Source organism: Podarcis filfolensis (assembly GCF_964270895.1).
Source record: "Podarcis filfolensis genome assembly, chromosome: 9".
In the NCBI taxonomy this organism is placed as follows: Eukaryota; Metazoa; Chordata; class Lepidosauria; order Squamata; family Lacertidae; genus Podarcis; species Podarcis filfolensis.
Window position 1 is genome coordinate 54,428,996 of NC_139610.1, and position 71,700 is coordinate 54,500,695.

The window sequence follows — 71,700 nt, forward strand, 5'->3', positions numbered from 1 at the left end:
ATGCTGGCCACATGACCCGGAAGCTGTACGCTGGCTCCCTCGGCCAATAAAACGAGATGAGTGCCGCATCCCCAGAGTCGGTCACGACTGGACCTAATGGTCAGGGGTCCCTTTACCTTTAACTGTTAATTTTAGAGGATCTATTCCAAGTACAAATTAGTTGAATACCACCCTGGTTTAGCAGGTCAGTCTGTGAAGAATTCTGACTGTAAGCAAACCACAAATGTCAAATCTTATTTAATTTAGATTAATTACATGTAATTATTTAATCATATTGAATTTAGATTAGTGACCTTTAATACATTTCAATTACACTTCTCACAATCGGCATGTTAAAAGGGCAAAGAATGAGAGAAGTTTATCTAGTGTAAGAAAAATGTGTGTTGAAAGGATTCTCAAATAATCAATAAGTTTTGAAAGCTTGTTTTCCACTGCTACTGAGCTATTTAATGACTGCTGTAAGGGGATGAAAACTTCAGGAAAGCAGGCTTAGGTATTAAGAAAGACCTTCCTGTTAAAAAGTGGCTGGCCAATGGAAGTGGTTGTGCAGTTAAATATTGATTACTTTTCTTTGTGGAGACTTTGAGCAAGGCGGTAGATCAGCCTACGCTGGTTCAGAAACAAACAAATTTTCCTTTAAAATTCTGCTGCGCTTGCAAGAGGCTGGTGAACCCCTGAAAAATCTTCCCATTTTTCATTGGCAGGGGGTTGGACTAGCTGACGCCTGGGATCCCTTCCAGATATACAATTATATGATTCTATGGAAACAGGCAAATCTTTCCGATTTCCCTGGAACAAGTACCGTATTTTTCGCTCTGTAAGACACACTTTTTCCCTCCTAAAAAGTAAGGAAAAATGTGTGCGTGTCTTATGGAGCGAATGCAGGCTGCGCGGCTAAGCCTCCGCAGGGCAGCGGGATGAAGGCTCCCCGCTGCCCTGCAGAGGCTTTGTGTGGCTCTTGCAGGAGGTGGGGGGAAGGGACAGAGCACGGGGCTCTGTCCCTTCCCCCACCTCCCAGAAAAGCCCCCAAGAGCCACGTTCCCTTTAAAGAATGTGTGGCTCTTGCGGGAGGTGGGGGAAGGGACAGAGGGCAGCTTACCTCTTCTGGGCAGGGGGAGCTTTCATCCGCTGCCCGGGAGAGGCTTCAGCGGCTATCCCAGAAGTCAGAACAGCAAGAGGCTATCCCAGAAGCCATATTTCTCTTGCTGTTCTGGCTTCTGGGATTCAGCATATTTTTTTCTTGTTTTCCTCCCCCCCAAACTAGGTGCGTCTTATCGTCTGGTGTGTCCTATAGAGTGAAAAATACGGTACATATCTCTGGAAGTGCTTCAACAATGGGGCGTGCCAATGCATTTGCACCACACCATGCTCAGCCCGCTCCACCTCCCTGAGAGCAGCTGTGGTACAACCGACCGGAGATGCGGGGAGTGGTGCGCAGGGCCAGATTTAGGTTTGATGAGGCCCTAAGCTACTGAAGGTAATGGGGCCCTTTATATGTCCAGCTGTCCTTTGCCAACAACCAATTGTCATTGTTTTTTGTGTTGAATATATGCTATATGGTAATTTATGGACCTAATAAGTATCTAAAGCCATTTGTCACTGTTACTATTTTATTGTTTTTTATCTTGTATTTTGGAAATGTACATCATTTTGTTTTTGTTTTTAATTTTTTTGGGGCCTCCAAGAGAGTGGGGCCCTAAGCTATAGCTTGTTTAGTTTATACTCCTCAGAGTACTGCGAAAGAACGATGTCAGTCAACGTTTGATGATCTCCTTCTACCGGTCCACAATAGAAAGTGTCCTTTCATACTGCATCATAGTGTGGTACACTGGTTTGACATCAACTGATAGGAAGTGTCTACAGAGGGTGATGAATACAGCACAATATATTATGGGCTGTCCCGAGAATCCGCTGGATGACATCGTGGAAGAATGTTGCCTCAGGAGAGTGAGGAAAATTCTCAGGGATGATTCATACCCTGGCCGGCACTTTCTTGATCTCCTGCTGTCGGGCAGAAGATATAGAAGCATGATTAGTCACACCAACAGGGTAAAGAACAGCTTCTATCAGTGGGCTGTTAGGCTGCTGAATGAAAAGATAACAACAGGGCAACTGACTTTCGGGTTTGGTGTGTGTGTGTGTCAGTAAACGAGGGGAATTAAGACTAAGAAAACTGAGTGGGGGGGGGTGCTCATGTAATCTCACTGTATACAAGTTAAACAAGTGACAATAAAGTATTTCAGTAAATCCGGCACTGCGTGAGTCCGCTCAACCTCCCAGGGAGCAGCTGTGCTCCAACCGACCCCACCTCCCTGCATTGCATGGTTCATTACAGTCTAGGTGTGTGTGGGGGGGCAATGCAAATTATATTTTGAAGGCTATTAAGAACTGTTGTCTTTGTCCATGGAGTTTTCTTGGCAGGGATACTGGAGTGGCTTGCCGGTTCCTGCTCCAGGTGGATCACGTTTGGTCAAAACTCTCCACTATGACCTGCACGGCATAGCTCATAGCTTCTCTGAAGCAATGACAAACCTAGACAGCATCTTAAAAAGCAGAGACATCACCTTGCCAACAAAGGTCTGTATAGTTAAAGCCATGGTTTTCCCAGTAGTGCTGTATGGAAGTGAGAGCTGGACCATAAAGAAGGCTGATCGCCGAAGAATTGATGCTTTTGAATTATGGTGTTGGAGGAGACTCTTGAGGGTCCCAGGACTGCAAGAAGATCCAACCTATCCATTCTTAAGGAAATCAGCCCTGAGTGCTCTCTGGAAGGACAGATTGTGAAACTGAGGCGCCAATATTTTGGCCACCTCATGAGAAGAGAAGACTCCCTGGAAAAGACCCTGATGTTGGGAAAGATGGAGGGCACAAGGAGAAGGGGACGACAGAGGACGAGATGGTTGGACAGTGTTCTCGAAGCTACCAACATGAGTTTGACCAAACTGCGGGAGGCAGTGGAAGACAGGAGTGCCTGGCGTGCTCTGGTCCATGGGGTCACAAAGAGTCGGACACGACTAAATGACTAAAGGTAAAGGGACCCCTGACCATTAGGTCCATTTGTGGCCGACTCTGGGGTTGCGGTGCTCATCTCGCTTTATTGGCCGAGGGAGCTGGTGTACAGCTTCTGGGTCATGTGGCCAGCATGACTAAGCCGCTTCTGGCGAACCAGAGCAGCGCACAGAAACGCCGTTTACCTTCCTGCCGGAGCGGTACCTATTTATCTACTTGCACTTTGATGTGTTTTCGAACTGCTAGGTTGGCAGGAGCTAGAACAGAGCAACAGGAGCTCACCCCGTAGCAGGGATTCGAACCTCCAACCTTCTGATCAGCAAGTCCTAGGCTCTGTGGTTTAACCCACAGCACCACCCGCGTCCCAGTGTAAGGGTGGGATTTGGCACTCCTGTCTTCCATTGCCTTCCGCAGTTTGGTGGGATATATAAATGCAACCAAAGATGCTCAGCTGCCTTCCTCCCACCTCCGCCTCTCCTTCCTCCACCTCCACCAGCACCACCAGCAGCAGGCAAAAGAGAGCAGCGCCGGCCAGGCTAGAGGGGCAAACCCGGAAGCACTGGTCCCCATCCGCTGCTCCTCCTCCTCCTTCCCTTTCATAGGCCGGAGCCGTCTTAGACGCCGCCTTCGCCCGCCTCGCGCATTTCCCGTCCCCCTCCCTCGTTTGGCAAGACGCGCGCGCGCGCGGAGAGGCAAGTGTTGTGCGGCGTGGCATTCAAGAGTTGCGCGCGTCCTGGGAGGAAACCGGGAGCGCGCCCCCGTGCGCGTGGCCAGAGCTCTCTCTCTCTCTCTCTCTCTTTCTCACTCCGCCCGGCCGCCTGATTCTCGCTCCTCCCCTTTCGGTCCCTTCTCCTCCTTGGCTCGCGCCCCACCTACTCCACCCGTCTCCCTTTCACCAGGCAGGCGTAGGCGCGCGCGCAAGAGCCTCCCAGCGCCAAGCCGGCATCTCCGTGCAAGCAGCAGCAGCAGCAGCAGCAGCATCCTCCTCCCCTCCCCTCACGCCTCGCCTCCTCTCTCTCTCTCTCGCTCCCTCCCCTACCTCCTCGCCTTCAGGCCCCGCGCCGAATCCTAGCTCTCAGCGCCCGCGCCTTGCCTCTGCGCTCGCCCTTCCTTTTTCTGTCCCCGCATCTCCTCCTCCTCTTCTGCCAACATCCCCGGCGTCCCGGGCTCTCTTGCAAATGGATTTGCCCGCGAGCCACTGCAAAAAAGTCAAGCTGAGCAACAAAGTGCAGAGTTGGGTAAGTCTATTTTTTTTCCCTTATTGAAGCTAGCTGCAGTTTGGCAAAATAGCGCACCTGGTGAGAGAGGAAGGTGGCCCCTTCCCAATGAAGAAAACAGTCCAAAGAGGAAGGGGGAGGAGAGGGATGCCGCCCTGCCGGGATGCGGCTTTGCTTGAGCAACATTTTGGCGTGCTGGTTTTTACTGCTGGCTGCCGGAGGCTCGAGTGGGGCGAGCGCAGCGGCTTGCAGCGCCTCTCTCTTTGCATTTGCACAAGATGGGGCAGGCTTGTGAAGTGGGTGGAGGGAATAACGCAGGCGGCTTGGGATACGAAGCCTTGCTCGCTCGGCAGGAGGATCGCATTTCAATAGATTCCACTGACGTGTCTGCATTTTTTTTTTTTGAGGGAGGAAAAAAGAGAGGAAGGCAATTCATCTCTTCGCTCTCCTCGCTGCAAATGTCTCTGGTATAGCCTGTCTTTATGAATGAAGTTAAATGTGCCAGTTCTCCGTTGCTAAGAGTGGCCTTATAGTGCCGTGTTTGCTTTAAAAGTTGTGGGTGGCAAGCATAACTGTGATGCAGAGGAGCATGTAACCTCATTCAGCATCATCCCCCCCCCCTTTCCTCCTTTTTCTTCATGTCTATTGGAGGAGGAAAGGAGTGGGATCTCAAGAGTACAATGTGAGCATTCATAAATCTTGGGCAGCCCCAACACTGAAGTTCTTTGTGGGTTGCCTGTTGAATGAGAGCACTGTGGAAGGAGGCATGAACAAACTTGGGTTTTAATTGCAAAGGTGCCAACAGGTCAATTTACAGTGCTGGCCAAAGGCTACGAAACTACTGGGGGCAGTGGTGGAAAGAGGCCTTTGCTAGAAAAGAGGTGGTGGGTTTTGATGGCATAATTAATAGCTGTAATTATTGGGGGGGGAGAGCTATGTTGCTTTCTTAATGCATGATTCTAAAAGCTTTATCATGATACTTTTCAAATGGAAGAAGAAATTTAAAAGGCGTCCTTTACCTACTTCATATCAAAGATTATGCTTTAGAAAAAAGACTAGTCTTGTGATGTGTGATAAACATTCATTGTGAGACCCAGAATCTGGCCATGTGAACATAGGAACTGCCCGATACCACCAAGTCAGTGGTCCATCTGCCTCAGCATTGTCTACACTGACTGGCAACAGCTCTCCAGGGTTTCAGATGGGGAAGTTTTCCCCAGCCCTTCCTGGAGATGCTGAGGAATGAACCTGGGACCTTCTCCTTGCAAAATAGATGCTCTTCTACTCTGCTATATCCCTTCCTAAAGGGCTGTCAAGGAGGGTGGGGTTGGGCAGTTGAGGTGACGCAGAGAGCATGCTATTGGTGGTTAGAATTCCTTGATGGTCTGCCTTCAGTTGGTTAGAGCGTGGCGCTGGTAAGGCCAAGGTTGCAGGTTCGATCCCTGTTTGGGACATCTGCATATTCCTGCAATCCAACTCTATGATTCTAAGGCCAGAAAGAAGTCTGAAATGAGCCTTGAATCACACCAACCTCAGTTTCCCGCTTGAGTTCCATAGCTTCTTCTGATATGCCTCCTATAGGGGCACTTTAGCTAAAAGGAAAAATGTTCCTGATGAAAATGTGTAGCCCAGAAGAGCAGCTGGAGTGCTCTTAGTTTACATAACCCTTAGCCAAATCATGTCTTAGCACAGGGGTTGCCAACCTTTTCAGGCCTGTGTGCTGTCAGTGCCACTGGCGGAGGGAGAGGAGTGGGGGGGGAGGAGCGTACTGCCCCTGGCAGTGTGATCCTGGCAGGGTGCCATCGCGGCTGCCCCCTGCCTCAGGACACGCACCAGCCCTGCCCCCTTCTCTCCCCCCCCCAGTGCCGAAGCATGGAGCTCCGCCACTGGTCAGTTCTACTCCTTCTGGTCACTTTTCTCCCCATCCCCTGACCAGATCAGTTTCCATCCCTCCAAAAGGCAGAAACAGAGTCTGTGCATGTGCTTCACTTTTTCAATGAATCTGGGTAAAACGCGAACCCAGCAGAATTGACCTGAGCCTTGAAAAGCCTAAAATAATTCACAGAGGAAGTGGAAAAGAATGACAATCTTGCTACTATACCTTCAGCTCCATGTACTTTTTGAGGGAGAAAATGTCAACTACTTCCATCACCTCATGACCAAGGGGGCATTTGGATGGAGACTTTGTGGGGGCTAGAAAAAGACTCTAAGGGTGCTGTGTTGGGGAACTGACTTAGTATAAGCATGTGGGTTCCTAGAAAGAAGTTCATGACCACTTCTTGCCTCTCCTGGTCCTGCTACTGTCTTGCAAACTGTGGCAATGACATGGTTTGACTTACTGTACCTTTGAAACCAGACTCGTCATTTGTCTCCTACAGACAAACCATGAGCTCTAAATGAAGAAGAAGCCACAGTTACATCTCATAGTTTGTGTTGTGACAAACCATGAAATCAGAGGCTCTAAGCTCAGGGTGGGGAACCTTTTCGGCCTGGTGCCAGATCTTTATTTCACCCCCTGCCATGCCAACTTTGACCAGAGGGCAGCAGCACCCTTAGTTGACATCGGGAGACTGATAGTTGGGTAGCTCTGCCCACCTGTCAAAGTGGATCCATGGGGGAAGGTTCTGCTTCATCCGCAGGAAGCTTGTTGGAAGAACAGCAACCAGCTAATGAGTGGAGGGTTTGGTCTTGCTTTCTGCAGGGGTCTGCTTCACCCTTCAGTTCTCCACCCCTGCTCTAAGTCACACCTTGGTTCTGCCCCTGTCTCTGTAATTTTTTTAAAAAAGGAAATTTTCTTAGCTCAAGTGAAACAAATTATTCCACTCAGCGTTCAAAACTCACCCTGCACCAGTCGCATTGCACGACAGGCAACTGGCCTTTTGCAAGCAAGGGGAGAGATGTCTGGTTGCCAGGTTTGGTGGCTAACATTTCCATCTGGCTGGCTGGTGATGCTGCACTAGTTAGCTGGTTTGTGGTGCACCAAAAGACATGTCTCTTTTGATGCTGCCCTGCCCTGCGAACCAGCTGATCTGTGGGGCAGCGCAGCACCAGAAGATGCACCAGCAGGAGGCTGGACCTTTGATCTGATCCAAGAGGACTGGTTTTATGTTTTTATGGTAATGTATTGCCCTTTATTCAAAATTTCAGATAATCAAAGTGTGGCTGTCATAACAGCTTGTTATGATTTCTCATCCTTCTTGTCTTTCTGCACTAGGGGTGTGTGCATGCGCATACATGTGTGAGTTCATAAGTTTATTTATTTACTTTGACCACTTCATGTACCTCGTAATGTGGCTTGCTTGAGCCAGAGGCCACAATAAATTTGTTAGTCTTCAAGGTTTCTTAAGTCTTTTTTTAAATGTTGCTTATGGAAGACACCTGACCCAACACTCTTCTCTGGCTGTGCCCTGTAGGACCGGATCAGTAATACAAGGCAATACTCTTCTTGACAGTTTCACTGCTACTTAATGTTGTCATTGAGGACTCCCTGGTAAGCTTTGAAAATGAAATTAGCAGGGTTCCTAAGAACACGGTTGGTTGTTCTCATACCACACTAAAGGGTATCCAGTACGGTGCAGTGTAACTTTATCATGCTACTCAGTAACTTTGTATAACATCAATATAAATGGCACCGCTCCTTTTTAGTAATGCATGACCGCTATAGGTAAGACTTCTATAGATAATGAGCCGCCAAGCACTCTGGTACTCAGTGGTAGAGCACCTTGTTGCTGAGTAAACCCAGCACAATCATGGACAGCAGATAAGTTAGCTTGAAAAAAGCCAACAAAGCTGGATTTGAGCCCAGAAACCTGGTAAGTCAACATTCTATCCTTTCAGGCTTCAGACATCGTGAAAGTTCAGGGTGCTAATTCTGAAAAGGACGTTACTTGTGCTTCTCCGAGGCACAACTTTCAAAGCAGCTCAGTAAAAGTTTGCACAAATGCTTCCTAAATCAAGACGTGATTATTCCTCCCTCTCTTTAATTTCTTTTTAGTTTGGACTAAATTTCTTTTTTAGTATTTATAGGGCTGGGAGGTGGGGATATTCTAACTGTTTCCCTTCTGTTTTCTAAGACGCAGAACTACCTGTTAAAGGCAGATGCATATACCCACCCTTAAAGGCTGCTGTATGTAGGGAATCCTCTCAAAAATTTTAAGTGTGGGGCAGTTTGGAGCAGAGAAGCCATTTCCCTCTCTTCCCCCAGCATAGGATTGCAGGCATGTGTTTTTTGGGTAAAAGTGGAGTTTTACATATTTCTTCAGTACGCACAACCTTGCCTAACCTTGGATCATGCTTCTCTTGATAAATGTGTGATTCTGGTTTGTTTAAACGCTCTGAACCTGGGCAGGTGACCTTAGCGGGGATTATTTCTGTTCAGTTTAGCTTCAGTAAAACAAGGAAGGGGGTGTTTAATTGGCCTTGACGTTGGATTGGTACAAAAGCTGCCAGTAGCAAGGTTCCAAATAGAACATAACGATTGCTTAGAGATTTTTATATCTTCTGCAAGTATCTGCATTGCCTGCTCCAAATTTTTTACTGGAGTTCTGTCCAGATTACAGCGAATAGATTAGGTGGGTGGTGTTGCAGAGGTGGATTTTTCCCCCCAGCCTTCCTCACCCACTTCTCACAAAATGTTAGTGTCATACTTTCACATCTGGTCTATGGTATACTAAGAAAATATAAACCCTATTAGGGAAGAACTGTAGCTCAGTAACAGAACATCTGACTCTCATGCAGAAGGTCCCTGGTATTTCCTGGGAATAGCAGTTGCCTGAAACCCTGGAAAGCCACAGCCAATCAGCATAGACAACACTGAGCTAAATGGGCCAATAGTCTGACTGGATATAACAGTGCATAGACAATAATAGAACCTAAAATATGCAAATATACTATGTTGTTCTCAAATAATATATACAGTATGCAGTCGATATAGCAGAAGACTGCTTGCAAGTCCTTTTTGACTAATTAGGTTTTTTCAATCATGACCAAATTTCTTCAAATACATACACCACTGAGAGAAGATCATTTCTTGTTCTCCACAAGGATGCAAATAGGATATTTCACTCAAATTACATTCTCCGGTTCTTCCCAGGACCAAAACAGAAGGCTTTCCAATGTGGAAAATCTACCTCTCCTTGTGGTATTGGAATTTTTTGCCCTTTCTAGGAAGATAATGACTATTTCTCTGTGTGTTTCAATATGGACTGTTTCTATCAGTTCTTACCAAACTTGAAAAACCCCCAAAACAAAACTGAGCAAGAAGGGGCTTTTTTAAAAAAGAGAGAGAAAAGCAATGGGGTATTTATGACCAGAGAACTGTTCTTTCTTGCTGCTTGGCAAGCCAGGTAAGTATTCTCTGAAGTTGGCAAGCAGGCGTAGCCAACTGAGTTTCTGGACCTTCTCCAGTTCTTGTTTAAGCAAACTATTATATCCCCTGTATTTTAACACTTCAGTTTGCTATCATGATGGTTCCTATGTCCAGGAAAGCAAAACTTGAAGATTATCTGCTCGCTTTTCTTGTTGCTGTGGAGATAATCTCATACTTTGGCTTCTCAAAGGAAGTTCCTATGTCAGCTGTTAGTGCAAGATTTTAGTTAAATGTTTTTGCCAACAATGCCTAATTTGTTAAACTGCTGTTGCTGTTTGGAGGTAAGATTACCTTTGTAGGTTCACAGTGCCTGTATGTTAAGAAGTCAGCAGCCAGCAGGAAACTTAGAAATTGTAGGCCTATTGTATATTTGGTACGTGTTGTATATGTGACAGTTATTCCCCACTTTTTAGGGCAGTGTCAGCAGAGTTTCTTGTGTCATGATTGTCAACTGTTCTTTGTTGATGCAGGTGCCATGGAAAGTTGGGATGCTTAGGGTTAAGTTTTTTAAAAATGCCTAAAATGTTTTAGGTTTGACCTTTCGTTACAGCCCAAGGCCCAAGTATTATTTCCTCTTCCTTGAATGGGCAATCCGGGTTGACCTTTGTTTCTCTGCTGCCACCATCCTGATGCAGTTCAGGCTACTTGTGTCAATTTCCCAGGCAAGATCTAGAAATGCTTAGCTAAGTTCTGTGCTAGTGGACTTCAGCTGGAGTTAGCTGGTGATGAGGCCCCATGAAGTCTACATTGTTTATCTGCCAGGAGAATAGAAAGAGAGGCTTTTGGTTCCAGGCTCAGCTGTTGCTGCAGCAGATAATCGAATCGTAGAATTGGAAGGGATCATGAGGGTCATCTAGTCCAACCCCCTTTTTGCCCCACATGGGTCTTGAACCCAGAACCCTAAGTCGTGCTCTACCAACTGAGCTAAGCTGATAGTTCAGAAGTTAGAAGAAACTTTAATTCTATCTTTATCATGCTCTGTATATTCTGCTTGGTTATAGTGCAACTGGTATAGTTTGATCCAAGGGGATTCTGAATTCACATTCTTATCTCCAGCCTTTTAGCCAGGCTGTCGTAGAGTCATATTTCTCTGTATTCTGAACTAGCAGCCTCATATCCAGTGTTGCACAGGAGTTTTAAGAAACAAAAGGGAAAAAAGTGCAGTTCTTTGAAGTCAGTTGCTAAAATCAGTGCAATTTTGAAAGGTTCAGTCTGCCATCTTGAGTTAAAATGGCACCCATTTTTGTATTCAAAAATAGACATAAATATATAGCAAATATGGTGGGAGCTAACAGCTGTTCTACTAATGGTTCTACTTAGATGCCCAAGTAAGGTGGTATTCTTTGTGACCCTCTGGGGGTGCCAGGGTGCAGAGAAGGGAAATAACTATTTTAAGGACCCCATACTAAGTTACAGCAGGCTAAACCCGAGTAGCCAATTTGTTGCATTCCAGATGTGAACTGCAGCCCACATGTTTCCTGAGTTATTGCCATTCTGGCTAGGGTTGCTGGGAGTTGGGCGTCCAAGCCATCTGGAAAATACCATGTTGGCTATCCCTGGAAACTTGTTTAGATAACGTAATTTTGTCCTGTGAAACAGCTTTCAAATCTTGCTCCGTTGAAAACTGCCAGGGCTTTACAAGCCATCTTTATCGGTCATTGTTTGTGTAGTGATTCAGCCTCCAAGTAACAGTTGGAGAGATTCAGCTAGGAATCTGTTGGGTGCCTGGACCCCTGCTACCTCTTAGCATAGCCTACCTTGCAGGGTGCTTGCAAAGATAAAATTGTGTGAGTATGTTGTTGTGACTTGGCCTCCTAAATGAGTTTAGCTTGGAAGTGGAGGTGGTATAATAACTTACATAACACATTGTTAGTCAATGAAGGTCTAGGACATGGCTGGTGTAGGGAAGGGAAAAACCGTTGTGGTTGTGTAAATGGATGTGTACAATGGTAAGGAGTGGAACTGTGTTAGGCAATAACGTATTTAATTGTGATGACCTCCAGATCCTTCTGCTTTTTCTAGTTAGGCATAGACTAGAGGAGAAATGTCATTTAAGTAACTTGAGGTTTGTATGTGTTCCGCTTTTGAAAGACTAGTATAATTCCATTGTCAGAAGAATCCCAAGTGGGGTAAAGTAGATTGTAGGCAAATTAAATGTAGTAGAGACCAGAGTGGCTTTAAAAAGAAACTAAATTTTTGCCTGTAGCTTCTTATTTTTGTCTTGTGGTTAGTGCATAAGGCTGCACTCTGTTTTCAAGAAGTTAAATTGTTTAAATGCTGGCATTGCAAAATCATGAGATTCAGAGCTGCCTGATCCAAGTGCACATAATTTTAATTTGGGAGTTAATCTATGGATTTCTGACTGCAGCACGGGGCAATACCCTCAAGACAAATATTGCAGAAGCCATGGGGAGCCCAAGAAGGAAGTTGGTGTGTGTAGTGGGGAATAACTATGAATCAGGAACTCCCCAGTTTAAATCTGATCTCTGCCATGCTTTTGCTAGGTAATCTTTGTAGCTTGCCTATCTCTAACCTCAGCCCTATATCTGCTATATGGAAATAACACTTACCGTATTTTTCACTCTATAAGACGCACCAGACCACAAGACGCACCTAGTTTTTGGAGGAGGAAAGCAAGAAAAAAAATATTCTGAATCTCAGAAGCCAGAACAGCAAGAGAGATTGCTGCGCAGTGAAAGCAGCAATCCCTCTTGCTGTTCTGGCTTCTGTGATAGCTGCGCAGCCTGCATTCACTCCATAAGACGCCCACACATTTCCCCTTACTTTTTAGGAGGGAAAAAGTGAGTCTTATAGAGCAAAAAATACGGTACCTACCATACCAGGTTGCTGGCAAGAATTATAGTGAGATAAAACATATGAATCACTTTGACCTAGGGCTATACAGACACTATTTAGATGCTGGATAGTTAATTTTGCCAACTAAAGGGGGTCATGGTAGTATCTTCGTAGCCAGAAGAGTTGAAGTTTGCCATCCGTGGAGCAGTAGCTGCCAGATTCTTGAGTGATCTGAGAGCATCCTGCTGAATTTTGAACTGCCTGCTTACTCCCCTCCTTTCATAGAACTCTTATCAGCAGGAAGTTGTGCAAAATAGGTCTCTCCCAGTCCTGGGATGCTACAGAACTGGTGTGCTTTTCAATACCCTGTCTTATGAGGAAGGCAGAACTGCCTGTGTCCCCTTCTTGGTCTTAACCAGCCTTCGCCAGGTGGATGCCCACCAGATGTTTTGGACTAAAACTCCCATCAGGCCCTGCCAGCTGCAGCCCCAACAACATCAAGAAGGCACCACCTTGGCAAACACAAATTTTGCTACAAGGAGCTGTGGAAGGCAGCCATCCCAACATGGCTACACGGTTAGTTGTCCCTTCCTTGCATCGAAATGGATCTTGTGCCTTTTTAGTGGCCCTGTTAGAAATCATGAAGAAGTTTTCAAATCTCTGTGCAATTTATGCTTGTTCAATTGAGCCTAGAGTTCAGTGTCGGTGGTTCTAAAATGTGATGGTGAAGTGCCCTGAAACGATGGAGAATATCAATAAGTAGCATAAAAGCATTTTGAAACTCCAGTAGCCCAAAGAGGATTATCTTCTAGTTTTGACATACTGCTGCATTATTTTACATCCTTGAGGAAAATGTCACAGAACTCCACATTTATTTATTTTTTGATCGCACGGCATTCTGTTAATAGTTCTCGTTTGTGCCAGTTCGCTTTAATATGTTACCTGGATTGTCGAAAATTGATTGTTTAAGGAACTGAAGAACTTTACCTGTTTCTTTCTTTCAGGGAATGCAGAGAGCTACCAATGTCACCTATCAAGCGCACCATGTCAGCCGCAACAAGAGGGGTCAGGTAGTAGGGACCAGAAGTGGCTTTCGGGGCTGCACAGTCTGGCTAACAGGTACAATATTGCTGCCCATAGGTTTGCTCTGTTTTAGTGTGTTTTTTGCTCTCTTGCCATTATAAAGTGATGGCAGCGGAAGGAGGTACCAGCTAAAGATTTCCCCAGTAGCTCTTGCAGGAGCACAGAATTGCAAATTGACTACACTGGGACCTCGGGTTACAAACACTTCAGGTTACAGACTCCGCTAACCTGGAAGTAGTACCTCGGGTTAAGAACTTTACCTCAGGATGAGAACAGAAATTGTGCAGCGGGAGGCCCTATTAGCTAAAGTGGTACCTCACGTTAAGAACGGTTTCAGTTTAAGAACGGACCTCTGGAACGAATTAAGTTCTTAACCAGAGGTACCACTGTACCTTTACAAGGATTCCCTTTCACTATCTTCACTGAACATTTGTTTGTATAATCCCATTGTATTTTCACAGAAGGCTGGGGTTTGTGTTGGCTCCCTCATGTTTTAGGCAAGCAATATGAATATATACACACACACACACACACACATATATACACATATATAATATATCATATATAATGTATAATATATAATATATAAAAGTTGCTTGGGAACATTTTAAACATTACAGTTTGGACTGAAGATTCATTCACTTGGAGAGGCAGGGATTTCCACCATCTTCCCTCTCAATCTGTAGCCCTTGCACCATATCCAGTCCGGAAGAGCCAGTGTGGCATAGTGGTTAGAGAGTGTTGGGCTAATGCCTGGGAGACAGGAGTTCTAGTCCCCACTGAGCCATGAAGCTCACTCAGTGATCTTGGGCCAGTCACTTGTCTCTCAGCCTAATCTATCTCACAGGGTGGTTGTGAGGATAAAATGAGGAGAAGGAGAACCGTTAACACCCCCTTGAGCCTCATGGAGGAAAGGTTGTTAGCAATTTCACTCCTCCGATGCTGCAGATGAGATTGTTGTAAATTACATGCCTGTCTGGGACGACTCTGGGAAAGGAAGACAGTCTTATCTATTCTGCTGCGGGTACTATTACACTGTACTTTCACTTTTATTTCTTTCTGTTTGTTCTCTCAGAGCTGGAGAGAATGGACGCCATTATGCTTTTGTCTGTACATAGTGTATAAATATATAGATTAGCTCTACGGTGTCTCACTCTTCTTGCTGTGTTATGCCAGAAGATTAGTGCGCATTTATCATTATGGTGTATGTGGCTAGAAGCGCATTGGAAGAGAAGGGAGATGCCTTTTCCAGAGCTGCGCGTACCGGAGGATGCTCAGAGTTCCAGGGGCTTGCAGGCACCCCAGGGTATTTTCCAACAAATAAAATAAATAAATTAATCCCCAAGGGAGGCGGGCTCCTTCTCAAAACCTAGCAACAGATTCTAGAGTTGGGGAACACAGGGAAGACTTACCGTATTTTTCGTGTGTAAGACGCCCCCGTGTATAAGACGCCCCCTATTTTTGGGGACTCCAAATTAAGAAAACACCCCTCAGTGCTACCCATGTATAAGATGAGCTCCAATTTTAGACCTAATTTTTTTGGTTAAAAAACCTCCATTTCTTATACAAAGAAAAATATGGTAATTGCCTTAAGAGAATGCAAATTTGGATAGAAGGTTATGAATTTCCCATATGGACAGCCCTTTGGCACAGGGAAAAATGAAATTGGCACATATGCATGCATTTTTTGCAGTTTTGCTCACTGTCAAACTGGCACATGCCTATGCAGTGAAATGGATGCAGGTACTTCTGCCACGTGGTGATGCATGCTGTTTGTTCACATTTTCCTGCACAGAGTGCTTTTGTCCTGTGTAGGAGATACACAGCTTTTCAAGGCAGCTGATTTCTTGTTGTTATCTTAGAGCGAACGTTTTGCTGATGAACTCTGAAAAAATAGGGAGTGTCAAGATGAGTACCCATTTGTCTAGATGGAAAGAGAGTGGGTAACATTTTAGTGGGTCTTGTGCGACATTTTAAGGATGTTACGTTAATATTAAGCCAAACACAGTTCCCCTCCCCCACCAAAGGATTTCAGGCTTATACTTAAAAGCTGCAGGAGTTGTGTGGCCATAGGTAGAGTCCTAAGCATGCTAAACTTGGAAGTGTATCCCATTCATGTAGTTTATTTTGGAGTGAGCATGATTAATATTGCATTTCCACTCTCCTAAATATGATGAGCCAGGCATGATTTTTAAATGTCAGTCATCTATTGACTTTTATTGACCGGATCCTATGTTTTTTGGGGTTATTTTTTTCTTTAAAACTAATATAGGTTTGTCTGGAGCTGGGAAGACCACAGTTAGCATGGCACTGGAAGAATATCTAGTGTGCCATGGCATTCCATGCTATACTCTGGATGGTGACAACATCAGACAAGGCCTGAATAAGAATCTAGGATTCTCACCAGAAGACAGGGAAGAAAATGTCCGCCGGATTGCTGAGGTTGCCAAGTTGTTTGCAGATGCTGGCTTGGTGTGCATCACTAGTTTTATTTCTCCTTATGCCCAGGTGAGCACCCCATGTCCTCATTTTACACCGAAATTGTACTGCGGTGTTAACTATTTCAAGAATATGGTCAAATAATCCTTCCTTTGTTGACTACGTTAAATTTTGGCTGAGATTTAGGAGCCCCTTACACACATCAGAAATTGTATTTTTTCAGTGGGCGTTATATGCTCATCTGAAGGGGTTTCTCAGTAATCAGAAATGCCCTCTAAGGGGTGTTTGAGAGGCCATGGTGAGGGCAAGCTTGGTGTACAGTCCTTTGTATCCTGTCCAGTAGATTCAGGTTACTATAAATTAAAAACAACTGAAATTAGTCTCAGTGGCGCTGTGGTCTAAACCACTGAGCCTAGGGCTTGCCGATTGGAAGGTCGGCGGTTCGAATTCCCGCAGCGGGGTGAGCTCCCGTTGTTTGGTCCCTGCTCCTGCCAACCTAGCAATTCGAAAGCACGTCAAAGTGCAAGTAGATAAATAGGTACCACTCCGGTGGGAAGGTAAACGGCGTTGCCATGCGCTGCTCTGGTTCGCCAGAAGCGGCTTAGTCATGCTGGCCACATGACCCGGAAGCTGTCTGCGGACAAACACTGGCTCCCTCAGCCTATAGAGCAAGATGAGCGTGCAACCCCAGAGTCATTCGCGACTGGACTTAATGGTCAGGGGTACCTTTACCTTTTTAATGCTATAGAACAGTGGTTCCCAATAAGCTAAGTACTGCAGATTCCCTGTTTTTCAAAAGCCAAGCTATGGACCCCCTACTTTTGAAAATTTTAATATCTCTATGGTCGTTTTACTCATGTAAATGGCACCATGGACCCCCTGGGTGGGTTACGCAGACCCCCTGGGACCCACAGATCACCAGCTGGGAACTGATGCTATAGAAAGGAAGACCTATGGTGCAATTTATTTGCAGATGTGTCAGTTGAGCTAACCAGAGGGTGTAGCTAAATGCACTCAGGGTGCTAGGTTCATAGCCTCCTAAGTGAGAATCACCTCAGAATAGCAAAATTGGCAACTCCTTTCCACTTTGCTTAACGCTCGCTCTCTCACTCCAGGCAAAATTGGCTCACACCTTAGTAGGTACTGCTAGGATTAAGGGGGTTAGCTTCCCCTTAAGTCACATTTTTTAATTTTTGTAAACTACTTGTTTTTTTAGAAGGCTTGGGGCAGTTGGCCCTCAAATGGTTAGGCAGGTAGTTAAACACAAAGGTAATACTGAGGAAGGGAAGCTGGCAAAACCTTGCATAGGCTTGGGAATATTGCAAGATAAATATGAAGCAAGTTTTCATTGTATTTCAAAACATAGCCTTAGTCTTAGTAAGGCAGAATTTAAAAAACATAATTAGCAAGGAGAAAATTGGCTTTTTAGAAAGAACATTGAATACCATATATTCAGTAACTGAACAAGCCTGTGTTACTTTCTAAACAAGTCATTTTCAAACCATGAGTTACAAAGCAGGCTTTTTAAACTATCACTTTTTAAAAAACTTTTTTAAAATACCAGTTTTCCTGTTTCACACTTAACGTTAAGCTGAGATCCTTTGAAAGTAAACTCAGTAGATTTCCAACTCGGACCCACATGTGAACTGGGTGCTTTTTTCTGGCTCTCTGAGGCTCATTCACATAGTGCTAAATCTTGGTCTAACATTATGTGCAAACCAGCCTCTTGTGTTGCACTTTGGAAGTGCTGCGCTTGGAAACCTCAGAAGTACAATTCAGCTGCTGCTGATCCTTAGTGTCTCTCTCTCCTCTCCCATCCCAGCTCCATTTTTAGGAGTAGGCTGGGACTCATCACATCCACCCCAAAGGGGTGGGATTCTCACCACGGCAAGTGTGGCAAGCATATGTTTATGCTGGGCATATAAAAATGCTACCTACTGTGGAAGTCTAAATCAATTACTCGTTTGGTGTGCTCTGAAGACCAGCAGTCATTCAAGCAGATACAACATTTGATAACATTTTCAGTTAGCTTGATACGTAAGCAGCCGCTGTGTCTAATCACGAGACTTTGCAATGCCTTAGTGTGTTTCGTTCCCTCCCCCCTTCCGACATGATACCCTCATGTAGACATAGCACTGGTTCCCTGAAAATTGTGGTTTTGTAAATTGGGAGTCAGATTCACCACCTTCCATGTGCGTCAGCACAGACTAGGTTTTCTCTTAAACATGGTTTGAAAGCCCACTTCAAACTGATACTACACTCTACAGTGAGGATTTGTATTTGTTACTGATACTGAGAACCAAGGTTACAAGGAAGCCTTTTTGTGTTGACCGTGACTTGCATAGGTACACATTTCACTGGGTCGTTGTTTAACGTGTTACGTGGTGGAAAGTTTTATTTCTGCCATTGCTTTTCTCTTTGCTGCTTCTCAGGACCGTAACAATGCAAGGCAAATCCACGAAGTGGCAAGCCTGCCTTTCTTTGAAGTATTTGTGGATGCTCCATTGTACGTTTGTGAGCAGAGAGATGTGAAAGGCCTCTACAAAAAAGCTCGTGCTGGAGAAATTAAAGGTGAGCTTTCATGCCAAAGTTCTTTTGTGGTGTCCCAACTGGGGCTGCTGGGCTATTGCCTACTGCACGAATGAGCTAATGACAAATAAAATATAATGCAGGCCATCTGCTCTCTGTAATACTAGGGTACGGAAGAGTGCCCATTTAATTATTTTCTTACTTTGATATCTTGCCTTTTCTTAAAAACATGGAGCCCAAAGTGGCATAAATGTAGTTCCCAAGCAGTCACCTACCCAGGTGCTGACCAGATATAGACCTACTTAGCTTCAGGAGAGTAAAAGACCTATCTGAAAAGCAGCCTTGTCCTATGTTCTGTTTTTCTCCCCCCCACTCAGGTTTTACTGGTATTGACTCAGAGTATGAGAAACCTGAAGCCCCTGAGCTGGTACTCAAAACGGATTCCTGTGATGTCAATGACTGCATTCAGCAAGTTGTGGAACTTCTGCAAGAGAGGGTATGGAGTCTTGTAGTGCTGACTTGCAAACATCTTGTGAAGTTGCCAGCTTAATATTCGCTACACATGTAAACAGGCTTATTGAAAAGTAGTGGGTGCAACATTTGGTCCCTTACTTGGTTAGATTCATCGATTTAAAAACTTCCTATTGAATGGCAATTCCTGTGTATTTTACAAGAACAGGTAAAATGTGTCCCTCTCTTCAGAAGTGTGGTTTTATTAATATGCAGGCTTCTGCAGATCTGCTCAATGCAAACTTGCACCATTAATCAAGTTAAGTTTCGTTGCTTTCTGATATCCCTGTTTGAGGGTGGAATTCATAATAGTGCTAAGAATATTGTCAAGCAAACATTTCTACTTGCCCAGTGGAGTGATCCCCACTTTCCTCCCTCATGTGCTTTGCTGGGGGGGCGGTTCTTCCCACTCTCTAAAAAGGGTTTGGTGGAGGGGTGGGGGAAGCCCTGATGTGGTAGCGGAGGTCCTTGCATTGACTTCTGCTAGTGGAATGGGGTAGTTGAATCTGGTGAAATGCAACATTAGTCACATTTGAGTGTAAAACCCCTAAAACCAATGTAGCGGGTCTAATTCTATTGGGTGAGACCCAACAATCTATATCTCGCATCGGTGAGCAAACAGTACTTCACCCGCCTGACTTCAAATATTTCAGTCTTCGCAATGTGACAGGAAAAAGGGCAGCAAAAGATAAAACCGAGAGCTGCTTTCGCATTTAGTGCTTGAGCAAAGCTATTGTTGGACTGCCATGGTAAGAAGTGATGATCTTACACATTCGGCTTATGAAGGGATAACTGCAGTTACTTCATGAATAAATGGTATAATATGCGAACTGCAGCTTTTTTGGTTTTATTGTTACTGGGCTGACTTGCCCCTCTTGTAATTGGATCATTTGAGGGTGGAGGAGGAGTGCATGTATTAAAGTGTCTGTAATAAACGAACAGCCAAGAGCTTTGCAAGAGGAAAAGTTGTTCCGTTCTGAAATGGTAATTCCCAAAAGGCAGGTTGTAGCTGCTACCATGGGCTTCCAGCTGTGAGTGGTGCAGAGATCATAGTGGAATTGCTTGAATGAAGAGAAGTGGGGAATGAATACGCAGAGCATCAATAAAGAGAGACTTTACGGCAGCGCTCTTATTTTTGGGAACTTGCTTGCCCCCTTGTCTTAAATGGAAATGGACTGCCTGTTTTTTGTTCTTGTTTTTTAACACTGTGAGTGAATGAAAAGAAAAGAAAGGCATGTTGCTGTCCTTTTTTTGTATGTTTCTGCTACATTAATGCACATTAGCAGAATCACTTTTTTACTTTCTAAGTTGTGGAGCTCTGCGAGATCCTTATCACGGAAAGGAGAAAGCAATTTGGGCTTGTATATGGCTGCTAAAACATAGTTTAAATGTGTTTGGCTGATCTATGTGGAGGCTCCCATTGGGTACCCAATGGGGATCCAACAGTAAACAGTGATTACTTTTCAACCTTTTGCAGTTTATGTATAAGCTGCCTTGAGTCCCAGTCTGGTAAATAACCACCACCTAGATAACTTCTTCAATAAGAGAGGGCAAACCCCCTGGTTTGTTACTACTGTGAAAGCTATCTTACCTCCACTGTTGGAAGTGGTATGCTTCTGAATATCAGTTGCTGGAAAACTCAGGAGGTGAGAGTGTGGTTGCGCTCGGTCGCTAGTTGTGGACTTCCTATGGGTATCCTAAACAGAGTGTTGGACTAGATGGGCAACTTGCAGGTTATGTTCTTACAACTTACTGGAGAATTTCAAAGGCATTTAAGAATTAACCCCCCCCCCCAAAGTCAGTGAATTCACCTAAACTCTCAAACTGCTGGTATTCCTAGTACCACAGATTCTAGGACTTGCCGATCCGAAGTTCGGCGGTTCGAATCTCCGCTACGGGGTGAGCTCCCGTTGCTCGGTCCCTGCTCCTGCCAACCTAGCAGTTCAAAAGCACGTCAAAGTGCAAGTGGATAAATAGGTACCGCTCTGGCGGGAAGGTAAACGGCGTTTCCGTGCGCTGCTCTGGTTCGCCAGAAGCAGCTTAGTCATGCTGGCCACATGACCTGGAAGCTGTATGCCGGCTCCCTTGGCCAATAAAGCGAGATGAGCGCCGCAACCCCAGAGTCGGTCACGACTGGACCTAAGGGTCAGGGGTCCCTTTACCTTTACCTTTATACATGCATTAGCACTTCCATTTGATGCTGCTGAGTCAGGTTTCTGCTGATGCCACAGTTCTTTTTTATTGAAATAAGTTTCAGTTTGCACCATTTCAGCTCGAGAGCCAATGTGCCAGTATGAAAGACTCCCTGTTGTTTCCTTTGTGCTTCTTAAAATGGGTTTTGCCCTGTGCGGCCATGATAGTTCGCTTAGAGACTGCACATGTTCCATTTTGTTCCTCTTATTGCAATGGGAAGAAGATGACATGTTTTAAACTCCCCAGCAAGTATTGCAATTCGGACCCAAAGGAAAGAAAGCAGTCAGTTTTGAAAGTATGCTCCAACAAATGTTCTCAGCTGAGTTATAAACGTGCTTTTCCTTTGTTTTGTCACTCAAAATAAATGGTTAGGTAAAGTGTCTCATAATATTTTTCATTGCTGTTATGTCAGACTTGGGTGAAATATGGTCTCTCTGTAATTGATATACCTCCTAGGATGTAGCATCCTGGAACTCGCCATTTTTCAAATGAGCATTGTTCACCTGGCTCCATCCACATAGAGCTCTAGCAGATTCCTCACCCAGCCAGCTGTCCAAAATGGCTTGTGCTGAGCTGTGTGCATTCAAGTGAAATAGTTGGAAACTACTTTTCTTGGAGCCTTTTCAAAACCCTTCATAAACAGGTTGTCATTCAAATGGTAAACAAAAGAATTCAAAGCCTAGCATTACCAGAGATGGAAATAAGGAAATATTATGGGTGCTATTGGCCATGCTTGTTGGGAATTCAAGTTCAGCAACACCTGCCAATAAATGGTACATCGGGACACCAGGATGCAGAAAATTGGAAACTTTCAGATGCCGCCTCCTTTCAGATGGGACATTCCCAGTTCTTTCTGAGGATGCTAGGAATTGAGTTTGGGACGTTCTACATGCTAAGTAGATGCTTTATCCCTGAGCTATAGCCTTAAAGTAAGAAACCGTGGCTCAAAAAGAGCAGTCAAACCAGAAAAGTTTTCTGCGTTGCAACAGAAGTTAAAATATTTATGCCCCGAGACGCAAAATGTTTCACTCATGTGACCAAACAGAATCAGATCATTCTGGCTGTAATCCAACACAGACTGATACTAGCGGTTTTAAGCATTTCTGTATTGTGGCCTTTGACTTCTTTTGGACACAGTTTGCAATGTGAAATGTACATGGCTGTTAAGGGACAGGCAACATCCTTGCTACGGAACAGATCCTTTGCAATTATTTATTTCAATTTATATCCCCCTTCCTTTCAAAGGAGCCCAAAGGAGATTGATTTAACTAAATCTAGGGCTTTGTTCGTGCAATGTCGTGCATGTCACCTGGTGTATATATAGTACAGCTAAGTTCATTATTCTAGTTACCTCTGTAATGTGCATTCTGTAATCTTCCTGTGGATATGCACTTGATTCAGGCAGTGTTAGAATTTTGTTAGGTTTTGGATAGCTGTTAAAAAGAAGTTACCTCATGTTGCTGCATTCAGTTTTAGTGGGTGCAATAAACATCTTTTGATTCCTAGTCCTGAATAATGAATCAATTAATATTGACTTAACAGCTCATTAAAATGAATAATAATAATTTTATTATTTGTACCCCTTCCATCTGGCTGGGTTTCCCCAGCCACTCTGGGTGGCTTCCAGCAAAGATTAAAAATACATTAAAATAACATTACACATAGCATTGCAGCTATGTAGATAATAGAACACTATCTTTTTATGATGGGGTGGTTTTGCATTTTCTGACTAGTGATAAATGCATTGGTAGAGACTTCCGGGTTGGCGCCATCGCCGAATGGCGGACTCCCTCCGAGCTCCGGAGGGAGTCTGCTCGGCAGGGGCTGGGTTCTACCGCACCGGCGATGCGGGGACCCTTAGAAACCACGGCCACGGAGGCCGTGGACATGGAGACTCGGCTTGCACCGTTAGCGCCCTCCCGACTCGTGAAGGAGCCTTTTTAAAGGCTACGGATCGGGTGCCGGGGAGAAGCGTGGTGCCTTGAGTTCTCTGCTTCCCCTGCTGAGCGAAGCCGCATGCCATTCGGCGGAGAGCGCTGACTTCTTCCATTGAAAATTCGGACTTTTCAACAACAACCCGTGAGTAAATTTGGAAATCGGGTTCAAAAGGAGGAAAAAAAAATTTTTTTTTTCGAATTGGATACGAGCGGGGGGGATCCAAAAAGGAAGTCAGTCCCCTCCCTATTGTAAACTTTCCAAAACAAGGACGGGGAAACCAAGACCCAAAAAGGCTTGCATTGCTGATAAAAATCCAAAATTTCACGATGGGGAACTACAAGAACTGTGCTGGAGGAGGAACTGGAGAAGGGAAACGCAACCCCCCCCCCTGGGAACCGGGGTGACTGAAGAGAGAGCCTGGTGAAAGGAGTCGGAGATCTTGACAGCTGTCAAAATAGCTGTCAAAGTCGAAAAGCGGAGTGGATTTTATTATGAGAACTTGGCTGGTTAAATTTGATACAATTTGCTACAACTTGTTAAAATTTGGATACAAAATGGCGAATATGGATAACAAATTGACTTTTGGATTAGAGGAAACAAAGATACAACAATCCCCCTTGAGGAGTTTCGGGACATTACAAGGATTGGGAAAGTGGAAAAACACCAATGGAACTTTACAGGACTGGTTATCTTCTGGGAAAGCTGCAAAACGGAAATAACATCTCGTCTTCAGGGTGTTTTCTTTTTTGTTTTTTTAAAGGAGACAATAGATTTTTCTATTGAAGAAAGGAAGGGACTGAACGTAAGGTTTTGCCCCTGAATAACAACCATCCCTGCAGACTTACCAAACTTTCGAACTACAACGTTTTAGCAGCGGAACAAAGGGAAATCAGACTACAACCTGGAAAGAACAATGGAGGGAGTTCTATTACAGTTTTATTAAAGACTGAAGTTAAAGTTTTGAAAAATAATGATAATAATAATAATTTTGATTTTCAAAAAAATTTATTTTTAATTTTAAAAAAGAAAAAGCCAGCAAGGAGTTGGGGAAAAGTTGTGATTTATGGTCTTAAGAATTCCAGGCAGACACCAGGGGTTGATGGTCAGGGGGAAATTAAACCGGGGACAGGGGGGGGAGAACTAAAACTCCAAAGGCTTGCCAACTTGGTTATTTTTTGCTGAATTGGTCTATTATTCATTATATTTTTTTTATTCTCTACCTTTTCTGTTTCTATTATCTGGGGTGCTTCTTTTATTAAAAAATGGAAATTGTGGAATGACATGGGGTGGGTCTTGGGGAAAGAACACTGGGTTTTTTTTTTTTCTTTTTTTTACTGTAAAACAAATTAAGTTTCAATTTGAATGGGGAACTTGTTTGGCCAACAATATGAAAGGGGAATATGGTAGGGGTGGGGGAAGGGGGGAGTCCCGTAAAGTGATATTTTTTGTATTTTTGAAAAATTTTAATAAATATTATTTAAAAAAAAAAAAAAAAAAAAAGATAAATGCATTGGTAAGTCCAACAATCGCAGTGAAATGTGGAACAGTGACGATGTTAAGATACATTTTAAAAGAAACTTGGAAACACATACACAAAGTAGAAAAATAGTAGCATTGCCACCCCACCGTATGTACCCTTCCCACCCTTCAACTCCCCCCTTTTTTCTTCCTAACCTTATACTGCATGCAACACTAACGCCTCACAACAAATGAAACTGAGCTGTAGAAAACAAAACTCGAAAAAAAGAGACAATGCACGTAATTATTTTTGTAAACTAAGACATCTTTAATAAAAGTTACTATTAAAAAAACACTTCGAAAAAAGCACAGGCTTCACCACTAGAGGGCTTCCAAACACCGCATTTTTCACTGAGCTGCATTTGACTCCTAAGAGATGAGGTTCTTGCCTCTGTTTTTAATCTAAAGCGATGTTTTAAAAGTTGTATCTGTATGTACCAGGAGCATTAGATTTACTAATGCTATAAATTACTTGAATGTTTAGCCTTTTCATGTAGTCACGGTTTAATGTTCTGAAATGTATTTTGTGCCCGTGCACAAGTCAAGCTTCTCAGCTCAAGTAGCATTGAGATACTGCCGGTGTTTGCATCTTGGGCTAAGGGTGAAATACAAGTATGTACGGTGATTGTGCCTTGTGTGTGTCACATTTATGGCAGTCAAGATAGTAGACTCTGCAGTTGTCACACAACATGACTTGATCCCCACATTTGGAACAACTTCATAAAGTGTAAAAGAAAAATGCTTTAATAATTTGCTAAAATGCTTCTTAAAACGACTAGCCTCTATGCTTGTTCTTTTACTTTCAAAGCAGACGGCGACGAAGGAGCTTTTAATATTATGTGGCTTTTAACAGAATGCTCATTCCTAGCAGTTTGATTGGAAACACTCTTTAACTAAAGCTATATTTTTTGTTTTAAAACAAGGCACACCACATATTTAGATGCAGTCTCTTATATCTGTCTTGCCCACAGGCTTTCTGGCTATATACTTTAAAATATAAACATTTAAAAATAGACTTGTAGTGTTCACAAATAAAACATATGCCCCATGTGAAAAAAGACTGTGCAAATGGAGTCCTTTTATTACGTTAAAAAACAAACACAACTTCATTAAAATGCTTTGTTTCTAAAACTTTTGCCGATGACTACGTATTTCTGCAAAATAGCAGACAATATCTTTAAGGCCGCTTACTAATAGACTTCGGTCATTAGGCGTTATGAAGTAAAGAAAGTAGTATTAATTTCAAAATAGACATAGAGTCTAGCAATAAAATGATTCAACTTTGTTGTTAACTTAACGGGTTCCTTGTCGGTAAACCTTAGGAATATTTGTTCTCTGGAGTTCACGGTCATCTTTTGTAGACACACTAAAAGCAAGAGATACCTGCATCTCTGCAAGCACTGAAGAGTAAATGTGTAAATCGCTAATGTATGAATCTCAGCTGTGCTTGGATCTGCGTGCTCCAAAGTTCTTTTAATGACACTGATATGGCTGTGACTGGGGCTTGTGTTAACTGTGATTCATATCCATCTTGTTTTTGCGGTTACAATGGGGGTTCAGAACCAGTTTTAAGTGTCCAATCTGATCCTCATCATTATAGCTTATCCTAGCCCTTTTTTAAAATTATTTTTTTGCAAAGACTGCTCCTAAATAGCCCCTGCTTCCATAATTCTTTGGGGCAGGATACAGCATCTGATTTGGATGCAAAAGGTCTAAGTTTCAAGACCTGTCATCTCATCTCATTTCATTCATCTTTTAATTTCTAATCCACCTTTCTATATTACTATAGAAACAGCAAAGATCGCACAACATACAACAATCTGATCCGATACAGAAATTTCATAATAAAAACATAACTTTAAAATGAACAACTTATATCAAATAAAGTAATATTCAATAATCCATTGGAATATAATAGTACACAATAAAATTAAATATCAGCAAATAAACAAAAATTCACTCTTAATTGCAATAAATATTTTCTAAACTATAATAAATAAAAGTAACAAGTTACAGTGCATAAAATAACACAGTACAACTTGAGAAGCAAAGACACACACTATCTATCTATCTCCCGGAACTCCAGGTTTTGCTGGGAGAGAATCCTGTCTGAAATGCTGGAGAGACGCAGCCTGTCATAGTAGACAATTCTGAGCTCGGTTGAATGGTCTGACTCAGTGTGAGGCATAATCCTGCATTTCTGTGGATGCAAACCTTTACACACTTAACCCGAGAGCAAGCCCCATAAACCTCCACTGTTGGCCTGTAGGTTCATATTTTTTCTTTAGTATTTTGGTGCAGATCCGTAGGACGCCACCCTATGGTGTTAATTACAGAGATCTAGATTGTGGTGGTGGTGGTGTCAACAGCCCAGCCAAAAACAGTATGTGCTTCATCTGAGCCAGCTTCCTCCTGGACCTTCTTGTTGGAAAGGTGGATGGTTTTGCCACTTTTGGACAGAGTTGTGTAGGGTCCCTCTGCCAAACAGTAGCCAAGGAAGACCCCTGCTGGCCTCTTCTGTGGGAAAGGATAGAGCAAGGAGAAGCTTGCCAGCTTGGCCCCTCTGAAGTGAGGCATGCTAGACATCCTAGGTCAGGGATTGCTATCCAGCTGATTGGAGCAATCCATGCTTACATCCTGCAGGAAGGCTTGTTGCTTGCCAAAGGGCTACACCAGGGTCACTGAAAAAATATTAAAACTTGGGTTCTTGGGAGTAAGGGTCCATGAAACAAGCATTTGTCTCCCCAAATGGACAACGCGCCATTTTGGAGCCCTTTAGAGACATTGAAACTGGCCTCAGTCACTGCTTTCTTCCTCAATCTTTTGCAGCCATTATTCTCAACAGTTATTTATAAAATAAAAACTAGTGGAACATACCGCTACCATTGTAAAGTCAGCAGCACTGCTTACCTTTGGGTCTGACAGTAGATTCCTTTCTGTGCAGTATTATGTATGTTAAAGCTGCCCAGATGCCATGAACTGAAATCTGAGTGACAGGGTGTTTGCTTTCATTTTGTTAGTTTCTAAAATATTTTGGTAGATGCTCTTTGGATAATCAGTCGGTGTCTATATACAGCCCATCATCTTCCTTCTACAGCAATTGCTGTTTCCTTCGGGAAGGAATTAACATACAAATTTCTGAATGAGATTCTCATCGAGCTGTTTTCTCAAACTATGCTAATTAGGTTTGGATAGAAGAATCCCCTGTGCATCTAGTTACTGAACCTTTTGACAGATTCCAAGCATATTGGTGTAGATGTTCCAGCCTTGTGAGGAATGGAAGAATTTAGGAGCAGACTTCGGTTTGTGTTAAGTCTTTTGAATGGCTGCCTTATTTTAAGACACCCTGCAGTATATTTTTCCAGATGCAGAATCGAAGCATGATAGACTTTCCTTTTTTTTTTTAAGTGCACAGAACTTATGGGTAGGGGGAGGGTGGGACAAAGAGGCTGCTCAAGCACCAATATTTTAACATGTTTTAAGTTACTTATAGCATTTGAACACGTCATTGGCGAGAAATTTAACTTTGTGGTGACTCTGTCACGTTCTTTTCCCGCTTGAATGTTGTTCTGGTTGTCTGTGTCCTCCTCTGTGCTGTCTGGCAAATGCTGAACTGCACTGTTTTTGGTTTTTTAATTCAAAATGTTCCAAAAACCAGGCACCACATTTGTATTGTCTTATGCCATGCTTTTAAGTCTTAGCTGTGATGAGTTTGGGCCATCACACAGTAAGAAAGGGGAGGACAAATTTATCACTGTATAAGGTTTAGATTAGAAAGTGGAGGGACGACAAATAATTCTTAGTTCCTTTGTTGCTGTTTTGTTGTCTCTCATGAAGTTGGAGGAGGAGGTACAAAGGGGAAGATGTATAGGTGTATGGTTCTGTCCATCAGTTAGGAGAACGAATGTCTCCCTGTGCAGAGTAAGCAGCAACAAAGGAAGTAAGGTAAAGGGACCCCTGACCATTAGGTCCAGTCGCGAACGACTCTGGGGTTGCAGCGCTCATCTTGCTTTATTGGCCAAGGGAGCCGGCGTACAGCTTCCGGGTCATGTGGCCAGCATGACTAAGCCGCTTCTGGTGAACCAGAGCAGCGCACGGAAACGCTGTTTACCTTCCCGCCGGAGTGGTACCTGTTGCTCTAATTGCACTTTGACATGCTTTCGAACTGCTAGGTTGGCAGGAGCAGGGACCCAACAACGGGAGCTCACCCCGTCGAGGGGATTCAAACCGCCGACCTTCTGATGGGCAAGCCCTAGGCTCTGTGGTTTAACCCACAGCGCCACGCGTGTCCCTAACAAAGGACGTATGTGTCACCTATTATTTTTTTCTATCCTAGTGTACATTGTTCCATCAGTTTTGTCAGTGGGGTTGCTAGTGCAGGTTGATAACGCTGGGGGAGCAGATATAACTGGACAGCTGCTTCTTTTTCTACCATTCATTCAAGGTAGGGTGCGCCTAGTTCTCCCCCTCTTCATTTTATACTCCCAACAGCCCTTTGAGGTAAGTTATGATGAGAGACTGTGATTGGCCCAGAGTCACTCCATGAGCTTCATGGCCAAATGAGAAGGGCTCCCCGCCCCCCGCTGGAACTCACCAGAACTGAGTTCTGGCATCACTCAGGTGGGCGCCATTGCCATTGTAAGAGAACAAGGGAGGTGCCCATGGTGAGTTCCAGAACCTCTCTTTCTAGAAAAAAAGCACTGCACGTGAACATTTGGACACCAGTCTCCCAGGTCTTAATCTCAACACTCTTAACCACCACCCTGGGGCTTGGATTAAGCATTAATAGGTCTGGTTGAATGGCCACTTTCATTGTAGGGATGGGCAACTGGTTTCTTACCTAGGCTCCCAATTCTAAGACATCTTCTTTTTTGTCTTGTTTCCATTTAACTAGGCCTCCTGCTTCTTTTTTCATCAGATTATTTACATTATTGTGGAGAAAGTAGGGTCGAGTCTTTCCTTGGTTGAGAGGTCAGTTCAGCCTTTTTTGGCTATAAGGGAAGCCAATGAGACCTCCGGGTATAGGGCGGTATATAAATTCAATAATAATAATAAAATGACAATGCAATCTAAACCAAATCTACTCAGAAGTAAGTCTTGCTGAATTGAAAGGGACTTAACTCTCAGTGAACACCAGAATGTTTTAGAGCCACTGCTGGATTTTTCAGCGATGTGAGACTTAAGAAGATAAAAATGTTTCTGCAGATAACTTGAATGGCAAAAGCACTGGCATTAATACAGGTTACAGCTAGTTTTAAAAGGCAGCAGGCTGCTGACCTGCAGCACCACCATTTGATATGTAGCATATAAAATAATAATACGAAATTTTTAACAACTTTTGCCTTTTTCTTTCAGGACATTGTACCAGTGGATGCCTCTTACGAAGTTAAGGAGCTTTATGTGCCTGAAAACAAACTTAAATTGGCCAAAACAGATGCAGAGTCTTTACCTGCCCTGGAAATAAATAAGGTAATACAGGTTTGCAAAGGCCACAAAAGTATTTTTACTTGTCCAGATAGAGCCTGTGTTATTTGTGGCATGTTGATCTCCCAGTCTGCTAAAACTGTTTTGCCTTGGAGTCTTCTCTTGCTCACCCCTCGTGATTGGCTGAGTAACGATTTGCAAGCTTGAGATAGCAGGAATTGGGTTCTGTTTCCATGATTGAATGTCAAACTACAATTCTGATTGTTCTGCCTTTCAGCCATAAGTCTATTCCCCCCCCCCAATGTGTCAGTGCTTTGGGACAACTTGCCTTACTTTAGGAAGTATCTTGTTGATATCATTGAACTGGCCTATTTTCCCTTTCTAACTAGTCTGCCACTGTCTCCAGTAATTTTTTTTCTACAGCATCTGTATTGCATCTGAGTAGCCGGTAGTTTAATATAATCACGTTTCTGAAGTCTTCAGTATGCTATGCATTTCCCTTTTTCCACTTCAGTTTACAGATTTATGCCTCTGTTTTAATTGGTTAGCTTCTCTTTCTGCAGTCCTGAATTTGACTGTTGACCCTTGTGGCATTCATGCAACTTCATTGATCCCTTGTTTGTTAATGGCTACGTGTCTCTGTTTATCACTCTGAGCAGTGATGGGGGATCTTTGGTCTAATACTATCAACTTTCCTGTTTTAGCTGGATATGCAGTGGGTACAAGTCCTGGCGGAGGGCTGGGCAACACCGCTGAATGGCTTTATGAGAGAGAGAGAATACCTGCAGTGCCTTCATTTTGACTGCCTGCTTGATGGTAAGACACCTTGAAATTTACCTACAGCAGCATCAGTTTATGTTGGTCATGTGGGTGGGCTTTGGATAATCATCTCGTTTAGTCTTTTAAAAGCATAGTTTGTCATAGGTCCAGTAAAAAATTCAAAGTCAGCTTCATAAGCCACTTCAAAGCGTGAGTCATGAAGCTAGCCTATTAAAACTACCCATTGTTTGTTTTTAAACTAGAGTCATTGGTTTGAATGTGATGCTAAGCTGAGATTCTTCGAAAGACTCTCGGCTGAGTATGAGGAAAAGGGGAAAGTTTTGCCCAGGCTCCTTGAGGCAAAAGCCAATATTTTTGCAAATGTGGCTACTGGTACAAAACCAAAACCCTCCTCTCCAGGGTTTTCCCCAAGCAATTGGAGACTGCGCTTGCACTCGACTGATCTTTCCCCTGCCCTTTTCATTTCTCTCTGTGTTATGGGGCACCAGGGAGCAGGGCAGCTGGTTGCAAAAGAAGGGGGAGACTCCCTGGATTCTTGAGCAGCCTGTCTCATCTGTTTACTGGTCCCCCTCCTCTCTTGCCTCTCAGTCTGGTCTGCCTTCTGCCACAGTCTCTTCCTGCTCACTAAACACTGTTGCCCCTTCAGCTTCTGACATCTCCTCCCCGCCAGTTTGCTCCCTCTTCTTTCTCTGACCTTACATCATTGTCCCACCACCAATCCCCTGGTTCTGAGCCTTGTTCCCCATGGTGGTTCCTTAGGGGGTTCCCCAACTGGTGCCTCCCACCTCTCCTCTGCATCCAGCCAGACCAGGACATCACGCATGGTTGAAACCACATCTGTGAAATTCATGTAAGATGCGCACGCACACACACACTCACTCAACACACACAACTCCCTGTCACATATAATATATATGCACATGCTTAAATATATTTATACACACAAACATATTTATTGATTTATTTTGTGGACTAGTAGGGACCAAAAAAAATCATCTAGATGTCATTGCTGAAAAAAAGAAGGAACCTGCCAGGAGCCCAGGGGTCACAGTGAGTTTCATAAAGGAGTGAGAAACATGTAAGAGAAGAGCTAATATGTCAAATGCATGGATAGCCATCTGCAAAACATTTACTCTACAAATATTATAACCTTGTATACTAAAATTTGTTTCTTTATTGGAAACAAATGTAGTTCTAAGAATTCCAGGTAATAGCTTCCCGCAAGCATAAAATCAACTGGCAATCGTTGAAGCTTGAAGTGATAAATGCAGAATGTTTCTTTGTAAGGAAATGGATATTTAAAACAAATCATGTATTGTTGTAGGATCGCCATGCATTGCAGCAGGCCGTTCGGTGTCAAATTTGCAAGACATAGACAAAAATGCCATGTTCCAGATTAATTTTGTAGGAACTCCCTATTAATATGTGCATAGGCTTTTTCAGCTTGAGCATAACTTTTGTCAGTGTTACAGTAGGCTCATATTTTGGAGTGCTGTTCTTGTTATTAACATTGATTTATTAATTGCCTTCTAAGTCAGTGTTTCCCAAGCTTGGGTCTCCAGCTCTTTTTGGACTACAACTCCCATAATCCCCATCTAGCAAGACCAGTGCTCAGGGATGATGGGAACTGTAGTCCAAAAACAGCTGGAGACCCAAACTTGGGAAACACTGTTCTAAGTGAAGGGGCCTGCCTGATGCCGGAGGGCAGTGTTTTCCAAAGTGTAGGAACTGCCACAATGAAAGATTGATTTATTACGACTCCAGAACAAATGCTATGTGGCTGTGCCAGTTTTGCGGATTGAAGTGGTTGAATGGTTATATATGTACTTTACCATAGTACTTTTGACATTTGAGAGATTATTGTATTATTCCTACTCATTTTTATGTGCGTTGGTGAGCTCCCATTGCTCGGTCCCTGCTCCTGCCAACCTAGCAGTTCGAAAGCACGTCAAAGTGCAAGTAGATAAATAGGTACCGCTCCAGCGGGAAGGTAAACAGTATTTCCGTGCGCTGCTCTGGTTCACCAGAAGCAGCTTAGTCATGCTGGCCACATGACCCGGAAGCTGTACGCTGGCTCCCTCGGCCAATAAAGCGAGATGAGTGCCGCAACCCCAGAGTCGGCCATGACCTGGACCTAATGGTCAGGGGTCCCTTTACCTTTTCCTTAACCACCTTAGTAGAAGTAATACTGGAGAATGGATTGCACAAGTAAGTGTGTCTGTGTTTAGACCTACTCCTGCCAAAATGTGAACTTCCTTTTATTTTCTCAAATGCTTCAGTGGGTGCTTCCAACTTTTCTGTGGCAGTTGGGTATCTCTTAGCTTCCAGTCTTGTGAATCACCAGAAGGAAAGATGTGTCTCTTTGCCCCAGGCATTAGTTATTTGCTTCAACTGCATGACAATAAGGCAATTTCAAGCCAATATGGCAGGGACAGTATTAAGAACAGTCGTGTGTGCCCTACTCAATTATGGAAGAGCTGGGACTTTGCTAAGTTTTTACTGTTGAGTTGGCAGGTTTTTCCACAAGGCACGTTTCCTGGGTGTATCTGTGAATTGATGGCATTGCAACTCTTCCAGAGAACCAGGAACCATTGCAATGGCAGCCCCAATGCCGCATGTGTTTGGAGAGTGCAATTGCTATTTGCTTTGCAGTGAGAATGAATGTTAGAATGAGAGAGTCTTATGCAACTTGATTCCATCTTCCAGCTCAGGACAAGGGATCTCCCACTTGTGCCCACAATAGTCTTGTTCCTTGGTGCCTTTACCTAGATACCAGTATGGAGAAGTTAACAAATTCTGCAAAGGATTCCTGAGGCAGGCCTATACCTCAAGTGAACCCAAGGCTAGGTAGCCCTGCTATGCATTAGGAAAGGGCAGGCTCTCAGAACAGTAGGCTTTTAAGCACTACTGTTTCGCCAGGACACCTGGATGACTTTACCGTTTAGATGACAACTACCATTGCATTACTACTTCTTCTTTTTTCACCCTACAGGGGGAATCATTAACCTGTCAGTGCCTATAGTGTTGACAGCCACAACGGAAGACAAGGAGAGACTGGATGGCTGCACAGCTTTTGCTCTGCTGTATGACGGTCGCCGTGTGGCTATTCTCCGCAATCCAGAGTTCTTCGAGCACCGGAAAGAGGAACGCTGTGCCCGGCAATGGGGGACAACGTGCAAGGACCACCCTTACATCAAGGTAGCCTTCTGCAAGGCTTGCTAACCTGAAGCCCTTAATGAAGATCCATACAGAAGTGCGAGGAATAATCTATATGCAAATCACGGCCCAGATTCCAATCTTTCCTAGCAAATTCTCTCTCCCGTTTGGTACATCCGACTGCTTGTGGACACATTCTGTGGCCATTCAGAGCATAGGAGCCTGTCTTGGATGATTGTGTGTGCATATATAGATAGATATGTGACAGAAACAGATTTAGGATGAGCCCTGTAGTCTGCCAGGGAAGATCAGAGAGAATTTTGTCCTCTCCTGTGGTTTATAAATGTAGCCTTGTGTGCAAGAGACATAGAGGAAGCACACCAAAATGAATTACTCAGCAGCGATGACAGGAAAACAGCTGGCTGCTCTGCTTCAGGGCTTGGCTCAGCCGGATCAGAATATTTAGAGCCCAGTCTTCAAGTTAATGATTTTTTTTAAAAATGCTATGTTAATTGTTAAATGGCCCTAATTCAGGTCATATTTCAAATTCTTAAACAGTTTTGCTGCGGGCATGCTTGGGCAAAAGTGGATTTTGTGGGGCTGGGTTGGAAAAAAACATCATGACGGTGGGGGTGGGGAGAGAACTGCCTCGCTCCATCTATGGGGCAGGTGGGGTACTGAGTTTGTCTCCCCCACCAACAGAATGAAAGCTCTGCCCCAACCACTAGTTGCCCTAGGTTGGGAAACACAATCTGGCCTCTTCCATTGGCCAGAGGAGCAACACTGTAGGATGAGTTGCAGAACATGTATTCAAGGAAGGCAGAGAGAGTCTCACGTAGTGGTTAGAGTATCGCACTAGGACCTGGGAGAGCAGGGTCAAATCCCCAGTCCGCCATGAAGCTCACTTGGTGACTTTGGGCCAGTTGCTGCTTCTTGTCCTAACCTACCTCACGGGGTTGTTGTGGGGATTAAATGAGGAGGGGGAGAACCATGTACAACACCTCGAGCTCCTTGGAGAAGAAAGTGGGATTTAAATGCAGTAAATAAATAAACAAACCACCAACAGTTTGGCCCAAAGTGGACACAAAGGCCTGTTTCCAACTCACCATTTTTGTTACGGCATTGTCAGACTGATCCCCTTCCTCTGCATTTCTCCCACCCCACCCCCACCCCAATTCCCTTGTATATTTTTCTTTTTAATTTGTGAGCTTTTTTTAAAAAAAGTGAGTTATTTTGGGAAAAGTTGGATGAAAATAAATATGTGAAGTATAGCTTGGCGTGATGGTGCCAAGTGCATATAGCAGCTCTGTTGCGAACTAGGTGAGGGCATCTCGAACACTATTCTTAAAGCGTCAACAGTGGCTCCTGATCAATTTCTGGGCCCAATTCAAGGTGCTTGTTTAAAACGCCATAGTCCTGTTGGATCAATCAAAGGCATCTTGGTTCCGATAGTGGCCAGCTACTCCTGTTCCCAGCAAGTGGCCTTCAGTGGTATGCTGAGAGCCAGTGTGGTGTAGTGGTTAAGAGCGGTGGACTTGTAATCTGGTGAACCGGTTTCACGTCTCCGCTCCTCCACATGCTGGGTGACCTTGGGCTAGTCACACTTCTCTGAAGTCTCTCAGCCCCACTCACCTCACAGAGTGTTTGTTGTGGGGGAGGAAGGGAAAGGAGAACTTTGGGCCGCTTTGAGACTCCTTCAGGTAGTGATAAAGCGGGATATCAAATCCAAACTCTTCTTCTTTTTCTCTGATAGAGGAGCAGAATTCAGTTATTGTATCTATTAGCCATTGATAGAAGTGCCCAATCCCCAAATCTGAAATTCAGAATTAAAAACAGCTTAGACAAATTGCAGGAATAGTGTTGCATGCTGTTGAAACAACTCCTTTCCTTAAATTTCCTAGATGGTCATGGAACAAGGGGATTGGCTTGTGGGGGGTGATCTCCAAGTCCTTGATCGCATTTACTGGAATGATGGCCTTGACCAATACCGTCTCACACCTGCTGAACTAAAGCAGAAGTTCAAAGACATGAATGCTGGTAAGTTATGACATGAAGAGGGGTGGTGTGAAAGAGAGCGAGAGACAGAGAAATTCATTTCCGGCTGCCCAGAAGCTCGCTAGCAATGTCTCTTTCAGCAAAGGGCAGCACAGTACCAGTGGGATTTTACTTTATTTTCCCTTTTTGTTTTGAAGAAAACACAATTTCTGTGATTGCAGTCCTAAATAAGCAGTAGCGAAGGACTGCGGTCAAAGTAGTTATGAAATGGTTTGCTTGCCTTCCAAAAAGTGATTGGTGGCGGTGACAACTTTTCAAACACCTTTGGTGATGTGTGCCCAAGTTTTGCTGCACCTTTTAAAAGACTTGCCAGGTAAATCCCAGTGTGTGGTGAATCCCATGATCTCTCTCAGTACTTCGACTGTTTTGCCTTTGTTGAATTGTCCTAGATTTTCTTGTGAAAGCAATAAAAAAAAGTTCTTGCAAAGGAACAAACCACATGTGTCTCACAGGGAACTCAGAGTGCGATGAAAGGTATTACAGTTTTTCTGAAAAATTAGTTTTGGGAATAGTTTTGCTAGCTTCACAGCCGAGTTGAGAAATCCGCAGCCTGTTAGGTTGTTTGTTTTGTTTTCCATTTTTGTGTTTCGTGTTAGAGAAATAAGGAACAGACCAAGCTGTAATAGTCTGGCAGCTGATTGTTCTGTGCTGTTTTAGCTGGGGTAGCGAGATCAGCCTTCTGTACAACTCTCAAAAGGGTGCTTGGGGGAAGGTGGCTGAAAAACAGAGACAGGGGAAAAATAAAAACCCATGTTCTTTGAAATAACCAAATTATAATAGGTAGGACTCCAAGCTTGAATTAATTCTGGCTTTATATGGGAGAGAGGCGAGTTAAATCTCCATTGGTAAGGTTGATATTTAAGGGTGAACTTTTTTCTTTGAATTTATTTTGGCCCTGAGATATTTCTTTAATAGGGCAAAAGGGCATGGCAGCATATGGGATGGCGTTGTGCTAAAGTGTTGGGTTTTTGGAAGACAGTTACATAATTATCACTGGTAATTCATTCACCTGAGTTAGCTTTATTAAATATATTTCAGAGTCAGAATTCAGATATCTTATTTAAATCTCTCATTGCTTATCCACTGTTGGCCCAGTTTTGGAAAGACTTGGAAGGGATGTCCTAATCAAAGTGGCTTAATGGAGCTTGGCCTGATGGAGAAATTGAACAACAAAATATGGTTAGCTCATGAACGAGACACAAGGACTCATTTACAACTGACTACATAAATAAGGGAAAAAAATCTGATTTTTTTTTTTGAGACATCCAGACTTTTTGTTGTTGTTCTGTGTCTTTAGGCTGCTGATTTTGTATTCTTGTGCTGTATTTTCACAAGAATTTTGTTAAGGGTTTTGTGTGTTAATTTTCCAAAAAGTCCATAAAGTATTTTTTAAAAAATAGAAAAAAGTTGTGTGTGTGTGTTTGCAGTGGGAAGGAATTTCTAGTAATGTGGAGTAGTTCTAGAAAACATTCTCTGGAATATATTGGACCTAAAGTTTTACTACTGCACTGTTAGTATTACTTAAAATGATCAGCTCATTCAATCAGTTAGAGCTATGAGTAGACAGCATGGGGTACTACAGATGTTCTTGGACTACAGCTCCCATGATCCTTCACCACTGGCCATGCTGGCTGGGGCTGATGGGAAGTGGGGTCCCATCTGCATGAGCAATGAGTAGAAACAGGACTTGTTATACTTTGGTTAAGAAAACGGAGGTTCTAGTCCAGTGATAGCAAGTCATGTGGAAAGAGATTTCCATGCGTGGCAAAGTTGAAGTGGGAAAACTCTCTCTCTCTCTCTCTCTCTCTCTCTCTCTCTCTCTCTCTCTCTCTCCATTATGAAAGGGAGAAGCATCTTTTCTCCCCCCCTCCCCCGCTTCTCCCTATGTAGGGTCTGATTCTTTCCAGTTTTGATAACTTCTAAAACATGTTTAAGGCAAGGGGGAACTCGCTGCTCCTGTAGCAATGAGTATTTAATTTGGGGTTGTTTTTTTGTGGCATGCCTATAATGCACACAAAAATTCCCTTGATTCAAGGGAATATGTTGATCGGCCAAGCCTCTTTTGATTCTTGGTTTTGCTACGCTTTTATTTTCATCCATTTATCTAATTGAGAGCTATTTAAATATCCCTGTCAGAGCTCTCATCGCTCAGTTCGCAGCATTGAGACATTACACGACCAGTGATGAGATGCGGCAGCCCTGTGCTGCTGGGCTGCCGTTTGAAGGATCCTTGGCGCCAAACGCAGGTGACAATAGCGCTGGCGAAATGTCATATGATTGTAGAAAATGCCAGGCAGCCAGCCACTGGCTGAGACTTTAAATATTCCCAATAGAAGTACAGCCCTGTGTAGTAGTGTTCATTGCAGCAACGTTGTTCTTTGATCTCTCAAATGCTTGGCACAGTCAAGCGGACAGTTGTGTTGACGTATCTCTCTTCAGTCGTCTGGCAGGGTTCCTGTCACCCACCCACTCCTCTCCCAGCTGCATTGGGAGCGAAGCCTTTCTGCAAATGATAGACTGTGCAAGGTCTGAAACCGAGGCCTATAGAACATTGCAGGCTGCTTGCCGCTGACGGCTTCTGCCTGAATGAATAACTGTCAAGCATATTGGCATCTCTCTCTCTTTCTCCCCTTAGACGCTGTCTTTGCCTTCCAGTTGCGCAACCCTGTGCACAGCGGACATGCCCTGCTAATGCAAGATACTCATAAGCAGCTTCTGGGTCGAGGTTACAGGCGCCCAGTCCTCCTTCTGCATCCTCTGGGGGGCTGGACAAAGGACGATGACGTTCCTCTGTCATGGCGGATGAAACAACACGCAGCAGTCCTGGAGGAAGGGATATTGAACCCAGAAACGACTGTGGTGGCCATATTTCCTTCTCCCATGATGTATGCTGGACCAACTGAGGTATAACGAGTTGTGTTTTTGTTCTTAGTTCATCCCGACTGATTTCCCTGGTGTTCGTTTGTCAATATGGTCTCCTTCGGAGACAACCACTACACTCCAAAACCCTTGCGTGGTGCTTGCGCTGCGAGGAATTTCCAGAGTTTGGTTTCAAGGCCTTAAATGGGAGGTCCTTCAGAAACTTCCTGTTTACACTTAAAGGGGCTTGTTGCGCCATCTCTTCCTCTTCCCTTTATTTCAAAGGTCATATGAGTGCTCTTTAACAGGTTGAATCGTGGCCAAAGCTGAAAGAGCTGGGTTCTCTTCTTATTCCAATGTTTTTCGTCTGATCTACATGGAGTTGAGGAAAACAGCTGAGAAGGGAACATGCTTTTGGCAGACTCCTTGACTGAGCAAATGGCTTCGAGGCATGACATGCAGTGCTATAAAGATGGCTTTCTTTCAATCTGCGATTTAGAAATATTTGAGTTGCTTATTGGTGGGGATTAAGCTTTTTTATACCCTATTGCCATTTTGCATTTTGTAAAGCTTTTGAGGTCGTTTCACTTGTGGTCCCTCCTCATTGCTTAAAGTCCATTTACTTTTAGGCCATTTACCTTGCTTGCTGGGGTGGTGAGTAAAATTCATGCAGAAGGCAGAACCACATTAATCCTAGGATTCAGGTGAAAGATATCCTGCCACTTCTTTTGATGATCTTTCTAATCTGTGTCCTATCTGTATTTTGAAAGAGTCTCTCTCTTGACAGACTCTTCAGCCTAGGGGAGAAGACTCGACTAAGGTGAGGTGGCATGTAGGATAGTAAACGCAACTTGGGACTTCTGTCCAGGGAAATTCTACTAAAAAGGTGCTAAACTCAAAGCTGTGGGGTCTTGCATTGTTAGCTAGCCATCATGCCCTTAGTGTGTGTATATATATATATGTTTAAAAAAGGTGTTTGCCTCAAATAACTGCAGAGAGCTTTGCAAAAACTCAAAACAGAAAACTATAATCTTAAGGATTCTGATACTTGGGCAATGCAAGTGTTTTTGTGTGGAGAATTCCATCCTTTGGATCTCTGGCATCTTCCTTTCAGGCTTTCCTTTTCAAGACTTCCCTTATCTCTATTTTACATTCCTAAAATGCTAGTTTATTCTTTGAAGAACACTGTACATGCATATTTTCAATGCTTCACACTATGGGCTATCACACTATCTGGAGCAGGGGTTGGGTAAATCCTGTTCACTACAGCGGAAACAGATAACATACCGATCCCTTCACTACTTGCCATATTTATTGTGTTTTCCGAAAACTTTGCATGTGAACATGCTTTCCCTTGTGGGCTCGAGATGTGCGTTTGGAGAACATGGAAGCAAGGAGCTGAACAAAAGCTGTACACACTGTTTTCAGTCATGGATGCAAATAAAATAAGAAATGTTCCACAATTTATGCCGCGTTTTTCAATGACCTCAGAAAACCATTTGCCAATAGTGTGTTTTAGACAACTAATAAAATACAACTCTTCCTTTAATCATTTTCTGTAGGTCATTTAGAAGACATTGGTACCAGATTTGTTTCTGTAGCACAAATGACTTGCAGAACTACAGACAGCTGCTAAGCCAATATGGTTATCAACTGTCTGAACATAGTTTCCCAGTCAGTAAAGATTTAATGGACATGTTTTGTTGGTCTCAATATATTTTTTTGAAACTCCTTTAAAAACAAGCTTTTTATGGGGTGCTGTCCAATAAGCTAGGAAATTGTGTTTTCAGCCTATAGGTTTATTACCTACATGATAGCAAAGGATATGTTTGTAAAGTACAGATACTTTTGCAGGAGTGGGGTTGGGGGAAATCCTGATGGCTAAAATCATTGGGGAAGATCAGTGCATAACGGCTTATGTCTAACACTATCAGTCTTTTGGAAAACAACCTTGCTCATAAACCTTATTAATTTTTACCAGTAGGATAGGAATCTTGCTTCCTTGCTTGATTTGCCTTACAGCAACCGAAAGCAAATAATTTTCCAAATCTGTCCTAAACACCCAGAGCTGGAGTGGCACAGCTGTGCATCAGTGTTTACACCAAATATACTGATGTAGAGCAAACTCCTAAAAGTTTGGGATAACAAGGGAGGGGGGGAACCCACATGTCTTTGAAACATACCTCCCTCCAGCTGCAGCATAATCTGTAGTGCATGTCCCTCCTTTTTGTGGTCAAGGTGAAAATGTTTACCACTTGTTCACTCTGGCAATTGTTCAGATTAGCTGCTGGCTGTCATACTTGCACTCTGGTGTGCAGAGAGTTTGGGTGGTAAACTTATTTTGCTAGTAATCTGTGCGTTTTATAATGTCGCATTTTAAAGTGTTTTGAAAAAAGTTGTGAGTGTGATGGTTGCAGGGGTGCCCACACTTTTTTCAAAGAGGGCCGGATTTGATGAAGTGAACATGTGTGAGGGCCAACCAAAGTTGTTGAGCTTTTTGGGGAATTTAACCCCAAAGTTGTTGAGCTTTTTCTACAATTTTACCCCAAAGTTGTTGAGCTTTTTTTTTTAAGGATTTTAGCCCAGGATTTATACTGCTGGATTAAATTGACCGGCGGGCCGGATTAGGCCCCCAAAACAGACCTTGGACATGCCTGGTTTAAAGCTTTCTCTGAAACCTGACGTCTGACTTGCAACGTAACAAAAGAAGAAAGAGCTTGACTGCATCTGTAGTGGCACTGATGTGTTATGTTAATGTTTATTTCTGTGCTGCCTTTCAGCCAAAAAAAGCCCCCAAGGAGGCTCACAAGCGATAAATAAAATAAATAATGTTAGATACCAGATAAAAATCTTTTGGGCAATATTCAGCACACCATGGAAAAGCTTAGAGGACACACTAGCCTGGAAGCTGTACAATAACTTTATTATTTCTCTTCAAGAAGAACAGAACAGCAACAGGAAAACTCCTGATTCTGCTGCAGTGCCACCTAGTGATTAAACTATATAATGACACAATCCAAGCACATTACGTACTATGAAAAGTCTTTTTCCGCCCTGAATTTTGTAACTTTGCCTTTTGTGTTTTGTTTGTGTTGTCATTTCTGGGTAGATGAGAAACTCTGCAGTCTTTGACTACTGCAGAGGAGCTTGCAAGCAAGGGTGGGGAGAGATGAGTGAATGCTAAGTAGTATAAACCTTTGTCAGCTTGCAGTTCTGGAGCTATTCTTAAGCATCCAGCTTAAAATGAATAATTTTTGTTGCAAACACTTTTTATTAGCAATTTATTTTATTATGTGAAAAGGATGTGAATTGGAAATCTCCTGGCTGGAATAAGCAAAATGGTGTTGTTGTTTTTCTTGAGCAAAGGTTCTGGAAAAAATTAGGAGAATCTCAGCTTACTACTTCTCTTTCCTCTGTGGTTGTGCAAAAGCCTCAGAAACTCACAGATGAATAAAAGATCTCTAACAAACCCACAAAATCCATCTCATGATTAGGGCTGCAAAGTTGGATTGATTAACTGGTTAGATTATTCTTATTTTTTAAAACAAAATCTGTCGCTTGACTACAAAGATGCCCAGGCTAACTCTTGTTATTTTTTTTTTTTAAGCATTTTTAAAAATTAGAAGTACATACTCAAGGTTGCAGGTTCGATCCCCGTATGGGACAGCTGCATATTCCAGCACTGCAGGGGGTTGGACTTGATGATCCTCAGGGTCCTTCCAGCTCTATGATTCTATGACCTATATAAGCCTATATCTTTCCAGGTTTATTCTTGTTTCAAATAAGTGTTAATATTACGACATAAAATGGTAGCGTAGGAAACCCTCCTACAACATGAAAGGCAATATGGCCACACACCCAGCAATTACCGTAATTTTCCGTGTATAAGACGAGGATGGTTTATTTTAAAATTATGTTACAAATTGGGGGTCGTCTTATACACGGATAGTGCAGTGTGGGAACGGGTGCTTGGTTGCTTCCGCGAGCAGGAGATAGTCACTGGCAATTGGGCGGGTGATTGGTGACTGATGCAAGGGCTGTTGTAGATTGGCTGTCGCTGCAGCAATTGGGCGGGTGCTGGTGGCGACCAGGCAGATGATTGGTGGCTTTATTGATGCATGAGATTGCCTGCGTTTGTCTGGTGGGTGAGAGATTATCAGGAATCCTCCCTCAAAAAGCTCAACAGCCCTGGGCCACCCCCCCCCAAAAAAACCCCCAGCAAGTCTGGGCAATACTCCCCCCAAAAAGCTTAGCTTTTGGCAATCTCCCCCCATTTTCTTAATTTAGAGCCCTCCAAAATAGGGGGCATCTTATATACAGAAAAATACGTATTTCTCTGGGCAATGGGTTCACTCATGACCTTGAAACCAGCTCACCAGCTTTTTGCTTTCTGCTTCTACACGCCATCCCCCCAACTTGTTGCTCTTTTAAGAATCCAGTTTCCCTCCTTGTCCATGCCTTCCCACTTTAGCTAACCAGAGTTGAATGCATGACTGCGATTGAAAGCTTTCCTTGGCACTAGTCGCTGTCTTGTCCAGAGGCATGCCTTTATGGTCACTTGATCAAAGGGGAGCTAATTGACTCAAATGGGTAGCCTCCCTTCAAGAGTGCTAGTTTTGACTCCTGGCAGGAAGGTTTCCTTGCCAAGGGGCCGTCTACTGTTTTAGGGAACTGCTGTACAAATTACTTTCTAGTATTGCCTTTCCGAATGGTGTGTGTGTGTGTTCACCCATACCTAATAAACAAGTGGGTGACCACAGTAGCTCTGCTGTGGGTGAGCACATGACCTGGAGGCTTATTTCAGAGAGCTGGCTAATTTTCTTTTGCTTTCTTGTACAGCGAGTGATGGGCTTCTTCTCCGGTTTCCATGGTTCCATCCTCCCTTCTGCTAACTTTGCTTTTCCGATCTCATCCTAGGTTCAGTGGCATTGCAGGTCGAGGATGGTAGCTGGAGCAAACTTCTACATTGTGGGTCGAGATCCTGCCGGCATGTCTCATCCCGAGACTGGAAAAGATCTCTACGATCCAACCCATGGTGCCAAAGTGCTGACTATGGCGCCAGGCCTGATAACGCTGGAAATCGTACCCTTCAGAGTGGCAGCTTATAACAAGAAAAAGAAATGCATGGATTACTATGACTTGGAACAGTAAGTTTTTTCGGTTTTAAGAACTGATTAATGCCCCACGGTCCCACACAGTACGCTGGATAGGGTGATTTGGAATTTGGCTTTGCACACCAGCACGTCTCAGCATATATCTTCCAAGTAAATTCTCATTTCTCGGGGTCCAAGGTCCATTCGTTCCTGTCTTATTTGGAAACCAACGGCCCCCACTGGAAACCATTTAGCGATTTTAAGCTGGTATCTTGTGAACTTTGTGTAACCGCCCCCCCCCCCGAAAACCAACTTGAATCTGCGCTGCTCTGAATTTGCTTTGCCAGTCTGGGTGGCCTTGGAATGAAACCAGGCTGTGTTCCCGCATCTATCATACAAAATATTGCTTTGCCACGATAATGTAGGCCATGTTTCAAATTTTTGTTTCAAACTTCTTCTTTTAAGAGTTTAGTTTCAGGTTACACATGATACTGTTGTTCAGTTTTACAAGTTTCTAGGTTATGTTTCAATTTCAGTATGTTTATAATTATGGGCAGTACTTTTGTCTGTGGTACCTGTCTAAAATCCCTCGGTATAAATCTTTAATTTTTTGTTAGCACACTTTATGCAGAATTCTGCGTCGTGTAGGACAGAAATCAGATGCAAGGTAGGCTGTACATTCACGTCACTGACAGATTTAAGGAAGCCTATTTATGCTTCAGATAGAAAAACATCCTCTTATCACAGTAAATAAAGAAACCTAAAAAAAGAGACCTCAACAAAATACAGCGGATCAGTCGGTTTATTTTTATTCATTTATTTAATTTAAATATTTATAAGACACACTTTCATATAAAATATTGTTGGCAAGCAGAGGCGTTATGTTGCAAAGTTGGTGCAAAATCAGGCATGCATAATTTTATAAACTTCTATTATCTCATCTCTTACTCTCCTCCTTCTCTAAGCTAAAAAGACCCAAACATTGCAACCTTTCTTCATAGGGAAGTCGCTTCACCCTTTGGTCATCGCTCTTCTCTGAACCTTTTCCAGCTCTACAATATCCTTTTTCGGGTCAGGCGACCTACACACCGTATTCCAAATGCAGCCCGCACCAACAATTTGTGCAGTGTTGTTAACGATACTGTTTAATTTCCAAGGTTTTTAATTAAGATATGCTGCATCATGGAGGAGATTAAGGGGGGGGGAATGGTAGTTTCCATAACATCACCTCTCGTATGAGAGGCAGAAAGAAATTCTGACACAATTTCATGCATTTTTTAGCATGAGTTGCGCAAGCAACCCTAGTGACAATCCTGTTCTGGCTCTGTGCACAGTGTCACAAATCCAATATTCTGTCATCTGTTGGGTTGGTTGGTCACACAGGGTTAATCCTCCATTAGAAAGCAGGGCCAGTGAATGTGGTGTTTCTTCTGGAACACACACACACACACACACACCAGATTCTGGGAGGGCCCAGTCAGGAAGCCCAGCTGGGAGTTAGCATTCTTGTTTTTATGCTCTGTAGCAACGTCACTCTTATTTGTCTTGCTGCTTCGTGTGGACAGGCATTGTCTGTCACACGGATTAGCACCTTGGATGTGTCGGCTGGGAATGGTGTCTGTACTCAAGCCTGCACTCGCTCGCAGCCGAGCTCTGCCCCGAATCAAACCCCAGTGAAGTTTCCAGAGCAGCCGGCCTTGTGGCGCAGGTGGCTGTGTGCTGGTTGGTGGCGGCCTGGAAAATGTATACTTCCCCTGCTGTATAAAAACAGCTCGCTGCATGCTGTGGCCTTTTCCATCCGCGAGGCACGGCGGTGGTGGGGAAAAAGAAAAAAGCATGCGGCCGGGCAAAAGCTTCCAAGTGGTTCTTAATTAATTAGGCTGTGCCGATGTGTTTACTGTAGCTGGATTGGGAAGAAGATGGCTGGCAAGACGTGAAAGCAGAACTCCCATTTGGAATGGTGTCTGCAGCATGAAGCGCAGATGTAGGGTGAAAGATTCTCAGAAGAAGGTGCCTAGGGAGCGGCGCTTTAAATCCCCCTTCAAAAGGGAAGCATGCCAGCCGACAGAGCTACACACACACACACACACACACACACACAGAGAGAGAGAGAGAGCTTGGCACTCTGGGGGAATATAAGGCTTTGATTGGCCTCCTTTCCCCTCTTTTAATCAAAAAGTCAGAACAGAACAAACTTGTAGGCTTTTATTATTCCATTTCCTGTGCCAGACAGCAGGTCATGCTCAAATCTTCTGCATAAATATGGGTATTGTCACTTGAGGAATTTTTGATTAAACAAAATGCAGCGTTGGAGCAGTTTATTGCCTGAAGAGACAAGCAGCAGCCCTAGAGCACGATACAGATTGTCTGTTCTTCTCTTCCCCTTCCCCTCACCCAGTGCCATTTGTATTTGAATCGGAAAGACGTTTTTGAAACCTTGGCAGGCACCAGCCACATATTTTATTTTTTGCAGGCCCAATGCGCAAAGTGGAAAATTGGTAAGGAGTGTGCATAGGGAATGTTTCACAAGGGGGAAATTAAGATGGGTTTAGTCTTCCCAGAGTCCTTGACTCGGTCTTGGACTATCAATAGACAGCATGTTCCTCATTGTGTAGGTAGCACTTCGTCAAGACTTCTGGACGATCCAGGCAATGAATACAGTAGGAGGGCTTTTGAAGTATTGAAAACATTGATTGTGATGAAAATTTTGCCAGTAAACACACACACACACACACACACAGAGAGAGAGAGAGAGAGAGAGAGAGAGAGAGAGAGAGAGTTTGGCCAGTTATCAGACTGCTTATGATGAAAGAACATCTGGCCTATTTTTTTTTTTTAAGAGTACATGTATTTGGCCTTGTGAGGATGGGTAAATATTACAAGACAAGACTTGGCAAGTCAACCATATTGTTTTGGTGGTGCACAGATTCATAAGCTTTTATTGGAACACTACTGTACAATTTAGCCACAGGGTGCTGCTCAGAACAACCATTGTTCAGCATGGAAATGTGTCTTGCAAAAAACCCAAGAGAGGTCCCTTTGGAGAAGTTAATGGTTCTGTGTCTTTGCAATATCAGATGTCCTTTTATCCCGTGCAGAGTTTTTGTATACAGTAGCTCTAGGAAGTTTATATCTGCTTCTGGAGCATTTGTTGTTGGCCCAAGAGAATGAGAGGTGGTTGCCACACACATGCTTCTTGACTGATGGCTACAGTTTAGCAGGAGGGTCCTTTAGCTTAGTTAGAGAAACACTTGCTGTGCATTCAGAATTTGATAGCTCAGCTAGAATGTGTACTGCTGCGTAGCAAAGGTACAAGCAAGTCCCAAGAGGATGGTAGGAATGACTGTCAAGCAGAATTGTGGAAAACTTGCCCAGGTGAGGAAGAAAAAACCCTGGACTAAAAACTCTTGCAAGTACTGGGGGGGGGGAGAGCTTTCACTCTTTCCTATTTTAATAAACCTCTTATTATCCAGCCAGACTAATTGGATTCAGATCAGAAGAGAGAAAGTAGTTCTTCGAATGCAGTACATAATATACAGAGTTCCGTATTCCACAAGACGTCGTGATGGCAACGAAAGCTTAGATGGCTTTAGAAAACGGGGATTAGCCAGATTAGAAATCTCTATCAGTGGCTATTAGCCATGGAAACTTAAGCGGAAACACATTTGTGGAGACTGTGTGCCACTGAATGCTACTTGTTGAATGATAATTGGAATAGCAAAGCTGTTGCTTATGGGCCCTGCTTGTGGGGCATCTGATTGCCCAATGTAGGAAACAGGACACCAGGCTAGAGGGGCGTCTGGCGCAATCCTGCAGGTGTGCTCTTATGTTACATCCTTATGACTTCTTATATGGCACGTGTTGTTTTGAAGCCAAGAGAAACATAAACGTTGCTCTTCTGATCCTCCACATTTTAATGATTGACACTATGAGAATTGTGTTTTTTTTAACCTTTATCTTTTCCATTTATGAATTGCTTCCTGTTACGCATCTCGAAGCAGTTTACAATGTAATAACATATGTAAAAGCAGTTTTTTAAAATAAACCCAGTTATAAATACAAAACAGTTTAAAACAACGGCATATACATAAAACCCAATTCAAATCCAAGGCAGATAACAACTGGGATAAAGGTCTTAGAAGACTTTAACAGGTGCCAAAGAGACAACAGAAAAGGCATGGGGCTGATATGCATTGAGAGGGAGTGCCAAAGTTAGGTGCTGTCTCACTAAAGGCTGGATTCCAACAGACCTCATGATAGGATGGCATCTGCAGGACTCCTCCTTCAGAATGCAGTGATTGGTTGGGGATGTAGGGGATGAAGCAATCTTTTTGCTGAGGTGGATTTAGGGCCGCGTGATCGGTTCCACCACACTGGGCACTGAGGCTAGGGGACGCCGCAGGTCACAGCAACTATGACATAGTGATTTGAGCAGGCGAGAGGTTTTTTTTGGGGGGGAGGCGGCAGTGGCGTAGCGTGGGTTGTCAGCACCCGGGGCAAGGCAAGTAATTTGCGCCCCCTAACCCATGGATTTGCGCCCCCTAACCCTAACCCCCAGATGTTGCGCCCGGTGCGGCCAGCCCCCCTGCACCCCCCACGCTACGCCACTGGGAGGCGGGATTTGGCCTTGTACAGGGCACCGCTGAAATTTGAAAGACCAAAGTCCGACCCTTCTTTTAGATCTTTTTGTCACAAACTGTATAGGACTTTGCGCACCAATGCCAGCACCTCAAACCTATCCCAGTAGCTAATTGGCAGCCAGTGTTGAAATATTAAGTCTTTATAAAAAGCAAAACATCGTACAAATTTTTTTAAAAAATGTTCCTGCCCCAAAGATTGCAGTTTAATAAATAGCATAGAAATTTTAAAAAGAGAAATCAGACACTCATCTAGCCAACTTGAGTATAATGGAAGCCTCTATTTGTTAAGGTTCTTAAAGGATGAATGAGTTGAGTGGACCAGATCTCAACAAAAGCAGAGTATTGCAAGCAAGAGAGAGAGAATGACTTGAGTTAGAAATCTGCTGCTTAGATAGAAAAGGGGGGGGGAAGGACCCAGGTCAAAACAAGTGCCTTGAACAGGACCCAGACAAGAATGGGCTTCAAAAAGGTAAAATATGAATGTACCAACTCAAACCTGTTCACAGTCAAAGTTGATGGACATCATCAAGGATTGCTCTTCATTCAGTTCTGCTCGACAAGGGCAATCAAAGAATTGCAACAATCCCATCTTGAATTGCATACAAAATAACTGGATATTGCAACTTCGTATCCAGTGAATCAAATCAAAGATGTATGCCGCTGTTGTGTTGCATGCACTGTGAGAAAAACGTAGTCCCTGTTTGCTAAGTGTAGCTTAATACCCGCGCAAACAAATGATCCCCAGCAAACATTTGGCTTCTATTCTCCCCCTCCCATCACCACCCTGAGCCATATCCAACTGAGGTCAGCGTTTGGCTTATATTTCAAACAAGCTAGCAGAGGATGAGTAAGAAATAGATGCTGCAAACTGAATAAACAGAGTAAGTAAAACCATTGCATTTTACTGTTGGATTAATCGCTGTTGCTCCAGAGGATTTAGAAGTTCCTGTCTCTTTGCATCCTTATTTTTAATTTGCTTTAATAAAATTCAATCTAGGTACTTTAAAAAAAAATCTTGTGGTGACCTGGATTTTTGGTTTTTGCCCCATGGGTCCTTTTGGCAATTTGATAAATGTTATGTTTCTGACTGAATGAAAATACTTTCCATTCTAGGAAAATGGCTTCACTCTTATATTTAAGGCCAATAATTGCCATTCTGGGTTGCATAATACTGTCTCCCATAGCAGTCAGCCAGGTATCCAGGCATTGATGCCCACTTGTTTTATTTTTCAGTCTCAACACGCCCCCATGTATAGGTTCAGGTAAAGGGACCCCTGACTATTAGGTCCAGTTGTGGCTGACTCTAGGGTTGTGGCGCTCATCTCGCTTTATTGGCCGAGGGAGCTGGCATACAGCTTCCGGTTCATGTGGCCAGCATGACTAAGCCGCTTCTGGCAAACCAGAGCAAAGCATGGAAATGCTGTTTACTTTCCCTCCAGAGCAGTACCTATTGATCTACTTGCACTTTGACGTGCTTTCGAACTTCTAGGTTGGCAGGAGCAGGGACCGAGCAACAGGAGCTCACCCCATTGCGGGGATTCGAACTGCCAACCTTCTGATCAGCAAGTCCTAGGCTCTGTGGTACCTGGTATGTGGAGGGATATTGCTTCTAAGAATAGCAGTCCCTTTTTCAGTTATCAGAGTCACTGTGATAAATATATATACTCTCTCTATATTTTTCTACTCCTTCTAAGAAGCCAGTAGTTTAGATTTCTTACATCACATTCTGTAGTGATGGATTTCGTAAGGTGAACAAATGGTTCATCTTGGCATCTTCTCTCTCTGTGTGTACATGCACATGTGCACACAAACACATACATTTGCAGCAGAACTATTATTTAAGTGTGGATCCTTATGCCGTTAAAACAGCACCAGCCACACCCAAGAGGAAGACACCAGCTCGCTCGAGGGTACCCAGAGAGTTACAGAAGTACAAAAAAAGGGGGTGGGACAATCCCTCCAAATGGCCCAATGAGAACTGAGAGTGCATGGTGGCCATGGAATGCCAGCTGACTGTTGGAGGGGGAAGAGAAAGGGAAAATGGAATGGGCTATGTACGGTGAAGGGCATGGCTGGCTGGACCTCTGAACAGGAACATTCCAAAGAGCGACATTTTATTGCAGGTCCACCGTGTGTATATGGTTTTTCCTATTTGTTCTATTTATTACTGCATATAGAGACACCATAGAGCAGCAGTTCCTGCACCTCATGCCTCCAGATCAGGCTTCCTCAAACTTGGCCCTCCAGATGTTTTGGCCTACAACTCCCATGATCCCTAGCTGGCAGGACCAGTGGATCAGGGATGATGGGAATTGTAGTCTCAAAACATCTGAGGGCTGAGTTTGAGGAAGCCTGCTCCAGATGTTGGACTAAAACTCACATCATCCCTGACAATTGGCCCCGTTGACGGAATCTGTAGTCTGACAACATATGGAAGGCCCTTAGGGTCTAGACTGCTCAGCAGTGGGCACTTGCAGATCACGGTTGTATTTTTAAAATACAAGGTTTAGTTGAAACTGTTGATTCACCCTCCTTTCTTTCTTTTTTTTTTCTTTTCATTTCAGCCACGAAGACTTCGAATTCATTTCAGGAACTCGCATGCGCAAAATGGCTCAGGAAGGACAAAATCCTCCTGAGGGCTTCATGGCTCCCAAAGCATGGACTGTGCTGAAAGAGTATTACAAATCCTTGGAAAAGGCTTAGGCTACTTATTTGTTGCAGATCAGCCTTTGACGTTTGATTTATTAGCAAGAAGGAGGACCACACAATCGCCGTTTTGGTGCTGCTTTGTTGTCGTGTCTGTCAGGAAGCATTTCCTCTAAAAAACACCAGGCCCTTTCTCCTTAACTTAGCATCGTTTTCTGCTTCTCTTATGGGTTCCATTACTTATTGGCACCTAACAAACTGCTGGTTCTAATGTCTTCTATTTTTATTACAGTTGATATTCTTGCAGTAAGTTTTCTAAACCTCGTCTTTCTAAAACATTATTATACCTCTGTGCCCTGCGGTTCTCAGTGCTGCTGAAACTCTTCCCCTCCCTCCTTTCACATTATTTAATGTATCTCATGTCTTTTTCTGTGTGGGTATGTTGCTTTTCATAGTTTACAGGCTAAATATGGCAGTTTGATTATACCAGCTAGATATAGGTGCTAAATCGAATCAAAACGAGAAAGATTTTTAAAAAGATACTAACCTTGTACTTTTCAGCCAGTGCTCTTTGAAGTTCTTGTATGGAATCTCCAGAATAGACTACACTGTATTGCAAATTAAACTTTCTGTACCAAATCTGTGAATTTTGCGGTTGCAAATCCTCAAGCATTACTGATTTTTTTGCCTCACATACTTGTGGTAGGTTTAACACAGTTGCCTGCTTTTTTAAAAAAAAAGTTTTGCAGTTTTCTCTCTAACCTCGCCCTGGTCTTCTAACATCACATTAATATTTTTTATTTGTTGAAGAGCTGGTTGTCACTTCCATTGGATGACTATCACTTAAGATACACTTTTAGGGAGTAGGAGCAGGGGAGCTACTTCAAAGGTGCTTGCTTGAACCTCACTCGTTTCTCCTTTCAAAACATGATGGTAACATACGCTTTATATGGGAAAGATAGTCAGGAAAGTCAATGTTTGCTAGGTCCTGTCTCCTCATTACTTAGACACAATGAGTTGTATCTAAAGATGTTCTGCTCCCAGTAGACCCATTGCAATTAAGACTCGCTACCATCAGCGTGGACAGCACTGAGTGAGGTTGACCAATGGTCTTACTCTGTATATATGGCAGCTTCCTATGCTCATCTCAAGTCCTGATCATTCTAATTCCACAGCAAAGTATGTTGCAGTTGTAGGTGCGTAAAAAGCTAAACTAAGCTTTTACAAACACCAAGGAAATGAGAAGAGCCATAGGGTGCTTTTCCATGCATTTGTTCTTTCAATATTAAGTAACACTAACAGAGACCCTAAACTGTGGGCAGAAATATGGCAATGCAAAGAGAAGATTGAGGAGGAAGAAGGTGGGAGGAATGTAATTCAAATTATTTATGTATCCTGATGGGTAATGTCAACAGAAAAAAGGCAGAGTTTAAAATGGCTGTGGGAAAAAATGTGGTAGGCTTCCAAGACTAGGTCTGGGAAACCTGTGATCTTCCAGATGTTGGGCTACAACTCCCACCAGCCCCAGCCAGCATAGTCAGAAAGGAGTTAGAAAGACCCTAGGTGGAGATTTCTGAAAGTGACTTCTGCTTGAGACCATGGGATATTACATTAGAAAATGCTGACCTATGTGTTCCAACTGCTTCACTCTTGAGTAAATGAGCTCCTTCTATTCATATGAACTTTACATAATGCTCACAAAGGTGATGGTATAGAATGCTGATGCATGACAGTAAAACAGTAAAATTGGGCATTTTATTCCAGCAATTGAGGATTTGCCATTTCCTTAGCTTAGCAGATGCTTGGATGCTACATCTTTGAAAGGGATGAGGAGGAACAAGTCATTTTCTGTTACTGCATTACTTCTGTAATGTCCAAAGAATGTACAGTGGTAACTCAGGTTACATACGCTTCAAGTTACATACGCTTCAGGTTACAGACTCCGCTAACCCAGAAATAGTGCTTCAGGTTAAGAACTTCGCTTCAGGATGAGAACAGAAATCATGCTCCTGCGGCGCGGCAGCAGCAGGAGGCCCCATTAGCTAAAGTGGTGCTTCAGGTTAAGAACAGTTTCAGGTTAAGAACAGACCTCCGGAACGAATTAAGTACTTAACCTGAGGTACCACTGTACTTGCATATCTGTCCCATAGGGAAATGTGTGAGTTCTAGATACAGTGATAGGGCAAGTGAATCCCATCTTCAACTCCAGGCACTGTGGAAGACACTAGAATGGCTTGTTGGCTCCTGTTAACTCCTGCTAGATTTACTGGTCCAAATTGTCTCTTGAAAACCAATGAAGTTTTCCACCTGGTTTCTCTAAAGCAGACTTCCTTTTGAACCTTTCCCGGTGCTACTCAGTATATGATAATCTATCCAAAGACCCTCTCTTCTTGGATCATATTGAAAATCTTTTCAAGCAATGTCTTTGGGTCATTAACTTTGAATTTAGATACAAAATTCACGGAAGTGATACTTTTCCTGTCTAGCTATGGTCCTTGCCAGTGTGCTGAAATCTTCCCTTCTTAATCTTACGCAGGAGGACCATATGTTTGTCCTAATCCTGCTGTAACCTTGGAACTTTTATTTGCCCCTATCAGAAATCATCCTGACACATGGAGCATGACTGGCTCAGGGCTGGGAGGGGGGTGGAGAGGGAGAGTAATAAAATAAAACTCTTGATAGTTTTGAAGAACCCTAAAATCAATGAAGCAGGAGAGTGGGGGACACTCTTCTCCTTTCCCCTGAAACTGAAGTTAATGAGGTGGATGGAGTTTGCTAAATCTTGGTGAGGAGTTGAATAAGTGCTATAAAACCATTACAGTTCATCAATGAGATATCTATTCCAGATGATGCTTTCTTCTCTAACCTACTTTAAGTGACGTCAATTATTCCCCTGGGGTCAACAAAAAAGCTAAAGGCTAGGTATATGCCACTTTGCAAGATGGAGGCTCCAAGTTGTTTATTTTTAAAGCTATATAAATTCACGTTCAGAATCTGAGGTCCTGAACTTGGACGGAGAAGTCACTCTCTTAATGAAGATTAAGGGTGCTGGCGTGGATCTGGGATGCTCGGTAAGAGATCTTAAACCCTGGATTGCTCAATAAGTACTACCAGACGTGGGACTGTTGCATAAAGCTATTAAAGAAAAACCCTGGAGCCAACCCAAAGGTCTACATTGCAAATAATACTACTAATAAAAATCAGTAAGGAGAAACCACAATGGATGTATTTGTGGGTTTCAGTTTTGTTGGTCTTTGATTGTCTAAGGAGATTTGCAAGTGAAGCACTGAAGTCAGCCCTGTTGACTGATTCTTAAAAGAAATGGGCCACAAAGACCTTGGTAAGCAAATTTTTAAATAGAAGCTTTATTCTAAAATGAGCATCGTGTTTGGCAAAGTGGCATCAGACCCTTCTGGTGTGATCTTGGAAGCCGGTTTAGCAGTGTAAATGTGAGCCATGTTTAGTGTATTGGAGACTTACACCTCCAAGGGCCATATGGTGTGAAGTGACCTTCAAAGTCCTCAGTCAAAGGGGCCAAAAAACATTTCCTAGGCTGTTCTAAACATTATTGAATTGCCCATTTATTTTCTCTCATTTATAGAATGATCGTTGACTTTATGCTGCCTAATTTTTGTGTTGCTTGTGTTTCTAGCAGGATAGGTCAGCGGTTAACTGAGAAGTTCCACCATCACTATCCCATTCTTTTTGATTAAGGAAAGAAGGGAAATTATAAAAGTGGAAAAAATAGAAGATGAAGAGAAAGGGGCAAGACACGGAATTGGAACGAAATACTGTCCACCTGCATCTTGGCAAATAATTATTGAATTCTTTGCATGGCACCATGGGAGCACAGCACGAAGGCGGGCTATTAATCCTCTTAGCAATAAATTAAATTATATGGCCGATAGTCCAAGAAAGGCACATTAAAGTTGTATTGAAATGAATGGGATCAACTAGTCATGTTGATTTTAATAGGAGTTAAGCATGACCAAAGTCCCCTTCATGCGACGAGCAGGATGTAGGGACCGTGCTGCAGGCTGTGCCAGCTCCCACCTGCTGATGTTGATGCATTTATTGTGGCTGACCAGCTGCTTTTGTGTAAGTGCTCGTCTTCAGCCATCCATGCTCAGTGCACAGCCCTTAGGATTTGGGACAGCTGGGCCTCCCTAGTCGCTGCGTTCCCTCCTTGCACACATTATATGCATGGACTTTTTGTGGCTTTGGCCACTGATGCTAAAGACCACCTCTTTCCCTACAGACCATTCTGAGTGTTAAGAACCCACCGTGGTGCCCTCCCAGTGTTGTTGGACTCCAGCTCTCACAAGCCAGAGCCAACATAGTCATTGACCAGAGATATTATGGGACTTGTATTTCAGCAGGATATGGAAATGTAATATAATGCTGGCTACTTCCTGCAGTGAAGTGATGTGAAGTTCTTTCTCCACTGCTGGATTTCTGTAGCATTCACACATGAAAGTGTGTGCTTGATGCTGCCATCAGTGCAACTGCGCAAGCAACCCTGAGACCTATCCCTGAGTGAAGACTAAAAGAATCAATGCAGGGCAATGGATAACGGCACAGCTGTTTAAGAGGATGCAGTCTTAAGCATGCTTAGAGAGTTAGTCCCACTGATCACATGCTATACATGCTTACTTTTAAGTATAGCTATTCCCTTACAAGCCTAAGAGGATCAATATGCATTTGCAAAAGAGTAAACATTAGAACAAGTATTTCTGTATGAGCGTTTATGCACACGTAAAAGGAATTTAGAAAAATGGGGGTTAGGGAGGACATGTCAGAAATGTGTAAGATTATGTACGGTGTTGAGAAAATGGAGAAAGGAAGCTTTTTAAAATTTCCCTCGACCTTAGGGCTATCCAGTTAAGCTGAACATTGGAAGTCTTGGAACAAACAAAAGAATGGACTTCTTCACGCAGTGCAAAGTTGGACTAGAATTTGTTCTCAGAAGATGTGAGGAACTGGACTAACTTAAAATGATTAGACAAATTCATAGAGGATAAAGCTATATTCTACCTCCACTGTTGGAGGTGCTGTTCCTCTGAATACCAGCTGCTAGTGATCAAGTTGTCTTATTTGGGTAGAGACTGGTAAATGAAGGGCAAAATTGGGATCTTTCACAACATCATATTACTGCTTTGTTACCAATTTAGAGACAAAAGAGATATATGAAAGAATGACATTGGTGGTAGTAGGCCGCAGGCTTTTTGTCTGGGGCTTATGGCCTACCATGTCTATTCCTGGTCCTTTTAAAAGAAGCCTTTTGGGAAAACTGGTTGCTGACCAGGAGATTAGAGGCTCCTCCTGAAAGTTCCCACAGCATACCATGCAAAATAATTAAAAAGCTGTTCTTTCCCATCTCCTTTTTGTTACGACAGGGGTGAGGGTGGCTGGTAGGGAAGCCAAGTTCGTTCCTATAATGTCACCATTGATTTTCCTGGAAACTCCATGTTTATACTGCTTGAACTCTTCAAGTGGAAAGAGGAGGATAAGGCTGTTCCCCTGAAAACCATCACCAGGCTTTAAAGCCACATCTGCAACTCCTAAAAGACAAGAAATGGCCCCAAGTATAAATCACTTGAGTTCGCCCGCCCCCATAAAATTCAATGAGGCTTGGATGGAATCAAAGGGACTTTTCTCCAAACTCCTTGTGCACAAGACCATTGTGGTGAACTTAACTATGCAGTATGCTTTACCCTACACACGTAAATAAATCCCAACGGGAGTTAAACAAGTACTTGAGCCGTGCACTGAATCTCTTCATTATGGAGAATTTCACCCTCCATTTTATATAGCCATTAAAGAACAGCTACGTCATTTGTAACCCTACCCTTGTGTTTTTCCATTTTCCCACTGTCTGGTGGACTGAGAATGCTTAGTCTAGAATGGTGTCTTTCCCAGATGGTTATTTGGGCTTTGGTCCTCCCTCCAGTTCCCTTGATTATTGCTGCTGAGGCATAATCAAGAGTAATTGCTGCTTCACATTTAATTTAGATTCATTAGGAAGGATCTGATGTGCTTGTTTGGAGCTAAGGAATCCAGAGGGAGGCTTCCAGGACCTGAGATGCTGAGAGATGCCTTTGGCAATTTAATCAAGGCATATGTTTGAATGGCTCTCCAGTGAAATATTGATGATCCCAACATCCCACCCTCCTTCAACCCCGAGGTCCAGTGTGGAAGTTACACAAGGGAGAAGTGAAATATATGTGACAAGGAGACAGAACTATAACATTAAAACTACTGTAGCTGTGCTTGTGAGATTGGTCTCCCTCATTTTGAAATCTGATTTTAGAAGTGATTTATAAGAAAACATCACTTTAAGAAAACTAGTTATTTTCTTTTGCTAGGATTAGGCTTTGTTATCCTGTTTTTACCTGGGGTTCCATCCTTTTACTGATCTTACTCTGGCAAATTTCCCAGCCATTAGGAGTGTGTATGTCTATAATCTCTGCACAGTTTTTTTTTTAATGATGTGGCAAAATCTGTCATAATCAAATGAAATTATGAAGTTTCCAATGTGTAAGTTACAGAGCTTTGAGGATGGCATGCACAGAAGGGCTTCATTTGCTGGAGCTAAGTGATGCTGGTACTACCCTCCAGGCTGAGACCTTGCAATGTTAATGTGATCCAGAATCCAGAAATTCTCTCTCTTTGCTAACGTGGTTAGGTCTGCTGGTATCTCTATAACAATTTTTGGTAAATCTGACAGGCTGTTGTCAGAACTTAAATGTCTAGCAACCGGTTGCTCCATTTCTTTGGTCAAAATCACAGATTTTCTAGCTTCTGAAATGCATGTAGTTTTACCTACATACAGTGGTGCCTCGGGTTAAGTACTTAATTCGTTCTGGAGCTCCGTTCTTAACATGAAACTGTTCTTAACCTGAAGCACCACTTTAGCTAATAGGGCCTCCTGCTGCTGCCACACCACCGGAGCACGATTTCTGTTCTCATCCTGAAGCAAAGTTCTTAACCCGAGGTACTATTTCTGGGTTATTGGAGTCTGTAACCTGAAGCATATGTGTCAGGGAACTGCCATCAGGGCCGGAGGGAGAGAGCGGGCTCTGGAGGGGTCCCAGAGAGCGTCCCGGGATGGGGAGAGGCAGCCCATCTTCTGGGGAAGAGAATCAGCGTAGCACCAGTGGAGAAGGGGGGCAGATGGGGAAATCGGCGAGGCGGTCCCATGACTCTTTGCCAGGGACCGGCGGGGAGAGTAAGGGTCCTCCGCGGCCTACACCCTCCTTGCGCAGAAGGCTTCCGCGCAGGGAGAGTAGGAGGAGACTAGGCGTCAAAGAGCTTCTTTGCTGGAAGAAGTTCAAGAAACGCCCACTGACGGATTCTGCCAGTGATTGAGACAGCCACGGGTGAGTGGCTGTCCAGACAGAAAAGGTTCACTCAGGCAACCCAGCCAGGTGTTGCACCAGTTTACGCACGAGCAACCCCTAGAACCATTACAATATGTAACCTGAAGTGTATGTAACCCAAGGTACCACTGTACTGGATATGACATCCCTACTTTTTGCACCAAGTGTTATAGATCCCTGTACAAAATAATCCAGTAAAAAATTAACTTCTGTTGGAGAAGGTGATGAGCACAGAATGCCTGATTTAAATCTTCTTTATTTACAAATAAAACATGTAGTGCTTAATATAAAATAAAGTGGTTCACATACATAAAATGTAATTTTAGAGCTACAAATGTGAGAGCGGCAATCTGTTTCTCTAGAAACTGGCGCATTGTTTTTATTAATTAAACTATTAATAAAACCTACAATTAATAACAGTATCATAAAAATTAAGAACAGGAAAAAAAATCCGCATTTTAAAAACAATGAGCAAAATTGAAATGGTTGAAGCTAACCAGACTGATAGCTGGATCTTATTTCATCATTGGCAATTGGCCTCCTGAGGGTAGCAGTCTCACTTAGAAGATGCAGAGGAGCTGCATGGCCTCAACCTATCTTTGTCCTCCAGCAACTTACCCACTCTCCAGCACCTGTTGTTTGAAGGTACCTCCTCACTCTGCCTAATGCCAGGGCAGACCTTGTCCCAAATCCAGCACAAACTCTTTGGGCCAGATTTAGTAATGCTTTGAGCAGACTCACTGAAATGAATAGACCTGAAGTTAAGTATAACTAACAAGTCCCATTTATTCCAGTGGGTCTACTCAAACTACTTCATGGCCTCCTCCTTCCATGGCTCTTTCCACTCTCATATCCCAATGGCTCCCTGCTCCATAATCTTTGCTCCTCCAGCCCTACTATTCTCTGCCATATGGTGGTACTTGCTCTTTTAAGCAATGCCACCATTTGCCTCTTGCTTGCCCTTATTCCATCCCAACACACCTATGTGAAGCTGCCTCTCTCTCTAAGTCCCTCTTCAAACCCCATCTCTTCTGTTAACCCTTTTAGTTCTCATCACCTTCATAAATGAAAGGAAGCTAAATGCATACAGTATTCTTTCCCCCTCCCCTCCCTTAATTACCTCTCACATGTTGCCTCTCAGGTTGTAAGTTGTCCTGGCCTTATTTTATGTGCCAAGTTCTCCTGACCACATTTAGGGAAGATGCACATGAAAGTGTGGGTGAAATGACCTTCCTTCTTGGGGGTACCCAGGAGGTGAATTCCATGCATAGAAGGTGCTCATCTTTGCTCCTTGTGGCAGCTGACCACCATTTTGGTTTTCTGACAATCCCTCACAGCATCATGTAGCTGTTAGAGATTTGGACTAGAATTGTGGAGGCCCACAATGTTTCCATGAAGTTTGCTGGGTGTCCTTGAGCCGGTCACTGTCTCTCAGCCTAAGCTACCTCAAGAGATCTGCCATGAGCATAAAATGGAGGTACATGTACTCCACTTTGAGCTCCTTAGGCAAAATATGGGCTATTAATGTAATACACATTAACAATAAGCATTCCAGGACATCCTGAGTAAACCATTTCCAGCAGGAGGGGGGAGGATTTTTCGTGAGTTATGTATCACCTTGCCTACCTCAAAATTATCTGAAATGGATTCTTCCACCTTTCACAACCTGCAAAGGGGAGGGCGTGGAAATTGGTTTGTTGTGCTATTTCCTTTCAACTCTGATTCTAAGCTCTTTGGTAAGGAGAAACTCACCTCTTTTGTTGTCAGTCAATAGCATGACATGCTCATGGGTGCCATGATCAATGGCTCCTTAAAGGCTACTTGAAGCAATATTGAGTGAAACTAAATAAATAAATAAATTTGCTGAATGAACAGCGATGGACTTCAGCGACAGCTTTGCTTGTATTTTGAACCCCTTAGCATGAGGTTCTTTGCTTTTTCCTGCCACGGATGCCAGAACTTTGTTTTTCTAAAGCTGTTCAGCTTTGAGTCAAGATTCTCACAGTATCCAGTATATATAAAAAAATAACAACTAAAACCTTTCAATCAACATCATTTTTCAATTATGTGAGGAGTGGGGGCTGAGGCAGACAAAGCATGTGAAAGGGGAAAACTGATTTCCTCCTTTTAAAAACGCACAATATAACTTAAAAATAGCAAAACCTCTCTCTCTTTTTTGCACACACAATGCATACACCACCACCCTAAAAACCCCCACCCTGTAAATAAAATAAATGTTTTTGGCAGAGAATTTTAACACCAGTCATTGTTTTGCATTTTGTGAATTTTTTAACAGGCAAATTCCTGTAATTTTGCAACGAGACATGTTAAAGTACGCTAAGCCCAGCAACGATTGAATGGAAAGGAGTGGGAGGTGGAAGTAGCAGATGCTTTCTTGTACCTCAGCTTGTGTGAAGAGGATGAAGGGGCTACTTGAAAATGTTGGTTAAGGGTTTCAAGTTTTTAAATGGACTTGCTTTTGCACATGGATTGAGCAAGAAAGATAAAGACATTGCAGCAAGCTTCCTTGAATGCATCACTGTCTGAGCTGGGTCTCAAGAAGGATGCACTGGTTTTTTTTTTGTTCCCATTAGTAGAGCTATGCAATACAGAGCTTTATGCATGGTTATCTTGCAGGACTGCAGCCACAACAAAACTGTGGTGAGACACCATGTAGTTGTTGAAAAGGAGGCAGACAGGATTCAGCTACCCCCTGCTGCTTCTCAGTCTCAGCAGGTGAAAAGGTCACCTTTTTGACTCTTTGCATCAAAGCTGGAAATAAAAAGGTAAAGGTACCCCTGCCCATATGGGCCAGTCGTGTCCAACTCTAGGGTTGTGCGCCCATCTCACTTAAGAGGCCGGGGGCTAGCGCTGTCCGGAGACACTTCCGGGCCACGTGGCCAGCGTGACGAAGCTGCTCTGGCGAGCCGGCACCAGCGCAGCACACGGAAACGCCGTTTACCTTCCCGCTATAAAGCGGTACCTATTTATCTACTTGCACTTAAGAGTGCTTTCGAACTGCTAGGTGGGCAGGAGCTGGGACCGAACGACGGGAGCTCACCCCGCCTCGGGGATTTGAAGCGCCAACCATACGATCGGCAAGTCCTAGGCGCTGAGGTTTTACCCACAGCGCCACCTGCGTCCCAAAGCTGGAAATAGATGCATTTAAAAGAGCAGTGGCCACAAGCAAGAGAAGCAGACTTCCTAAGTATGAAAATTCCAAGCAAAATTCCTAATGTTAAAATCAGTCAAAAGGTAGCTCTATTATTGTTGTTGTTGTTGTTGTTGTTGTTACAAAGCTGGAAATTAAGGGAATTAATTGTTTATGGTAGCCCCTCATTTATTTCCCCTCTGCATCTTTGGTGCAGAGCTAAGGCATTATTCCAGCAGGCTGTCAAAAACACACACCATGCACCAGCAATTCCTGTTTCTCTCACCTCCCTGCGCTCTCTCTCTCTCTCTCTGGCCCAAATGAATAGCTATAATGCACTGCACTGGGACACATACTGATGGAACAATTATACCCAGATTTAAAATACATTGGAGGCCACATTTAAGATGGGAAAAAAAGTGACCGCAAATCAACAGATGCATTAAAAGGCATACATTGTCCTATCATTTTCACTCCACCTATTAAGGCTAAGCTCTCTGCAATACTAAATGTGATTTTAAAAAAGCGCAAAACTTGGGTATAGTAGGAGCAGGGAGGGGATTTTCCATGATTGGGACAATGATGCTAATCTTTTCCTGCCCTGCTGGATGTCCCATTTTGTTTCTCTCTGTTTCTCACTTTCCTGGTCTTAAGTTCATTTGCCCCACTGCAAATTCTGTGTGAAAATTACTCTGCATTTTCAGGCATATTTCTCCCAGATTCTGCATTTATTTATTTTTATACGAAATTTGTACACAATGCGGTCAAATCCACCCCATGCATTTGAGGTGGATGACTTCTCCCAAAGATTCCTGAGAACTTTAGTTTACTCCTCACAGATCTATAACCCCAGCATCCTTAAGAAACTACAGTTTCCGGGGTACTTTGGAGGGAACCACGTGCTTTAAATTTGTTTTAAGCGTGAGGTGGATATAACCAGTGGACTCAAGCTTTGTTTTCACCCTTCTTTCCTTTCTTTCTGATTAGGTGACTGGAAGATTGCCCAAATGTCTCAACAAAATATCTGGCGCTCTCTCTGTGTGTGTGTGTGGTGTGGCCTTTCTTTTTTTCTTTTCTGGTGCTGCTTTTGATTTGGTATACTGCATTTCTTGAAGCTATAAAATTCTCAATAAATTATATAACTTGAAGAACTAACAAACCTCCCCCCCGAGTCACCATAAGGGTTTGTGCTGAATGAGCAAGAATCGTAATAGAGTTTCACCCCCCCCATCATCAAGCCCCAACCAGACCTGCTGCTCAGATGTGACACACTTCGTTCCATTCGCTCTGATCTCTTGCCCAAATTGGAAAAGTGGGGGGGGGGGCTGAAGGGAGTTTAATTATATGGCGATTAGAGACTTTATTCTAAGAAGGCAGCTATAGATTGCCAGTGCTTTATTGCAACAAGAGTGCCATATATATTTCCCGCCCGCCCTTTCTATGCATGAAGCTTGTTTGCTTCATAAAAGGTAATCCAGCAGTGGTTGCCGATTCATTCTGTGGGAACCCAAAGGCATCCAGCAACTGCTAACTATTGAAATGCTCCTGCTCAACACTTTTGAAATAGCGATGCTGTATCTCAGAACATTTCTTTCTTATGCACAGGCCCAAAAGACAAATTTGCACCCACTAATTCATGCCATCAGAGGACGAGATGGTTGGATAGTGTCTTCGAAGCTACAAACATGAGTCTGACTAAACTGCGGGAGGCAGTGGAAGACAGAAGTGCTTGGCGTGCTCTGGTCCATGGGGTCACGAAGAGTCGGACACGACTAAACGACTAAACAACAACAATTCATGCCATATTTTATTTCATAAAATTTACACACTGCTTGATTGTGAAAAGACTCCAGGTGGTTTAACAACAACAACAACAAAAACAATATTATTGGTTAAAAACAACTATTTAAACATTAAAAAAAAAAAACCAGAATAAGCAATGAAATTACTGATCACAAGATTACACCATAGAATCTAATTACGCCTCTTCATATGTGACGCCCTTCCTATGAGATATTTTTCTCAAGCATGTGTCATAGATCAAAGGTAAAAGAATATTCCAGATGGTGGTTTTGTTTTTTAGCCAATGTGCTGATTGAGGACCTCATCCCTAAGACATGGGAGCCATTCCTTTTAAGAAGCAGGTTTTAACATATAATTAAATTTTAATTACTTTTAAGTTTTACTTATAATCTATTGTTATCTGCCTGGGGCCTTCTAGATGGGATAGATTAAATCAAAATTAATTAATCCTCTATTTCCATATGTTCCTCATGTCATTTAGTAGCCATATCTCATTGACTATGTGATGCCATTATGACATCATAAGCATTCCACGATCCTTGACTAGCTGGCGTCATCCACTGAAAAAGCCCTTTAAAATAAATACATTTTTTTATTAAAAAAATGAACAAGCAGTATGTATATTGGAGAAACTCTGCCTGGAAACTGGGATCAGGGGGAGGGGTCAGGGAAGCAAGAGAAAAGGAGATTAGAAGGTTAGGGTCCATCACATAAATGCCCCATTGATGGCAACTTTCACCATGACCATCATGAAAATTTAGCACAACACAATAGTTTATGGAAACTATCTTGCTGAGTAGGGCAGGGCTGGAGTTGATCATTGGCCAGATAGAATTCTAATGTGAGCCAGAATCCTGGCCCATAAACCAGGAGTTCCTAATCGCATCCTGGAGAGTCACTTATAGTCAGAGTAGACCACGCAAAGCTAAATGGGTAAAGAGTCTGACCTAGTAGAAGCCAGCATTCTCTGCAGGCTCCACATGTGCTTTGAATTATCAATATATAATGGGTGGTAGTGAGGGCACCATTTGCATTTTCCACTTCCAAAAATCTAATAATAATTGATTTATTATTTATACCCCACCCATCTGGCTGAGTTTCCCCAGCCACTCTGGGCGGCTCCCAATCGAATGCTAATGGGGCTGCCTCTGTATATGAATATGCAGGAGTGAAGATCCAGAGGTTGTATTATAGGGTGAGGAACATTGCACTCCCTGATGATGCTGGACTACAACTCCCATCTCCCTTGGCCATTATCCCTGGCCGGTCCACTACAGCAAATATGGCACATATAGAATCATAGAATCATAGAGTTGGAAGAGACCACAAGGGCCATCGGGTCCAACCCCCTGCCAAGCAGGAAACACCATCAGAGCACTCCTGACATATGGTTGTCAAGCCTCTGCTTAAAGACCTCCAAAGAAGGAGACTCCACCACACTCCTTGGCAGCAAATTCCACTGTCGAACAGCTCTTACTGTCAGGAAGTTCTTCCTAATGTTTAGGTGGAATCATATGTTTGCCATCAGTGACCCCCTCCTTACTTATGACCAACCCAGGGGTTGGGCCTGGCTGTTGGCTTTCTCCTCCATAGTCTCACTTTTGCCCTTATAGAACTCAGCAAGGAGGTGATGGGAAAGTAGAATGAGTTGGCTCCTCTTGTCATTCACTCTGGTTCCACCTACAGTGAGGCTCCCAGCCTTCCACCCTACCAGTCCCAATGGGCTGGGGATGATTGGAGTTGGAGTCAAATGTCTGGAGTCAATGTCTGGAAGGCCACAGCTTCCCTCTCCATCTTGCAATATATCTCCTAGGCAGGCTTGTTTCTTCATGTCACAATCAGCTGCTTCTACCACATAGAGTGCTGTCAGTGTTGAAATGCAGCTCTTCACCACAGACACGTGAATTAGGTTAAGGAGTGAGTCCTAACAGAATAGTGAGGCAGATGGTTTGTCGCTAGCTCATGTCTAAATTCAAAGCACAGCACTGGGCTTAACCAGGAGGCAGCATCTACTCATGGGGTCGTTGCCACTCATCTGTTTCCTTTTGTGAGAAACCAAGTGTTTACTTCTGTTGGCATTGTGGATTGATAGAACAGTTAGGGAGCCAGCTGGACTCTATCCCACAGCACCCTTTTGCCAGGGCCAAAGCAAGCATTTTCCAATTGGAAAAATGATGTGGAGATTAAATAGTTCCTTTTCTTAGTAAACGAAGACTGCAAGATGTGTTGTAAAACATTGCCCAATTATTCCATGCTCTGCAAACAAACAAAAACATTGTGAAAAGCCCAGATTGTTAATAATGGCTTGATGGCCATTTCCCAATAACTATTCCAGAGTCCCTGCCTCTGTTGGATTAGTAAATAGTATCCCCATTAGCGTTGGCTCATGAAATCCAGTGCGGTGTTAGCGGTTAGAGTGTCAAACCAGGACTTGGGAGACTAGGGTTCAGATCTCCACTTGGCCATGAATCTCACTGGGTGACATTGGGTCAGTAACTATTTCAGCCCAACCTACTTCACAGGGTTGATGTGGGGGTTAATTGAGGAACAGGAGAACCATGTATGCCACCTCGAGCAACTTGGAGACATAAACGCAAGGTGGGACATAAACGCAACAATTAAAATAAACAATGTTTTGCTGTTTGATGCAAAGGACAAAATGATGTACCATGTACAGAAGTTGACTGGATTGGCAGGTCAACACAGGTAATGGGATAGCATCCTCCACCATACTTGAAGGCAGCAAGATACCCCAGGGAGGTTCAGAGGAGGCCACTTGGCATATATTGCTGTGTCTCCTAAATCCCCATCATTGCTCCCCACTTTCCAACATCTAATGCTTCACTCTGTCCTGATTTTTCCCATGTAACATGGATGATCAGCACACAGCCTAAATACGCTTGTGAAGCACATCTAACTTGTTGTCTGGCTATTTTATCTGCTTAGCTGATGCACAGCTTTCAATACACAAAGGTCACTTTCAGTTCAGAATCCAGCAAGAGAAAACAGACCTACAACAGCACTGTGTGGTAATGATTCCTTGGGCAGGATTATGTGAGGTTTATGTAAAGTTGGGGTGAGGAACCTGGCGTCATACAGATATTGTTGGACTCCAACTCCTATCATCCCTGGCAGGCTGGCTTCCAGAAGAAGGTGTCAGGCTTTCCCTCCTTGCCTGGCTTCAGGTGATATCATCCTGAGTAGAGGGAGAACAATAGACCAGGAGTCTGTCTTGTCCTTTTGACCTGGGGTTGAGACTTGCCTTGCTGTGAGGATAAAAGGTGTGTGTGTGTGTGTGTGTGTGTGTGTGTAGGAATACCATGCATGTTACCCTGAGTCCCTTGGAGAAAAAAGCGGGAAAAATCTATAATTAAAGCTCTGCTAAAATGAATTTAAGTACTCTGGTGTGACAGCTGGGCTGATGACTCTGTCTGAGTGTGATCCAACATGTGACATGAGGTTTTTCCAAATCACGTTGTATTTCCCATTCTGTTTTGTCTTCTACTTCCTGCCGTTCCACAAGAACCACCACCACATTGTCCTGCATTATAATCATGTTTAGTGTCTGCAAAGGACTATTGTGGAAAAATAATCCATTATTGGGTGATGCAAAGGATATATCTGCATTACACATGGCATTCTAATTCTTGGTTGACTTCCATAAAGAATAAAGGATTTCATTGTTAATCCCCCCTTCCCAAATAAACATAGTTTTTCATGGACTCCTGCCAGACTCCCTTTTCTCTGCCTGTTGACATGTCAATGATACTGTCAGGAAGACATTTCTCCGAACTCCACATAGTATCCGGCCCAATTAGATGAGCAGACCGTATAAAACCTCACTTCAAGCTGATGTTCTTGGAAACAGTTTGCATGGATGCAGTGGCACGGACACAGCTATTCATGCTGGAGCTATATGATTGACATATGCTTTCCTGTTAGGCTTGTGATGATAAAGAAATTTTAATTGCTCTGGGCTTTCATTACTGTTCAAACTTTCACAGAGCCTGTTTTGAATTCAAAGTCTGCTTTTTCTTTTCTTTTCTTTTGAATGATGTACATTACAGCACAGCCATGGTTTGAATTAACATTTATATTTATGCAGAATATATACTTGCATAGCCATCCTGCATTAACCCTTCCACCCTTTCGTGGACCCTGTGTGTTCTCTTGACAAAGGTTAGGAAACGCAATTTGTGTGCCATTGCCGAAGACCTGTGGGAAGGAGATGGCTCTGCATCTGGTGTGTGTACACTCACACGCTCAAACCAGCCTTATGCGAATGGAGTGGAAGGGAGTGATAGTGACATGTGGGCATGTGCTGAGCATGTGTGCTGGTGCTTTTTTATGACCAAGATACAACAAGGAGGTGGGAGATAATGAAGATTTGATTGTGGCTCTTTTCCCATATAAATGGTTGTTTTGAGTTTAACTGTGAATTGTTGTGCTGGGGGAAAACAGGCTTTACTCATCAAAGCAAAAAGAAAAGAAAAAAACTGAAAGGGAAAAGAATGAGGTAAGGATTGCTAACAGCAATAATAATTTCATTCTGTTTCGTGGTGTTGTCCCCACCCCTCCAATCCATGCTAGTGCCAGCCATCTCAGTCTTCTTGGTTAATTTGACCCGGGATGTGGCCAAGGCCCCCCAACACTGATGCCTGCCTCACCTTTTGGTTCAACATGTCAGTGTCAGCTGGCTGGATCCAACCACCATTTTGACTGAGTAGAAAACTTGACATCACTATAGGGCATTGTGGGAAATGAAAAGAGTGGCTCCATTCAGCTGGCTAGGCTTCCTCAGAGTGCAGCTGCTGTGGCCAGGTAAGTCACTTTGCTCAGGACCCTTCAAACCTAGAACCACCCCTGAATCAGTGTTCATTTCTAGCTCTTCCTGTTAATGCTCCTGAATGGATAGCTAGTCAGGACAGCTCTCGGAAGTGAAGGACATGAGACAGGAAATTGGCAATGCAGGTGAGCTGTGCATAAGCAAGCTGCCAGCTAGCTCTGCCGAAGCTCTTTTTATTAGCACAATATACAAAACCAGTCAGATACATTTTGGACTGTGACCTTTACACATCTTCCAATCCCGAGATTGAGGGGTGGTACAAAGTTATTTTGGCACCTGTTTCCACCGCGTCATTTTCTCCTTGAACAATATATGACAAAGGAGACAAAGGTCACAGACAGGACATGGTAGACCACTAAGAGAGCAAAGGTTAGATAGAGGGCATGATGTTCAGACAGCTGAGGCCTGTCTTTGGGTGGAAGTGTGCTCCACACCCGGCAATCATTCCTTCAGCTCTCTCCTCTTAAGATTTGGTTGGAGCTCAGGTTGTTGCTTCCAGCAAGCCATGATGGGAAGGAAACAGTGCTAGTCCCAATGGACCTCCATTTATTGATATATGATGAGATAATCTGGCTAAGCTATGCAGGTAGTTTGCTTGTGGCACACATTTCCAGAGTCTCACTTCATCTTAATGCAGGAAGCTAGCTGAGAAACAAGCCCATCACTGGAGTGATCAAGCAGGTGGAGATCACTTATCCCATCCACATCTTCCCATTTCCACTGGGTTCCATAGCTGTCAACGTTTCCCCTTTTTTAAGGGAAATTCCCTTATTCCGAATAGGATTTCTCGCAAGAAAAGGGAAAAGTTGACAGCTATGCTGGGTTCAACTGTTGTTGGCATCCATCTGTCTTGAGAGACGATGGAGTGCACCTCTAGGAGCCACAGGTGAGAACTGAGTTTGGATTTGGACTGCATTTGCCAGGGCCTGGAAGTCAGCAGTGATACCATTTCCACTTTGCACGCCCCTCCTCATTCAAGTTAGGCAGTTCCTGGTGCCAGCACTGCTAAGGGTTCTGTACTGATGCTGGGTATAAGTATATTTCAGCTGTTTGACAGCAGCAGTGCTTGTTGAGAGAGTCAGAACTTACAGGGTTAAGAAGTTCTGAGTGACGCCTCACATTCTTCAGAGGCGTGTTTAGAACACTGGGAGTGGTCAGTATCTCTGAGAGAGACAGAGAGACGCAGTTTGCGAAGCTCAAGAAAGATGAGCTGTATGTCACCGGGAGATTAACGATCTGTTGTTTTTGTACGAGATTAAAGCTACTTGTAAGATAAGGAAGATACCGAGTGTCTGCCTGAGTTATTGAGCACACAAGGCTGCTTGCTTCTGACGCTGTACTTACTCTGCTAACTGACTGGAGCTGACAGCCCGAAGGCCTGGAGCAGAGACGCGGCACGGAAACGTGTGGGCTCCATGGGGCAAGCTGCCAGCAAAGGTTCACCAAAAGGTTATGGAAGATCAGCTGACGCTGTGAAGCAAGCCAAGCCAGCTGAAGCCAGCTGGGGAGCTGTGCCTTTGATCGTGAGGCAAGGAGCTCGCTGGGAGGAGCTGTGCTGTACCGGGTGCCGGGAGAAGCTGCTACTGGTCGTAAGTAAGCTGGGCCCCGGGGGAGAAGATGGCAGACAGCCATGAATCGCGTGCAGTCCTTTTTGAAGAGGCAGACGGGAAGGAGCCCTGGGTCGAGTGGCAGACACTGACCAGAGGAGCCAGACCAGAGGGGGCTAGACGCCAGCCTGAGGGACGCCCAGAGGGGGCCAAGAGCTGCACAGAAGCTGGGGAACGCCCAGAGAGTCAAGGAGGGGCTGTGGGACGCCCTGGAAGCCCAAGGGGGGCTGAAGTCGTGCCAGGAAGCTGCTGCGATGCTTTGACACGCCAACGTGACAGGCAGCCGTGTGCTGGAAAGCTGCTGAAAGCTGTGAAGAGGAAAGCAGTGGCTAGCTGTTCCTCTGGAAGATATGCACCCAAGTTTGGTGGTGCAGGCCAGAAAGGCCAGTCCAAGGGTCTTGAGAGTGCCAAGGCTGTTTGGCAGGAGCTGGAGAAGGTTTGCAGAGAAACCACAGAGCTGGAAGCCAAAGGCCACATCCCCAAGCCTCAATGCAGAAAAGCCTCAAGTAGTGCTGCTGGCAAGAGTGGGGGGGCACTGCAGTCCAAAGGCAAGTTTGAAAAGTTTTCCATTCGTTGCTGTTTTGTTTGCGGTTCTCCGGAGCACCTGCGCAGAAGCTGTCCACAGCGAGACAAAGGGCAGGAAAGTCCCAAGGACATTTCCCATGGGAACCAGCCCGGGAGAAGAGGCCAGTGTGGAAAGTCCCAGGGTCGGCCGGAAGGGGAAGGAGGAGCTTATCAGATGTTTGCGTCGATGGCTGTTTTGAAAGACGCCGGTAAAGGCCCTAAGGAGGGGGGCAGAAGGAACTCTGTTGCAAAGGCAACGAAGGACAATGTGTTACGTTGGGTCATTGACTCTGCTGCAAATAGACATCTCGTGCCTGAGTCACATGGTGTCCAGTTAAAAAACTGCAGAGCTGTTTCAGCTGAGAAAACAGTGTGTTTTGCTGATGGGTCACAAAGGCTTGTAAAAAAGTCTGGGAATGTTTACCTTGTTTTCCTACAGGCGCAGCTGGAAGTCTACGTGACGCCGGGACTGAATTGTTGTCTTTTGTCTGTACCATGTCTTTTACAGGAGGGGTACATGGTTTGTTTTGAGAACAATGTCTGTACAATTTCCAGAGGGGGGAAGCAACTGGTACGTGTTGAGAAAAATCAGAACAACCTCTTTGTTCTGGAATCACCTCTGGAGGGAGTGGGGAACACTCATGTTTCATGTGCATGCGTGTGGCACAAGAGGATTGCACATGGGTCTTGTGATGACTTGCAGATGTTATCAGAATGCACCAAAGGGTGCAAGGTAAGAGAATGTGGTGCAACCCTAAATTGCAGGGCTTGCAGGAAAGCCAAAAACAAGGGATGCAGTTATCCCAGGATGGAGAGGGTGACCACGAAGCCTTTTGAGCTTGTGCACGCAGACCTGTTTGGGCCTATGCCTCAGCCAAGTCTGGGCAAAGCCAGGCATCTGCTGATTTTGATTGATGATTATACTAGGAACTCCTGGGCTTTTTCTCTACGATCGCAGGAGGAAGCAACGCAACTGATCAAAGATTGGGTTGCGGCGGTGGAACAGAGGTTCTCCACCAAGGTGCAAGGTTTCCAGTTTGACCGTGGTTCAGAGATCACTGGGTCTGCTCTAAAGAGTTTCTTTCGCCAGAGGGGGA

At 43.8% G+C, this 71,700-nt stretch overlaps 1 protein-coding gene and 1 long non-coding RNA gene across 2 annotated transcripts; one reads left to right on the forward strand and one right to left on the reverse strand.

The window, feature by feature from the left end:
* The first annotated feature begins 3,678 nt into the window (after positions 1–3,678).
* On the forward strand, positions 3,679–51,892 carry PAPSS1 (3'-phosphoadenosine 5'-phosphosulfate synthase 1). Its single transcript, XM_083571329.1, has 12 exons — positions 3,679–4,247; positions 13,395–13,509; positions 15,746–15,981; positions 18,345–18,483; positions 18,819–18,937; positions 29,956–30,069; positions 30,729–30,840; positions 33,797–34,002; positions 35,862–35,997; positions 38,651–38,919; positions 43,792–44,021; positions 51,172–51,892. The coding sequence occupies exons 1-12, from the start codon at positions 4,188–4,190 to the stop codon at positions 51,308–51,310; spliced, it is 1,875 nt and encodes a 624-aa protein (XP_083427455.1). The 5' UTR covers positions 3,679–4,187; the 3' UTR covers positions 51,311–51,892.
* Positions 51,622–58,916, reverse strand: LOC310742575. The gene is made up of 2 exons (XR_014538573.1): positions 58,734–58,916; positions 51,622–58,278 (listed from the first exon to the last, which is right to left on the reverse strand). It is a non-coding gene; the product is annotated as an uncharacterized lncRNA (long non-coding RNA).
* Between the last annotated feature and the right edge of the window lie 12,784 nt (positions 58,917–71,700).

Excerpts from the sequence above, each read along its gene's own strand:
- PAPSS1 (XM_083571329.1), top strand. The coding sequence starts at position 4,188 with ATGGATTTGCCCGCGAGCCACTGCAAAAAAGTCAAGCTGAGCAACAAA. Across the intron at positions 18,938-29,955 it reads TGGAACTTCTGCAAGAGAGG|GACATTGTACCAGTGGATGC; the intron begins GTATGGAGTCTT and ends TTTTTCTTTCAG. Across the intron at positions 35,998-38,650 it reads GTTCAAAGACATGAATGCTG|ACGCTGTCTTTGCCTTCCAG; the intron begins GTAAGTTATGAC and ends TTCTCCCCTTAG.